At 40.8% G+C, this 52,885-nt stretch overlaps 1 protein-coding gene across 1 annotated transcript; it reads right to left on the bottom strand.

The window, feature by feature from the left end:
* Positions 17,046–31,680, bottom strand: LOC109712991 (cytochrome c oxidase-assembly factor COX23, mitochondrial). The gene is made up of 3 exons (XM_020236893.1): positions 31,392–31,680; positions 27,013–27,086; positions 17,046–17,512 (listed from the first exon to the last, which is right to left on the bottom strand). The coding sequence occupies exons 1-3, from the start codon at positions 31,522–31,524 to the stop codon at positions 17,465–17,467; spliced, it is 255 nt and encodes an 84-aa protein (XP_020092482.1). The 5' UTR covers positions 31,525–31,680; the 3' UTR covers positions 17,046–17,464.

The following is a 52,885-nucleotide window of genomic DNA, read 5'->3' as shown; positions in this document are numbered from 1 at the left end:
GATTACCGGAGCACCATCATATGTGAGGGGTGCCGTTAGGTGAAGCCGTGAGTTAGGTCGTGCCCGCTCGTTGACAGCGCATCCGGTTGAGGCCTCACGGCCGAACATCCCTAGATGGGAGTGTTCGCACACGCTTACTCGTGCTACCGTTCGTTCGTTTCAGGTAACAGGTGTACAGGGTTAAAAGTATAAAAGTAAACATTTCAAGAATGGGAGCTAGGAGACTAGCCTTACAGTTATGTGTTTATCATTGTTCTCGATCATAGGTGATCTAACATTTGTACATTCCCATTTTGATTTAGTGTACCGTAATATTAGAAAGGTGATCTACCGTGATAGTTGTATCGGTACTCGTACAGTATCAAGAGATGTAATCTCAGTTCTCTTACAGTAACAAGAGATGAAATTTCACATAGGATGTGAACAAGTATTCGGTAAGTTGACATAACTTATACTTATCTTTATGAAAGTACATATATACAAGAGATATAGTATCTTTGTATTATTTGACTAGAGGACCAACAAGATGACTTGATTTGTTCTTATGAAATTACGTACTCATGAAAATACGTACTTGCGAGTAAAGTGTATACTATTTGCAGTACTACTGCTTAAGGCTCGGGAAATTGCTAGTGTATCCGTATATTAATTTGGTGCAGATATTATGTATATCTTGTATCCCCTCGAAGTGAACGAGACCAATCCAGGCTGGGTGGAGCATGCTTATGAGGTTAGTCAAGTTTCCTTCAGGGTTTTAGTCGAGGGGTTCCAGAGTTAAGACGACTTTTTGTTTCGTGCTTTCACCGTAGTAATGATGTTCGCCTTACAGGCTTGAGCCGTGTTAAGCGTGAATCATGTTCCATCATTCCATTAAGGGGCACAACCCGGTCGAATTATGGAGTTTAATTCGGAGGTCTTCGAGAGTGATTAGTCGACTTTCACTGGGTTTCCAGCTATCGTGAGCGCGACGCTTGTTAGTAATTTGCTGCAGTTGCGCGAACATATGATCACTTAAATCGGCTTAAGAACGCTTTAATCAAAATCTTACCTTTAAGGACGAATGGAGTCCAATCTTGTGGGAGATTTAGTTAGGGGTTCCAGTGGTTTAATCGAGATCTACCAAGCTTTTGGACGACGCTTCCTTAGTATGCTTTGACGCAGTTTTTTGGCGCATATCAAGGCTAATTCGAAGTATTTACCGATTAAGAGAGTTAATTAGAAGTTTCTTCGAGTAGGGATCAGATTCCTCGAATTAAGTGTCGACTTATTAAGTAATTATTATCGAATTAAGAGTCAAATGTAGCCAATCTTCGTTTTTGAGTTTGAGTTATGAGTTTAGCTGCTTATCTTACGGCTATTGCCTTTTTGTAGCGCAGCAAATGGAAGAGTTCGAAGGTTGGTCGTGAAATGACCAAGTCTCGACGCTTTTCGAGAAGCTCTATGAGGGAGCGTGCGAGTGCATCCGGGACGTTGTGTACGCTTGTCGCTTCTTGGTTGCAACGCTGCTTTTGCTTGCTTTAGCCGCTTAAGCTGCATCTCTCTCTTTTTGGGATCTCTCTCTCTTACTCTTTCTACCTTCTTGTGAAGAGACGTGAGATCGTGTGAGGTGACTTCAGGGTCTCAGCACGACCCTAGTTTATCTATCCATTGTTTACACTTTAATGTTTTAATTGGAACGACGGTGCTTAGACGGTCGAACATGGCCATGTTCCATTACAGACATGGCCATGTCGTTCGTCTTTTCCGACTAAAAGCGGTCAAGTTACGTGAAAGAGTGAAAATCGTAAGGTTAGTAGGAGATTGAACAAGTTTTTGAACAGGTTCAGTTAATCTTGTACATCTTATTAAAGTGTGAAGTAAGGTGTGTGAGCTTGAGGCGTTAAACGTTTTCAGGTCACATAATGTAAGTGGGGAGGATTTTTCTTCAAAGCAGGCGTTTTGAACATTTGTGAATGGAGGTCTAAGATAGCTCTTTCCATCCCCATCACGAGATTGTAACGTGAGAGGTTAAGGGTTCATCGAAGGGCAAGTAGTACTAACGAGGTTTCCTAGAAATGTATCCCCTAGAGTGCCAAAGCTTCAGCAAAATGAAGAGCTCGATCATAGGAGTAACCTACGAGGAGTTTCGAGTTTAGAAGTACATTTAGGTGACCTCATGAGAGGTTATATACTCAACCTAGTTTTTGTATAAAGGCATCTCGTCTATGTACTTTATGTAGCACCTGAGGGCTATCCAAGCCGCCGTTCCGTTCGGCTATTCGATGCCCCGGATAAGCAAGGTTGTGAAGCATCCCAGGTTATTTAGCTCCTGAGTTGAAAGGAGCTTATGGTTTAGAGAATTGAGGAAAGCAGCCACTTTGGAAGTCTTTCTGTACTAGCAGTTGACTTTTAAGGTTAAGAGCGGCTGCAAACAGGCGTATTGAGAAAACAGCTGAAACCCGACAGTCATCTGCAAGAGCGCGTTCAGCTTAAAATCGAAGTCGGAGATCATTATGCAGACCTGGGTTTTGGTTAGAGAGTGGGTGAAGTGAGGTTACTTCACCACTAGATGTGAAAGATGGTATTTCCCGAAGTTTGCCACGGTAGACTTATGACCGAACTATTGATAACAATATTCGTTTAAGTCGGTATCCGTTCTTGACACCGGTTGACGGGACCATCAGTTAGTGTGTCCGGGCGTTGTATAGGAGTTCCCAGACCTATCATGCGAGTCTGACGGGTAGTGAGACTCCCACCTTTCGTCATGATTTTAGGTTAGCTCATGGGTACCGGAGGACATTTGAGAAGGTCTTTACACTTTGCTTAGCCCACAGAGCTAGACTTTGTTAGCTTCGTCCATGAGGCACATTAGCGTGTTAAAGTAGTTCTATGTGAACACGCTCAGAAAGGGGGCAGGTGTAACATACTTAACCTTATTTCACCCGTCTAAATCAGTTAGCTAGTTGTTAATGGGTTTAACGTAGCACTGGCCGAACACTCGCTCCATTAGGTTGCTACTTTAGGTATCACTAGGAGAGGGTGAAGGTGTGACCATACCCATTCGAGACTTCAAAGGGACGTCCTTCAGCTACAAGTCGAAATTGGACGACTGTGCAAAGGTGTTTCAGACGTTGAAGGAAAAAGTAAGGTCCGGTGGTCATTCAATTGAAGTTTAGGAATATGTAAAAGCATGAGGGGCCCACATGTCATATGCCACGGGCTACACGAAGTCGATCTTAGAGAAGAAATTATGGTCTTAGACGGCCATGTGTCTCGGATAGTGGCGTAAAGTTATTAGGGACTAGTAGAAGAGCTTTTAGTGATAGTACTAGTGGTTACTAGAATAGAGCTTAAAAGACGTCCTTCAGTAGAACTCGAACGAAAAGGAATTAAGCTAGCTAGTCCCATCCAACGTGGTGATTACTGTATTCAGAGGTTCCGCATAGTCCTCGATGTTGAAAGTTTAAGTTAACGAGGTAAAGGAAATGGTTGTCACCAACGTAACAGTAGCTGTAGCGGTTTAAAAGGTAGCTAAAAGCTGAATCTCGTAGACGATGCTGTAATCGAAAAGGTCCTACTATCTCCTACCAGTTTAGTATTAGGAACTCATTGAGGTTGGTAGATGCAACAGAGTTTAAATTAAGGAAGACACATTTGTCTATGAAATTTGAAAATACTAGACATATTTGAAGCGTTGCGAGCGGCATCTCCATCACCGCGGTTTCGAAATTTCGTTTATGGTGTCGACGATTGAGTTCTAGTACACATCCCATCAAGAAAAGTATTAGGAAATTAACCGCTCTTCGTATTCGTTAATGAGACGGTAAGACGTAATCTTGTGTGGGATTAGGTAAGTCACTACGTAGCGACATTTAGTGTATTAGGTGAGGTCATTGTCCGTTCCGGTCTTAGCCCCGCCATCAGTTGGCAAGGAAATCGAGAACTTTCGAAGAAAGCGTCCGAAGCAAGGTATCCTTAAATCGAGGAAATACACATTCAGCTCACTCTCCTCATCTGTAAAAGCGTTTAGGAAGATGTATAGAAGCCATCATAGGGCGGTTTGGTTCCTTTGAGGCTTAAAGTCACTGTGACCAGCCGGATCCGGTTAGAAATTAGCGAAGTTAGAAGAATCCTAGGTGACGATAGGGTCAAAGACTTTAGTGTACTGGGTCTTTACGGTGAAGAGCATCGGTTTTAAGCGTAAAGAAATTGAAACGTTTATCAAAGAGGAGAGCTTCATGAACATTGTGGTGAGAGTTTACCAGAAGTACGAGAAACAGTGAAGCTCTTATATAGTTCTATAGTAACTACTTGTGCCGGTGTTTGGATAGGTCTATCCCAAATTTCTGTGCCAAGTAATTTAGGTATTTCCGACGAGCCCGTAATCAGTTGGGTTTGCCGTACTGACATTTAAGTATTACGGGTATGGCACAAGATTTTCGTCAGAATCTTTGTAGAAGTCCGAATTAGAACTCTACTACTATCGGACTAACGTTTAGCTAAAACCTCATATGAAAGCTAGGAACGTCGACTAGCTTATTCAGTAGTTAAGATCCGTTACCTATAAATAAGAACTAACACTGAAATAACTAAAGAGCTATTAGGTGCGTGTTAGCTTCTCTAGGTAGGAAAAAGAACTGTTTATTGTGGCCACGAGGGGTCCCGCTTTGTGAGCCAGCTTGTTTAGGAAATAGATTTTCTAGAACATTGACACGGAAGTCGAGAAAGTTAAGTCGCCCACGGTAGGATATCCCGCGAAAACAGTGCGGGGCCCTGGGTCGCCTTCGGGCGGGCCGCGCACGGATCTGGGCGGTATACAGAAGTTGTATATTCCGCAGATTTTTGTTGTTATTATTTTCGTTATTATTTTCTGTAGATCCTCATAGTCTCGTATTATTTACAGATTTACGATGTTGTTTCCTACTCCTTTTCGACATTTAGGTGATTTATTCCGTATTTCATTTACGTTCTCCTTTAGGGTTTATGTTCACGATTCTCATCTATGTATCCACCAGAGATATGTCCCATGTTTTGAGAGTGAGAGAGTTGATGTTTTCTTTCTCATTTGGTGGATCCGTTCATTCGAGGAGCGATCGATCGATGCGCTAGGGGAACGGCGCTAGGGCACGGAGGCGGCCACGGCTTCCGAGACTTTTCCTTTGGTATTTTGCTCCCGTACTCTTGATAATTTTTATCAAGGGTCACCCGTTAATGACTGAAGTCACGTACGTGGTGTTCCGGGTTTCGATGTTTTCTACAGTCACTGTTATTTTCATCTTTCCGCTGTCCATTCATTTATACATTGGATGATGCTGTACTATAGAGATGAATCGTACTTATCGTATTCATACTTTCGTTGATACGTATTTCATTTACAGAGGTTGATAGTACTACAAGTGTTACACTTTATCACTTCAAGGCAACAAATGATAAGATTAGTTACAGGTTCATCATGTGATTCAGCAGTAGACAGGTGTACAGTATTACCTATATATATATATCGGGTTAGACTTCTCTGGGTGGGCTTCCGACAGATACCGGGACTCTGGGTGGGCACCCGACAGACCGGCCACGGCTCGGATTACCGGGGCACCATCAGTAGTAGGGGTGGGATCCCTACTCGGACAGGGTGCCGTTAGGTGAAGCCGCGGGTTAGGGCGTGCCGCTTATACATAGCGCTACCGATAGAGGCCTCACGGCCGAACATCCCTCGCTGGGAGTGTTCGTACACGCTTACTCGTGTTACCGTTCATCAGTTTGCTAGACAGCGTTCATGGTTCAGGAGTACAGATTATTGTACCTTACATAGCTCACAGGGTTTCCGGATAGAGATACAGTTGTACAGAGATTGTACCTTATATATATCGTCTACATGTTTCCGGATAGTTATATAGAGATACAACGTCAAGGTATCAAGTGATCAAAGCTCACGGGGAAATACTGTGAGAACAAAAGATACAGTTTTGTACCGTTGATACAAGGTTTCGTGTATAAGGTTCAGTATTAGGAGTATTCTCTACAGCGCGGCGCAAGCTGGACTACCTTGAGTAGGTCCTAGTGAATGAAAATGAAAGTGGAAATGATAATGATAGTAATGAATAAGTATCAATTGTAGTGTACAGTAGTACTTACACGTCTACGATTATGTTTATGTTCATGTTTATAGTAGTTTCGATACTTCTATTATTCAGTTGATTCATTACTGCAGAAATCATGTTTACATGTTGAATACATGCCTGTTACCGGTTAGAACTGCATATTTCTATATCATGCACTTATTGCTTTTACTTACTTTCAGTACATCATGAGCCTAGTGGTGTAATTCGCCGAGGCTGGCGGCTTACCCACTGGGAACTATTGTTAATAGTTCTCACGCCCTTTTGGTGGTTGTATTTTACAGAGCCATCTGCAGGAGAGGCTAGGGATCGTGGCAAGGGAGTCGCGTCTAGCTAGACATTGCTAGGAGCATGCTAGTCGATCACCTTGCTACTCGGGCTACGACCGAGGGTGATGTCCCTTTGTATAGAGAAACCACCATTGTACCTATCCTATTTTTGTATACTCGTGATGTATATGTACTACTTGGACCATGAACTGCAGTTGTGATACTTCTCTTCTGTCGAGATTTTGGATTGTATTTTCCTTTGTTCTTTTACTGATAGTATATCGACTTGTACATTGCTCTGATATCAGGATAGGACTCTCTTTGTTTACTTCCTATCGTCTTGCTTTCTTTGTAGACGCCTTATAAACTGCAGGTGTATGGCGGATCTGTGCACGTACCGGATATGCTTCCGCTGGTACCCGGGCGTGACACTGCAGCTGAAGCTACTGCTGCTGCTGAAGCTCCTGCTGCTGCTGCTCACTGCCTGCTGCTGAAGCTGCTGCTGCTACTCCCTGCGCAAGCTGCTGAAGCAGCTGCTGCTGACTGCTGCTGAAGCAGCAGCTGCTGCTGCTGCTCCTGCTGATGCGCAGGGCTGCTGTGCAAGCTGCTGCTGACAGCAGCTACCACTGCTGACTGCCAAGCTGCTACTGAGTGCTTGCTGCTGCTGCTGATTGCTTGCTGCTGCTACTGCTGACTGCAGGCTGCTGCTGCTACTACTGCTAAGCTGCTGCTGCTCCTGCTACTGCGCGTGCTGCTGCTGCTACTACTGCTATTGTAACTGCTGCTGCTGACTGCCTGCTCAGCAGCTAGCTGAGCTGCTGCTGCTGTTGACAGGGAAGAAGAGTGAGGGGGAAAAAGATAGCAAGGAGAGAGGGAGAGAGATTAAATTTCTTACCTTTTTCTTCTTCCTTTTCTTCTCCTGCTTCTCTTTTCTCTTCTTTTCTTCTTCTCTCTCTTTTCTCCTTCTCTCTCTTTCTACGTATGGAACCAGAGTGAAGCAGAGGGGATAAGAATGAAGGCCTCCCTGCTGCCAGATTAGTGGAAATCCACTAACTTAGTGATAAATGACCATAATGCCCCTCGACTTAAGTCCGTTGCGAAACTCGGATCAAATACCTTTCGTAGGCTCTTCCGACAGTCCGATTGAGCTCAAATTTGACAGGAATGTTCACTCTTACTTAACAAGTCCACTGCAATTTTAACATTTCAATTTCGACCCCGTTTGGTCACTGCGAACTGTCCCGAACTGTAATCATTATTCGATAACTTCCAAATGCTATTTCTCTCTATACAGGTGTCAGAAAAATCTGAAACTTCAAATCTAGCCTCATAAAACTGTTCCTGACATCTTTGCCAATTTTCATAATTTTCTGACACTGTGCATTTTCTGCTAATTTTCTCAATCCCGTTCTTTACAGAAAATTCTAAATTTTCCGTTTTCACTCCGATTTCATCCAAACACTTCCAAAATATACCAAGGGACCTTCACAAGCTACCCATGTAATTTGGAAGCAATTCCTTTTCATTTTGACATTATTTGAGCCGAATTAGCAATAGAATCGGCTCCAATTTCATTACATGGTAGCGATTTCTCCTTTTTGCACTACCACTTCGCACTGAGCTCGTCAAAACCCTTTGAAAACACACCCTTGGCTTTTCCAAACCTTCACAATTGATTCGGAGATACCACAATGTATCCTTCCGCCTTACTTTAATTCTTTTAATCAAAGTTAGCGTCGGAAATCCGAAATTCTCTTTATATTTCGTTTCGCGCCCAATTTGCGCCGAAACACTTATTTATCTCCAGAAATCACAATTCACTCGAGGATGATGTCCAACTAGTTCAATCCTCACTTTGATCCCTTAGGGCAAAGTTGACATCGCAACTCCAAGTTTCCATATGTTACATGAGTTGAGAGAGATAACCTTTTAGAAACCCTAACGGCTTGATTCGGAGTTTTGATCTATGTTTTAAACATCAAGTTTTTAGATCACCGATTTGATTCTTTGATTTTGATTCAAAACTTTCTTAAGGATCAAATTGGTGATGTTTTAATTAGGGTTTCTCCTCATATTATATGTTCTTTCTAAGATCTTAAATCACCACAAATTGTTAAATCCCTACGAGCTTCGGATGGAACGTTAGCGCGTGGATCTCGCGTCGAGACCGTGGATTCAGTGGGCGTTTCATGGAATCGAGGCGTGTTTGGCTGCAAGGACTTGCGGTGTGGTCGATTGGAGGATTCCAAGCGATCGAGGACTGGCAAAGACAATCTACAACGAGGATTCGATATATTGAGTCATGTATTTTTGGTAAATCACTTGTACTCATGTTTTCTTAGTGGATTTCTTTGTGTGATTGGTCCCGTGGGTTTTTCTCTCCGGTTTGGAGTTTTCCCACGTTAATTCTCGGTGTGCTGATTTTATTTTCCGCATTTACTTTTAATTTGCATCGAGTTTATTGATTTTTACCGTTTACACCTATTCACCCCCTCTCTAGGTGTTTTTTACCTTTTAGATCCTCGGGATCCATATCTTACAACATTCTCACTGCAAGCATGCCCGGGTATCTACCTACCCGTCTAATGGGTCCCTATTATGCAATGTATAAATAGTAGCAACTGACCACTCATCAAAATGCATGCTATGCAACAACTTAATATTAGGTAGCAGCACCTGTTTGCTTAATTAATTCATACCTGCCATACATCGTCGGTAGTAGCAGGCTCCTCCACCTGGGTCACGTATCCACGGCCACTTGCTGCCCGCCGCGAACCCCTCGGTGGCATCATCCTCAATGGCCACTCTTCCGACCATGCCGCAGGTGGCACACATGCAAACTGTGTTGGAGAGGAAAAGGCCGTCGCCAACATTAAGGCCCGACTATCGCTTTGCGGACACTCGTAGTTTGGGTAACCCGGTCGTCCACATCGGGTGCATCTACCTTCCCGCTGCATGCAACGTCGTGCCCAATGGGAACCACCGCAGATCACGCATCCCGGGGAGGATCGAGTAGGGGACGACTTCGAGTGGCGCCTAGAACTTGATTGTCCACCGGAACCGCTCGACAGTGGCCTCACCCCTCTTTGCTCGTGCTCAAAAGACTCGTGCTTCTCACGCACGAAATCTTCGCCGTGTCCTGCCAACAATGCTCGATCCAACACCTACGCGAAGGTTGTGAGCTTGAAGATTTGCAGCTCTTTGTAAATCTCCGGTCGAAGTCCACGCAGGAACCAATCGGCCCCATCCTTGTCATCCCGTACCTCCGGGACACAATTCACGATAGGAGAGAATTCCCATTCGTATTCTCTCACAGAGCAGTCTCCTTGCCGCAGCTTCCTGAACTTGTCTTGAAGCTTTCTTTTTTCAGTGTTGGGAAAGTAAGTCGAAAACACCAATCCTCGAAACTCATCCCATGCCATAGGAGGGAGACTAGGCGATCGATCTCGTCGAATGCCTTTCGACCACACCTTTGCCAACAATTTCAAACAGTGTACGGCCAGGGGCACCTTGTCTCGCTCCAGGGTGTACAGCTTCTCAAAGAGTGTTTTCATAGAGTCAATCCACATCTCCACAATCCACAGATCGACATTCTCTCCATCAAAGACAGGCGGATCAAACCTCTTGAAGGTCATAAGGGCCGCCAAAGCCCGCTCTTTCTCCGCCTCCATTTCCACATAATCAGGGGCCACTGCCCCCGAATCTATCGCGACTCCTGTCGGTACACGGTGCGCTGCTATCGGTGCAGCCGCCGCAGCCTGCCATGCCAACAACTCATGGAGCTCCTTGATCTACTCCTCCTGTCGCAGCACTACGATCATGAGCATACTCATCTGCTGGCGGAGCACCGGGTCTCCACTTGCCTCAGATTGCTTAGGGACATCACCTGTCCCCTCCAACGCCGATTTGGATGAAGATCGCCTACGCGGTGCCATCGTTTCCTGAAACAGGGCAACTCGATTAATTCTCAACCTTCTAGGTCGAGCACGAAATAATTTAACATCGACTCAAATCGGGTGAAAGTCATGCAAGGGCGTCTATTCTCATCACTCGACTTCATGTTGTGTGCATCCAACATGAACACCCTCGGTTAAGAATAAACCACGCCTTAAGTCTACCTCTAATATCCGTTTTAGAGGTTTACAACACCACCTAATCAATGAACCTTTCGCCAATAGTCGCAAGTCCTCGTCTCTCATGAGCCTTATTCTCCTATGGTTTACTATCCTAGGGTCTCCTAGGTCCATCTAAATCATTCCCATTCTCTACTTTATGCTCTGATACCACTTTATCTGTCACGCCCCGCGCCCCGTCTATTTGGTCGGGTTCGAGCACGCCAACAGACCGCCGAACGGACAGAGTTTTTCCTGTACGTCCTAGGTGTCGCAATCAAAACAATACAAGTGGTTCCAACCAGGAACAGTATTCAATCATAGATTGCAAATGGAAGGTATCAACAACATAACACATCCTATGTTATTACAAGCATTCCCATTTCATGCATTTCACATCTCAATTACCACTCATTTCATCCAAATGCAATCAAGTTATTACATCACTTATATACAAGTTTTAGTACATCTTGTTCTTTTCATTTCCATCTACCCATAGGCTATGCCGACTCGGGGTACCCCTATCTCTGGTCTCTGGGGTAGGGCGCTATCTATGGAGCTACGCCCTAGCCTCGCGTTGCCGCCCCCTCATGTACGAACCTGTAATACCCCAAAACAACGTGGGGTGAGAACCAACTCCATGGTTCCCAGTAGGTACGACCACCCAAGGGAAAAGCTCGACCGATAGGTCCAAGGAGGCACTGCAATATGTTAGTTCAACAATATACAACAGATATATATTCAAATTGAAATATATGTCACGCCTCATAATATGCAATATGAAATCAGGCAACTATGCAACTAAGCAGTTCACTAGTAGATCCATCGATACTACTTTCAATTTTGCTAATCATAGCTCATGCCATCTAGCTCTAAGGTTCTATTTACCTTAGTTCCACAGCTCAGCCTCAACTAGTGTCTAAGGTCTCTACTGCCTTAGTTCATATCATATATCATTAGCCTTTAAGGTTTTCACTATCCACCTGACTCGGCCTCGAGTCAATCATCGCGGACTACCGCGCACTGGCTGCACCTCAACCTGGCTGTCGTCACAGCCCAACGCACCTCTTGACTTAGCCATCTGGCGGCGAATGCATCGCCCTTACCCAGAACGGACTCAAGTCATGACTTAGCCATCTGGCGGCGAACTAATCGCATCAATGGTTCAGGTCACGACTCAGCCTTCTGGCGGCGCACGCATCGCCCTTACCCAGAATAGTTTAAGTCAGTCTAGGCGGCATCATCGAATAAGCTAAATGGGCGAGGAGAACCAACATACCCATTTCAAGCTCAAGTTCATGGCATACCGGGCGAGGAGAAACAACATACCCGTTGAATCATTGCCGGGCGAGGAGAACCAACATAGTTGCAGATAGGATTCTATTTATGCCAATACACTTACCAGGCGAGGAGAACCAACATACCCGTTGAATCACTGCCGGGCGAGGAAAACTAACATACCCGCAGTTAGGATTCACTTGCGCTCAGTCGTAAATCTCATTCGCTGCACTAGCAGCCTTCATTTCCTAGGGATTCCGGAATCCATTTCAGAACTCAAGGGTTGGTCTCAAACCCTATAGTATCGACCTATCTAGGTCCGATGTCCTTTCCACCCTAGGTCCAACCGACTCTAGGTTCAACGCCTCTATCACATAACCTAGGTTTACTTTAACTCTAGGTTCAATCCACAACCTATGTTCTTTAACACTAGGTTCAGTGTCAACCTATGTTTAACAACACTAGGTTCATATGTCAACCTATGTTCACGACACTAGGTTCAATACAACCTATGTTTACTAACACTAGGTTCGATGCCACACACCTAGATCCATTTGACTCTAGGTTCATTCACAACCTATGTTCTTTAACACTAGGTTAAATGTCACTCGATCTATTCGACATCCTAGTTGTCCAATCGAGCATTCTATAATTCACATGCATATATAATCTAGCATATCCTCACCATGCTAATCATGTATATATTACCATGCATTCATCTCAATGCCAACATGCATTATTTAATAGCCATTATGTTTATTATGCCTCTCCTAGCATCATGTAATTATGCATTTACCTAGCATGTATTCCACCACGCATATAGATATTAACATGCATCTATCCACTAGCGTATGTCATTATGCAATTATCTAGCATTTACATATCATGCTCATCATGCATTCTATATTATGCCATTAACATGCATTCATATAGTATTAACTACATGCATCATCTAGCATTTACATGCAGCAACATGAATTCACATCTTTCTTAGACAAAAGGGCGACCTAGTCGCTTCGGCGAGCACAACCCATCTCGATTCGCTCTCCGATTGCTTGTAATCACTTGCAATCGGCCTCCCGCGGCACCCGTATCCGGCTCGGCCCGAACTCGCAATTGCGCACCAACCGTGTGCCGCTTCGCAGCCCCGGAAATTATAGCTCTACGGTTTGCCGCCACGGTGCTCCAAATCCGTTTCCATGATTTTCAGTCGTCGCCTCGGCCCTCCAGGCGGAAACGAAGCTAAAAATGGATTTTTCGCCAATATCTCTTCGTAGCCCCGACGAATGCTCAAACTGAGTGCACGAACGCGTTCGGGGACCTAACAATTAGGTTAGAGAATGGTCAATTTAGATTAAACCCTTATATTTCCAAAAACCCCAAAATTGGAGCCCTAGATGCAATTATAGCAAAATACTTCAAATTAATTCATGAATCAAGTATTTTCCATCTATTTAGCATGCTAGGATTCCATCTAAACCATTCTTAGAGCATATAAATCAAACCCTAAGAAATCACCATGAATGGACATCAAGCTTACCTCCAAAGCTTGCTCCAAACTTGAGAAGAAGAAGATGAAGGTGAAGCTTCTTCTTCTCCAAGCTTCCTTCTCCTCCAATCCCTCCCCTTGTCTTCCTCCTTGAAGAGAGAGAGAGTGCTATTCTAGAGAGAGAGAGAGAGGGGTTCGGGGTTGAGAAATGAGAAAAATGAGAGGGAACAGGCTCCTCCCTCTCATATGCCCTCAACTTATGGCAAAATAACCAAATATCCCCTCAACAATGCACTTAGTGCACAGCCCTCGCAGGGCACTTTCGGGCTACGGGGATCGGTCCTTGGATAAGGGACCGGTCCCTGAGGGACCTGTCCGTGGCCGAGGGACCCGTCCCCGTAGGTATAATTTCCAGACTTAGCGAAACTTCAGCCTTTTTCGTTTTCGCTCCGTTTTCGCTCGTTTTCGCTCGTTTGGCCTCCGATTCTTTTCAAATCGAACCGAGACTCTTCAAACATGTTTTCGAGCATATTATCATCATCTTTTCATCCACGCTTAGCCGGATTTAGTCCATGGTCCAATATAGCCTTTCGAGTTCCGTTTTCGCGCCTACGGGCTCCGAAAACGCCCGAATGCTTCCAAACTTGACCGGAACCATTCCAATAGCTCTCCAAATCAATATAAACCGTAACTTTATTATTTTAGAAGTCCGGTACCTTACATCGATGGTAGTGGTTCATGGAATGCAACAGAAATTATTTTGTAGACGGCATTACAACACCTCTTAAGCAATGCGATAGGTCTGAATGTGGTCAAAAAGTACTCTCTTCTCAACCGACTCCTTATTGAAGTCTAGTTGCAGTTGTCGCCGACTTTTCTTTTTAGGTGGATTCCATTAACGATAGTCGAATTGTCATTTTTGTTGTAATTCTCTCATTTCATTAGAGATTTGAATTTTACCCTCTACAATTGCACTTTTTTTTATGCATTTAGCTACCCTTTAATTTATTTTTCAAAAATTAGCCTTATAATATTGCCAGGGGGTCATCCATCCTAAGACTACTATAGCCCTAACACACTTAATTCTCTTAACCTCTTGGGCTTAGCCATTGTTTGAGAGATTTAGCTCTATTATATCTTATATATAGGATTATTCCAAATCTTGAGGTCTTACATTCTTTCTCCCCCCAAGCCTGACGGCCTCATCAGGCTCAAACACACTCGCAAGTACCAGGCGATGTGAGATTTGTCTCATCAGCCTTGGCCAACCTTATAGGGAGCCACACTCCACCACAACAGTCATCAGCTAGAGAGTCTCGTTCTGTCTACTATATAATTCTAGCTCAGTCGGTACTCATCTGACACTTTCGGCTTGTAATTATCTCTGATACCAACTGCGACGCCCCTCTTCCGATCGAGGGTCATGCATCCTAGAATTACTCTAGCCCTAACACATTTAACTCTCTTAACTTCTTGGACCTAGCCACCGCTCAAAATGTTATAGCTCGGTTGAAAGATTTAGCCCGATTATGTTTTATATATAGGACTATTACAAATCTTGGGGTCTCACATGAGCATCATGCTAGATAAGAAGGGTCAGCTAGAAGTTTTTGATGGAAACTCAAGGTATGTAAAATAAATAAAAATAAATACATACCAAATCCAGGATCAAAAATAAAAATACGATAACTCACAGAGCGCCATAAAGAAGAGATTCTTGATTAATCTTGCGGAAGCTGGAAGTCCGGCTACGATCTGAAAGTCACGAACCGAACTTGGGTGATTTGGTTTCTCCCCCTATCTCAGGCACTCTGCCGTATGGTGTGGAACCGATGGTAATTCTTCACCAGAATGCGTATGAGAAGGTGGCAGGACCAATACCCCTTTATATAGAGTCCAGATCGACTTCCCATCAAAGTCTGATTAGGATTCTATTTAAATTTAAAATAGATGGGATAGGGATAAAATATACCATATCAAGCAGTTCTATATCTATTAGGATTGACCTTTATCTATAGCAAATCCTAATTAAATATGATTAATTGGGCCACAAAATATGGAAAATCCTAACAGTTTTAAGTTAAACACAATAATTTATTTAGAGCTGAAAATTTATTTACCGAGTTTAGTTTTTGAGAAAACTCACAGAATTTGACAATCTTCGCATTGATCATGATCGTTCACACATACCAGTCTCGGGCACCAAAAATTTGTGCCAACGAATACCCATTTATAGAAAACATCTTGTACATTATATATGATATCAAACAAAGAAACCAGTATAATTGGTGGGTTTCGGAAATAGTGGAAATATCTTGTTGCTTCACCTTTCGGTTCTGTAGAACATGGAATAGGTACATAGAAGAGCAAAATTTCAAGGTGATATCAAGGGGTAGATATGTGGGTAGAAACAAATGGAAAAGGCAAGAGCCAAATTTCTGTGAAACGAATTGAAAATACTTTCCATCTCAAGTGTTTGATTCAAAGCTTGATAAATCAGTTTTTTTTCCTTTCTTTTTTCTTCCAAGAATCAGGAGCTTGATCCTTGTATCCAAACCCTCAAGTTATCACTCCACAACTGGAATGCAAGACCTCACGCTTTCCCCCCCAATGCTTAAATCTGAGAAGTCACACATTTCATTCTCATGTGTACCACTAGTGTGACCTCCTAATAGTCTACCATCGGATAATGTGAGAGAGTGTGATGAAATTATATATAACGAGCATGCTAATAATAATAACTAGACTAAAATATTTTGGAATGCTGGTTTGGACCCAATAAGTTAATATTGCAGTGAGCTAGATATTACAGTTGGTAGAAGAACCAATTCACCAGTTGAAAGTGTGAGATAGGCTTCACATCACCTAGTGATTGGGGTTGGGGTGATGGGCACATCAAGGCCTAAGCGTGATTGGAGTAGCGTTGACGAGAATATTAGGGCCTAAAATGAAAAATATATATATATATATATGAGGATATCAGCGCCTAAAATAGAGAGAGAATGTGATATTCTGATAGTCCACATTGGATAATACAGGAGAGTGTAAGGAGTTTATATGTGACGAACACACTAGAGATAATAACTAGGCTTAAATATTTCGGACAGATAATCTCAATCCAACAAATTATTAGTGTTAGTGAATTTGATCATTACAGAGATAGAACTCACTTCGCTTATCTAGTGATAAAAGGCTATGTGTGGGATTAAACCAATAGGACGTCTCACATTGCTTGCCTAGTGATGTAAGGCGATGTATGTGATTAAACTAATGATGCCGTCACGATCTAAAATGGAAAGAGTATTTAGCACCATGATGGTCCCCCACTCGCATAATGTGGAAGAGTAATGGAAAGCGTATGTAGCGCTCGCATAATGTGGAAGAGTAATGGAAAGCGTATGTAGCACTCCGATAGTTCCCCATCGAATAATATAGGGGCTTATATGTGGGGGGCACATTAGTTATAACTAAAAAAATTAAGCATTTTGGAGTAATGTGAACTCATGATTTATTATTGCGAGTGGGTACAATTTATCATATTATTGCTAGTGGGTACAATTTATCATTGCTAGTGAGATGGATCGTTACAACTGAAAAATTCTAAGTAGTTTGCATAAATCAACTATTTTTAATGAAATAACCTATAAAAGTATTTTGCTAATTATATAGTTCATCCAGCGCAACAATCACCAATCTGCAAATACCACGCGTGCGTGTGTGTGTGTGAGAGAGAGAGAGAGAGAGAGAGATGTCGACAAAGTATTTCAATAACATATTGAGCATAGAGAGAGAGAGAGAGAGATGTCGACAAAGTATTTCAATAACATATTGAGCATCTGTACAAGCAAACTCCCACACCAGCTTTCAACTATGTTAAATTTCACTCAAAATTCTCAGAAAAAAACTCAAAAAATTTCAAGAATTAAGCCATTAGGGCGTCACACAGGTGTCAGTTTTGTTGGGGCACCACAAGCACTCCATCTCAGAGCAAACTGCACCTCTAAACTGAATTTTATTGGCAGAAATTGTTTCCCCCCACCCCATAGTCACAGATAGCTGCAAATGAAACTACTCCACGAACCAAGCTAAAGTTTCTTTGGAAGCTGAGTTGCATCATGTAATTCATCAGTTTTTAATTCTTTTTATTTTTGTTTTTTCTTTTTCCAGAACTGTGGAAGATGATCTGAAAACCCAAGTGCATGATAGAGACTACTTGCATTCTCACTGGAAAAATGATCTTTTCCTGTTGCGTTCCAATCGAGCTTCCCTCTGTCATCAGAGATGAAAGTAAATAAACAAAATGCAAATTGAATATAAAATACAGGAATATTATATAACGCAAAAAGTTGGGACTAAAGTATTTAAATTTTCTTTTGTTTTGTGTACAACTGAAGGGTGAAAGGGGGAGAGGGAGGGAGCAATGAGAATCCAACCCCAAGATACATATGGTTAATGCAAGCTGCTCATGGTTGTGTAAAACATGTACTTGATAATATGATGACCATCTGATTATGTTAGCGGCAAGAACATAAATTATCCAATCTAGAGTCAAAACTGACCATATGAAAGCTTGCTTTTCATTCCAGATGTGCACAATACTGGGAACCACCATTGAGAGAAATGCAAGATCATTTGGGCAACATTCTTAGGGTATAGGACTTGCAGTGATAGAAACTCTGAAAATAACTATAATATGAAATAAATCAATAATTAAAGTGTATTCCAAGGTTGAAGTGTATTTCGAGGTCCTTATCTACAAAGTCAATGTAGCTCCTATTTCAAGAAGGGGCTTCTTGGTCCAAGATTCCAAGAAAATCTACGTTAATTTATTTTATGGTAAACAAGGATTAAAGTGTCCATCGGTACGGGCCGTATCCACCGTGCCGTATCGTTCCAACAGGATATCGGTACGATATAGCCCGCGTGCCAATAGTACAACTCAAAACCCTCTATTCTTTAAATTAGTAAGTAATTTTCTCAATAAAATTCAAAAGATTTGATAAAAACACATAATAAATAATTGGCATATTTTGTTACTAAAGAAAATAAATATTTCATGCCATTATGTGTCGGCACACATATATTTTTTGTGACCGGCACTCATCGGCACGTACTGTGCCGTACAGTGTCGGCAAGTTTCCGGCACGACCCCGTACCACGGCACTTAAATCCTTGGGAGTGTTCAAAAAGTCAAATACTAGAGACCAAATGGAATGTTCAAGGCTAAAGGAAATCTAGAACCATAGGAAAGCTTAGACTAGAAATAGGAGGGTTTCGAAGCTTAGTTAGTGAAACAACTTACATAGTCTTGTGGTTTATCAGTTTAAGTTTGGAAACTCAAGTTTCACATTTATACTGAAAATTGAGGAGTCTTTACATAACGCAGTAGAACATTATATACAGTGATTAGTAGTCTTCAAATGAGAGCTTAAAGAATTCATGAAAAAAATAATTCATAGGAGACAAAGGACAGCTTCCCTCAAGACTGGTTTCATGAGTGGAAAAGAAACAGAGTCAATCTTCATTTGGCTTGTCACAGAGCCCATCTTAAGCCTGAACCTACCAGTACTTCAACATTCAAAATAAAAGACCTACTTGTAAATCTACAACCTAAACGTGTACTATTTGTTTCCAAGGCTCAATACATCTATCATATTGAAAGAACCATGTAGATCTCTTGGAAACAACTGGAGAATTAACATGATATTTCTCAAGCTTCGGCACATGATGCTTTTGGAAGCACAATGTTGATAAATGTATCTTCACAAATATTACCAGTTTGTTTGGTTGCTATCATTTCATTGATTGAGCAGGACAAAACTTGGGTGAGAAAAGATGGAAAATCAACCCATTTCCTTGACCTTTGTTTGCTATATTATACTGGCAAAATAATGGACTTTTCTATCCTTGTTATGGCCGTTTACACAGCAAACTCATTTTTGAAAAAGAGCAAAATATGAAAAGTGTTGGAATTCAAGCCCCACTTGATTACCGTTCCATTTTCTTTGATTTTTAAAACTCAACTTATATACATCAGAGTGTGCTGGTGGATGAATTATTTCATTATCATTATTGTTGGTTATCTTGCGAACTCATCTACTTTGAAAAAAAAAAAAAAACAATAACAACAAAAAACAAAAAAATAAATAAAGCAGCGAAAAAATGTTACTACTGGAATTTTTTTTTTTGCCCTTAGTTTTGTTGCCAAACAAACGTTATATATACACAAGTTGATACATTATCCATCAGCGCATACCATCGCATAAAATTTTGAGTTTAAAAGACAAAATAGACGGAAGTTTAACAAAAAGAGACCTAAATTTTGTTATTCTGTCGCCAAATGGTAGATGTATAGTTTGCACAATCTGCCATCAGCCAGCAGATTCAATCACATAGGACTAGGTATGAGCATATCGGTCGGTTTAAAGTAGACATACAAATCAAACTGGTTAAGTCAGTTTGGTAAGTTGAAAAGCCTAAAACAAAACAATAGAGTGAAAAAACTAGACTGGACCGAACCAGTTTAATCAGTTGTTCTCAGCTCAGTTTACTGGCTTCTTCACAGTTTTTCTATAAATAATCCTATCAACTTTTATAATTACAAAAATTAATTGTAAAATGTAGGCCACTAGTATGGCAGGTAGGATTAGGGGGGAAAAGAATAATAAAAGCGGTAAATGATTTGCTGCTTCACTTTCAAGAGAATTCAGCTACATAAAAAGCCAAGAAAGCGGTGAGCCGTTCACCACTTTTATATGCAGTGAATGGTTGACCGCTTTTGGTTGACCACTTTTAAATATGGTGAATTGTTCACCGCTGATGTCTTTCATTGTTTAACCCTACGCCTCCCGCTCAATCTCTTTCCCCCCTCTGTCGCTTTCTCTATCTCAGTCATCTCGCACCCGCCGTTGCCCCTACCTCCTAAGGTTCGGTGCTCCCTCTCTCTTTCTAATAGTTCTCTCTCTCTCTCTCTCTCTGCCAATAGTGACTTCACACCCGCCGTCGCCTTCACCTCCCAAGGTTTGGTGCTCCCTCTCTCTCTCTCTCATAATTCTCTCTTTTACTCTCTTTCTGCCCTATAGTGACCTAAAATGATTGAAAACTGAAAAGTTAAGATAAATTACTTCTGATTAATTTTAATTGAATCTATACGTTAAATTTGAATGCAAATAGACATAAAGAAGGGCTCCAATTGGATATAACAAATTAGAATTGAACTAAAGTTAGAATACTTGAATTATTGGGGACCTTTTAGCATTTTGTGCATTATTAGTGGGTGACAGGGACTTCATTCTTCTTCTTCTTCGTATGTGTTAGAGAGAGAGAAAAAGTGAGAGAGAGAGGTGGAGGCCGTGGGTGATCCGAGAAGGCAGTCAAGGACGCGCGTCCATGTGATTTTTTCGGTGCGTCGGATTGGACGTTAGTATCTTAATAATATTTTTGGTTGATTCGGATTTTCGAGGCATAATTTTGGGATGCTTCTGAGTAGAAATTGGATGGGATTTTTAGTGAAATTGAGATTAGTAATTTAATTTAAGCATGATTTAGGGGTTGGATTTTCGTGGATTTTCGTTGTGGGATTTGCCAATGGGATTTTGGCGTTGTGGCTGCCATGCAGTTGAGGAGGCAGCAGCGGAGTGCATTGTCATCCCGTCACCCTTTCTTTTCCGAGATTAGCAATTCAAGTAGGTTCTGAGTCGCCGAAAACGGCGAATTTCCTTCTATGTCTATTTATAGGCATATGGATATGTATATAGTTTATATCCCACTTCCCAGGGGTCGCCCATCCTACGACTACTCCAGCCCTAGCACGTTTAAATCTGTTAACCTCTTGGGCCTAGCCACTGCCCAAAATGCTATAGTCGGGTTAAGAGTTTTAGCCATATTATATCTTATATATAGAATTACCTGGGGTCTCACATTCTTCCCCCTTTAAGCCCTAGCGTTCTCGTCGGGCTCAGACTCACAAGTATGAGATGATATGAGACTCATCTCGCTAGCCTTAACCGACATTGTGGGGGAGCCCCGCTCTACCCACAACAGTCATCAGTATGAGAGCCTCGCTCTCCCTGCTGTATAATCTGGCTAAGCCGAGACTCATCTCATATTTCCGGCTGGTAATTGGCTCTGATACCAACTGTGATGCCCCACTTCCCAGGGGATCACCAATCTTAGGACTACTCCAGCCAAGGATTGAAGTGTCGTCCCGTGCCGTATACCGTGCCCCTTAGGGGGGTCTGAGGACCCCCTCTTCGTGTCGCGACACGCAGGGCCGTGCCGCACGAGACAGAGCGGCACGGCGACGCGTGCCGCAGCACACTGCCGTGCTGACACTATGCACTTTATTTTTTATTTTTTTTATTTATTTTTTTTTTAGGTACTTGAAGCATTCTGGATACCCCACATCCCCCTACCCCAAAGACATTGCAAATCGAAAATCTATTTGTTAGGCAAGTCAAAAAGTTATAATTTAATTTTTTTTGTTTATCAATATAGGACAAATTTTTAATTTACATATCCGATCCATACCGCGGGGGGTATCACCAACTGCACCCCTCTCGGATGTCAATGGTGGGTTGAGGGCTTGAGCCCTCCACTTCCACCACAGATATCTATTTTTTTTTCATAAATTATTTTATCAAAATTTGTCGCACCGCGAAACTTTCGCCACATTATGGGAACAAAATCGAACTCAATAAACAAATTTTGAGCCACATCAAACATAAAATTTTATTTTTGCATTAGAAATTGAAAATAGTGATAAAATTAAAAGTTAAATTAAATCAATTGATATTTGATACTTAAATTTATTTAATTTATTTGTCATATAATTGATGACTTAATTTTTTTGATAGATCTACTAATTTTTTGAAACAATTAATTAAAAATAATTTTTTCAAATAATTTTTAAATAAGTTTAAAAATTATTTTTTCTATTTGATAAAAAAAGACTGTAATATGGTCAAAAGAAAAAAGAAAAAAAAAGATGTCTTTGCATTTTAAAAATTTTAACCTATAAAAATTTCTATTCTACATCAGGTATAGTTGTACTTTACATCTAAAAAAGCTTACAAGTATATTAATTGATGAGTATAGTAAGCTATACATAGCAAATATTCATAATTATTTGATTAAATCTTTCAAAATAATATTATAAGAGCTTATTGGAATCAAAAAAACTGAAATAAGTCCGTACTAAAGTATGCCAGTAGGGGGTTATGCGTATCCATCGGCACGCAAGCGTACCATGTGTCGGCACGGAAGCGTGCCGATGCCGTATCGTGCTAGGCAGACAGCGGCACGCTCTCATGCCGCGACACTTTATATCTTGACTCCAGCTCTAGCACGCTTAACTTTCTTAACCTTTTGGGTCTAGCCACCGCCCAAAATACTATAGCCAGGTTAAGAGTTTATATGTTAATAGAGAGAGATGATAACATAAAATTTGAGTAAGGATTGGAATTCTAGTTTGGTTGTATGTGAGTATTAATCTATAACATATTGTGTAAATCACAAGTCCAATAGGCGTGACGAGGGGTGCCAACGAGCGGAACACGAGCGAGCTGAGGCCCGCTCGTGTTCGACTCGTTTCATAAACGAGCCGAATACGAGCTGGCTCGTTAAAGTATCGAGTCGAAAAATTCAGCTCGTGTTCGACTCGTCTATTAACAAGCCAAACATGAGCTTGCTCATGAACAATAAGTTAAAAGAATTATGAAGGATACATATAGAAAATAAAATTATGAGATCTTTACCCATTTGACTTTGATCTAATAGTTGAAACTTTACATATAAAAGATCTTTTTATAATTGAGTTGGGTTTTATATTTAGGTTAAGCTAAAAACCAAATAATAAAAATTTATATTTTATATATATAATTATTTATTTATATATATAAATATAAAATATATGTATTTGAGCTGTTATCGAGCCAAACATGAGCGAGCTGACCCCAGCTCGTGTTCAGCTCGTTTATTAAACGAGTTGAAAAATTCAGCTCGTGTTCGGCTCATTTATTAAACGAGCGATTCGATCTCGAGCTTATTTCGGAACTGGCTCGTGAACAGTGAGCTGGATTGCCACCCCTAGGCATGACATACGGATATATATGTATGACTATACATATTGATAGAAATGATATTAGCATGAAATCGAGTAGAGAGTTGCATGTGGATATCATATATAATGTTAGAGGGCTATTTTAATATAGAATTGAGTAGAGAAATAAATTTCTATCCTATATGGGTGGATAATAATCTATACTATATTACATGAACCACAAGTCTATTGGTCATAGCATGTAAAATTGTTATTAGTCAATTATTTTGCATATGATAACTAAGACCGAGAAGGGCCATTTAACATCATGTACATAGTGATAAGTTATTTATTATCCATTTGCATTGTACAGGTCATGATTTATGTGATAGAGGCCATACGTTAGCGCGGCGATAGTGGATAGATGGTTGGACATAGAAAGAGAACATGTATATTCTATTCTGACATTTGACTAAGGAATTGCCCTATCATTGTATTAGCGTCACATATGAATTAGTGAATATTCTACTATTGCATTGAGGACACTAGATTGGGTACTTGTAATCTCTTTGATCATTGCATCAGCCATAACCTGCAAAGCCACATTGAGCTTGATAGTGACATATGCTATTATACTGGGTAAGGGTTGCTACCCTTCGACTGTTGCTCCGGAACGCTGGCTTGTGATTTAGTATAGATATTTGCCTTTGAGAAGACAGACCACCTGCGAGAGTGGTATCCGGGCTGGAGGCATAGCTACTTGTCGACGGCGCACCTGCGGGAGTATAGTTCGGGCAATAGGCAGACGCAGGCGTGACCGGACTTCTGAGTTGGTTAGTGTATGATAGGGTTGTATGATACATTTGTATATGATTGGGGCATGTGGTACCTTTATTGTTATCATTCTAATTTATGCATGAGCACTATCGCTTGATACATCTTGATCTACATAGAGATAGGTTATTTTTACTGCTTATATTAATCCCGTGAGAAGCATGATAGTATATTATCTTTCTATTCCTATTATGCTCTATTACTCGCTTAGTTGTAGCTCTGATGCATGGGTTAATCTTTACTGCTTTTTAGTATCTTTAGTATGTGCAGGATTAATATAAATTTCACTCAGGAGAAGAACACTTCCTTTTCTATTCATTACATGTACAGAGACATGATAGTTAGTAAAAGTACATTTGTTCATATGGGTAAGAGGCATGATAGTAAAAGTACACTTACTTTCTTGTTCGTTACATGTGTAGAGATATGATAGTTAGTAAAAGTACATTCGTTCATATGGTTTAGAGGCATGATAGTTAGTAAAAGTACACTTCCTTTCCTGTTCGTTACATGTATAGAGGTATTATAGTTAATAAAATTACATTTGTTCATATTATACTCTGTAGCTCATTTGATAGTATGCTTTACTATTCTTTTCTATTCTTGCCTCTAGTAAGACCTAGTGGGAAGATCGTGGCTGTCGCCGACCGCACCCACTGAGAATGATGTTTAGTAGTTCTCCCGCCCTCTTGTGGTTTACTTTTCAGGGTCTTCTAAGCCGATGGTTGTTCGAGGTAAGTGCATTGTGCTGTAGATAGCAAGTCCTACCCGTGTATATGAGCTATAGAGGAGCATCTAGCTAGATAGTCTTTGGATATATACTGTACATCAGGACTGACGAGGCCAGGGTCTTTTCTTTGTACATTTATATATTGGAGTGATGATTTCATGTACGGTGATGTATAGTAGCTTTACTATTACTTATAGAACTCTGATACATGTTCGATGTTAGTTGTAGACTCTCAAAATCGTTTCGTTGTTGATTATAGGATTAGAATTGTTTTTCTATTGTTTTGTTTTGTTGACACTTCATTCGGACAGGATAAACTCCTTCCGTTCGGCGAGTCTGTTGACGTCCCCGTGGGCTTCTGGTGTGAAAGCGGGGCTTAACAAGTTTTTGTTGCTCTGCGTGGGCTCTATGGTGTTTGGGATCCACCTGCAATTGCTGTGAGCAGCAGGTCAGGGATCCAACAACCTATAGAGCAATCAGCTCAATCCAGTTTGCGGCTTTAAGATCAATGTGGCCTCAGCAGTGGCCTTATTTGTCGAAACCTAATCGAAATCATCTCTCGCTGCACAGGAGCTAGATCGCGAAGCTAATACAACGATCCAAGAATCAGATTCAGTGTGCGATTACACCACACCTTTCCCAAGGATATGACCACTATGACACCAAGTTTTTATGACCCAGACTTAGTCGTAACCCACCATGATGACCCCGAGCTGAGAGAAGATGACAATGAGAATAATAGGGTATCCGATCTACTTGAGAATTTTTGGAAATACAGTGAGGGGGAAAAGAGACTGATAGAGAGAGATAGAGACGGCGAGAGAGAGAGAGAGAGATTGGTATTAAGAAATAGAGAGGATTAGAGGGGTTAGAAGGAAGGAGGATAATTGGAGAAGAAGATAACCTGTAAATTCCATTCATGCCCTTAGATTTTTTTACATAGGCTTCTTATACTTCTCATTAAATGTATAAAATGTTGAACTAAGCTGAAAAACAAAGAAATTAACAAAAGTATTGGGCTATTTGAACCTCAATCTAGGAAGGACTAGGCTCTTTGGGCATGGGCTTGGGCTTGGGCTTAGGCTTGGCTTGATTTCTTCTGCTCAGACCCAGGCCCGTCTTATCTACACGTATTGGTCTGGTTCTAGTACCCCGACCACCTGATCCGCTAAGGATATCTATATCTCTCTCTCCTCCACTTTGTTAGATCCTGTTGGATGCCTCTTCGATCTCCTCCTCTATCCCTATAACATTAGCTCCTCTTAACCCCATGCCTCCCTTTTCCAATTGCCACTGTCCACAAACCCTAGCTCCCATGAGTGTATCTCCTCCTCCCGAGGACGCTTAACTCACCATGGATGAAAATAAGTTTCCATTCTTGCTCCTTTTATCCTTTATTCCTTCATATCTACTATTATTTTACTATACTAAGCCTTTGCTCCCCTCTTTAATTTTCAGGTGTTGCAGAAAATTAACCAAGCCCGAAATGAGGCCCTACTCTAGGCTATGCTTAGGCCTTTCCCAACCATAGTTGTCACGCCCCGGGACCGGCGGAGGCCCTCCCGGTAGCGTGCCCAGACCCGCCATATGTCAACACATATAAGGCGTCTACAACAAAAGCGGAAGTAAAAGCAAGAATAGAGCAAACGACGAGGTGAAATAACTATCAACTAATGATATCAGAGCAAGTAAAGCTAGACAATAAAGAAATCATAAGTAGTACAATNACTGCTCACTGGGGGAACCGGTCTCTCCTTCCAGGGACCGGTCCCCGAGAGTAAAAACTCTCAGGACTTGTCCAGAATTCCAGTTTTCGAACGTTTTAGGTCGGAATACATTCTACAACCCTCCACCACGTGCGGAAAAGCTCGAAATACAACCAAACACTCGAACCTCGCAATTTGCAAAGGTCCAGTGTGTTACAATAGTACTCCGAGAAAACACAATAAGAAAACAAAATTTCCAAACAAGTTTTTGATGTTGATATGGTCGAAGTAACATTTCCTATTTAAAGAATAACCAAACACATCATGATAGCAACTAACATCACATTATAAAAAGAAAAAAGCAAATAGAGAAAAAAAAAGGTTATAAATCACACCATCTTTAAACCAATTTCAAAATGCAAGAAAAAAATAAAGCACTTCAGAGTAAAGGGCACCAAACCTCTTTCTTTTTACACTCTTTATAGTCATCAAACTGCTGTTGACATTTGCTCTTGTCCTGGTATGCTTCTAGACCTAAAATGTTTTGCCTCAATTAAGTTATCATACAAACTGACGGAAAGATGAAAGAAAGGTTGCTATAGGGAAAAAGTATAATTATTAAAAAAAAGAATTGAAATCAATAGGCAGAAATAATAACTTGAACCATTTTATAGTCACAGTCATGGAAGATGATTGATTAATTACTGTTTGGCAGTCCATTATTTTAATGATGACTAATTGTTAATGAATAATTGTTAAACTTATCCAACCGTATCTAATATTTTCTAATTGTTATAACTTTTTTTTTTCATCTTGAATCCTGAGCATTCAAATCGTTTTACAAGCTTTGTGGGCATTTTTTATCTTATTCTAATTTCCTTGTAAACCCATATTTCATGGAAATATATTTAAAAAGATAATTGGCATTAAAACATTAGGTCCAGAAGCTAATCTTGTACTTACTAGAATTTATTCTTTTAAGTAACTGTTGTCTTGTATACTTGTACATTGATATCAATAGCTTCCACTTAGAATACTGTTGCAAACAATAACTGCCTATCTACCTGTTAAGAAAGTGAAATTTATGTTGCAAAATTTATAATAAAGAAATCCACTACAGATAAGTATCATCTAGACTTCCAAAATTAACAGTTCCTTTAAAGCAACTGTTGTCTTGCATACATGTACATTGATGTCAATAACTTCCATTTAGAATAATGTTGCAAACAATAAAGAATACTGTTGCAAACAATAAATACCTATTTATCCTCTAAGAAAATTAAATTTTCCTTGGAAAACTTGTACTACTCAAGAAGTCCAATACACATAATTATCATCTAGAGTATCAAATTCGGCAGTACCGTCCGCTAAATATCATCTATAAAAAGGTGCACACCTACATAAAATTATTCCGATTGCCTTTCTTGGGAGATATTAATTGAAACCTAGAAGATATGAATTAATCTAGATTCTTAAGTGTTAGATCCAGGCCAAATTAATGATTTCCTCTGAACTTACCATCATCAGTTCAGGTATTAACTTTATATCAGAGATCAACACTAAAGAATATAGTGAGATACAAGTCAACTTCAGCTCAGGTATTAAATTGAACCAAAGGTTCTAGAACAAGACTAATTTCTCATATTAACTTAAAATCCTATTGGCATTTCTCCTTCATTATCACGTATTCTCATCAGCTTGCACAAGGTTAGGGCTAGGCGACACCTTCCATGTATCGCTAAGCTAACCTTTCTTTACCGTCTACGAGTTATGATGAACAATTTGCTATCATATTGTATGGCTGAAGCAATTATCTATGTCAAAGACTTGTCAAGGTACACGTACATAGTTAGGATTACTAGGAGCGGCCTTGATCATTTGAATTCCTCATGGAGAAAGTTGAAGGACGACTGAAAGGACTAGAAATATAGAAAGAATAATTTAATAACTATAGTCCTAATTTCAGAGAAATTTATTAGGATCTAAATGCCACAGGCTTGTTTTAATGGCAGTGCCTGGAAAATGTATGAGAAAACCATGCTATCCTTATAAACAACTGTTAATCACATATAAAATGATATAGGGTCTCTTAGAAAATTCATATTAATGGTGACAACAACTAGAATAAAATGCATAAACAGTATTCCAAATTCAATCAGAATTATATATTCAAAATAATCAATGTAATTAGTTTAAAAGAGGTTAACTATTTGCAGACATTCATTAAGTAGTTATCCATCTTGATTCCTATGCTACACTTGCACGGATCAAAGAAGCACATTACAATGCGGCACTAATTTTACCTAGGAGGTAGATTTACTTTTAGAGGCTTGAAGCAGCACGAATTTTACTTTTCTTCTCAAATAAACTTGTAAAAAATGTCCTCCTTTATTGCCATTCCCATTTAATAGCAACCTAAATGTTTAATTCATCTATTGGAGAGCTTCATTAGGACAATTGCCTTTAGAATCCACTTCTTAATTATGGCTTCTCTCATTTCCTTCTTGGGTGGTCTTAACAGAATGATATGAATAATATCTAGTAAGTCACAAAAAGATGAATATGCATATATTTGAGTTGATTTGAACTGACATCATCACTAAAAGGTTCAGCAATGAGAAACCAAAGCATAGGTTTTAACCTGCCTCCAGAACTTCATTTGTGGAGCAACTTATTATGTGCTCAACCAGAAGAAAGGTATAGTAAGCAGTCATTGTGCCATGGCTTCTATTCCGAGGGAAATATTTAACAAAACCCATATCAGAAATGAAGCACCCACTACATATTCTTTGATGCAGCGCAGGGATTTCAAAAGGTACAAGCTGCCATAGAACATAAAACTAAAGCAATATAAAATTGCAAGGACGATTTTTGAATTTTCAAGACAGAAGGGGACTTTTTGCAAAACCAAAACAGCGAGCTTGATCTGCGAGTAGCAAGAACTTATCTTTGAAATTCAGGCAGCACAGATTCTTGTAGGAAATTCCAAACTAGGGGTTTTTTTTCTCTGAGAAGTTCGGATAAAAAAGAAATGACGGTGATGATCCAACATGAGGTAAGCATTGATATAAGGAGGCAGAAGAGACGTCCAGTGGTTGTCTATCTCAAGCTTCACATTGGTGGGAGCGCAGGGGCCTTGGGTTGCTTCATTGCTTGGTTGTAAGGAAAGTAGAGAATGGCAGCGATATGTTTACTGGAGGAAAAAGGTGACACAAGATTATATGTGAACAGCAAAGAGAGAGAGAGAGAGAGAGAGAGAGAAGCACAGTAGAGGCAGAGCCATGGATACATGAGAAAAAATTCAAACTAAACTACTTTTAATATTCTAGAACTCCGGCTTTATACTTATTAAAACAGTAATGCTTAAATTGTTCCACAATAGTGCTTGATTTGTTCCACAACAAAAATATGTAAATGGTATGTATTTGTTCCTTAAACTTCCAAAAAATGAAACAAAGTTCAAGTCCAAAAACTAATAGAAAAAATTAGTTACATCGAAAGGTCAAAAAAAAAAAAAAAAATTGAAAAATGTAAACTGACCCAAACTTTACTCCAACCTGGCTTGCATAATTAGATCTAAAATGAATTGTTCTTTCAATATTTCACTATGCTGAACTTTTATAACGAGATTTAGAATGTCAATATGATTCAAACAAGTTTTCTTGCTTGGTTCAACAATAAATAAAAGTGATACTTAAACAAGTATATAACTTAGAAAGGATGGTTTTGTTCATAACTTTGGAGGCACATGTCTAAATTATCACACTAAGAGAGCTTCGTCTCACTAGAAATGAAAGTTAAGATGCCTATCGCCCAGCTAGATCACATAGATGTTCTGTCCAACAAATTTATCGTTAACTGCAAACAAGATAATGCTTTGTTCAACAAGTTCCTCTCATGGTTGTGGAGAACAGTGAAAGATTATTATTCCTGATTAAAACACAAAACACACCAAGTCAGCTCATAGTTGTTCAGTAAACCACAGATCGTGAAATTAGATATGGTCAAGATTGTCTCGAACACAGAAGAAACTCTAGACGGTGCAAGCTGTGACGAATAAGAAGGTTAAATGCCATTTCTAGTTGATGTTTCTTCCATAACATGAGCCATAGCTTGTAGGCATCAAACTTCTCTAGTGGTGCATATACTATGGAGGCGTCCTCGGCTACTAATATATATTGTCCCAAAATCTGCAATTCGACTGCATCCTCGCTACCAATGTTGCAGCAAAAGCTGACATGACATTTCTCATAAACCATCTAATACTCTCGAGCTATGATATCTTCGCATAAAATTATGCTCAATCAAAATAGTCTCATCAATTTTTAGTGTGGATCATGGATAATTCAAGCAACATGGTTTTGTCATTTAGATTTGTGTCGAAACAAACATAGTTATGCCAATTGCACCTTGCCTTACGGGGGAAAAAAAAATATATAAAAAAGAAAAAATCCCATGCTTCTCCAATCAGATTCCACAAATTGGAAGAATTGCTACCAAATCCAGAACCTTTTGCTTATAGATCATCAAAAGTAAGCACAAGAAGGCCCTCTTTACTCAGCCTGCAGACGTACCATACACGACGTTTGTCTAAAGAATTTGCCTAAATTAGCAACAACCACCACTACAGAAGCAAATTAATCTGAGATAAACTTGCACGAACAACCCAAACCTACCCGAAAGGCACTCGAACTGGAATAAAATAGAATCGTTTTCTTCTGATTCGAGGTGCGCGTGTGGATATATGCGTGTGCGTGTGTGTCGAGAGAGAGAGAGAGAGAGAGAGAGAGAGAGAGAGAAGAAGAAGAAGAAGAAGAAGAAGAAGAAGAAGAAGGTTACATTTGAGAGAAGCGGTGTACTGGGGAAAGCAAGGGGAGTCGGAGATCTTAGCGGCACTGGGATACGGTGGAGTAGGCGGCGAACGAGTAGGAGAAGGGAAAGAAGGAGAAGCAGAAGAGGACTGCGACGCCATACCCGTCCGTCTCTACCAAAATCGGCGGTCACTCGGCACCACCCGACAACTTTCCGGCCAATACTCGGACGAGCAAATGCTAGTCAGTCACATCTCTTTATCTAATCACCCGACCGAAACAGGGGAGAAAGTCTACAGCGACGCACTTACACCATCATATCGATTAATTATATTTTTTTAAAAAATATATATAATGAATATTTTTTTAAAAAAATTATGATCAAATGGATTAACTCTGGGATTGTGTTTGGGGTATAAAGAAGAGAATAAATGCTTCTTTCCTTATATCCAAACAAAAAAATTTTGGTGGGAACAATAGTTCCATCTTAACGATTTATTCTAGAGTTTAAGGGGCGGAAATTATTGTTCCCACCCCTTAGGTGGAACAAGCTGGAACAAGCAGCTTGTTTCAGACAGAATTATAAATTTATAATTTTTAATTTATTACAAAATTTATAATTTGTAATTTTAAAATTAAAATTTATAATTTTTAAAAATTTAAATTTTAAAATTTTAATTTGATCTTAAATTTAAAATTTAAAATTAAAATTTTGAATTTTAAAATTTACAATTTGAGATTTTAAATTTTAAATTCTAAATTTAAATTTAAAAATTCAAATACAAAATTTAAAATTCAAATTCAAATTTAATAAGAAGGGTAATATCATTATTTTTTATTTATAATTACCCACTATTCTTTTTATTACATCTTATCTATCCAAACGCTATTTTTTTATTCTCAAAAACAATCCAGTTTTCATCCAGATGGAAAATTGATCTAATTCTTATTTATATCTGAACTTGTACCTATCTCTAAAATAACCAGTTCCTGCTAATACCCGATTCAAACGAAGCCTAAGAGAGCTTTCTGATAATTTAGGAACATCACATGAGCAATATAAGTATTGCATTCTAGAATCTGTCTATACATACTATAATTTGACAGTTCTGGATGGCATACGTGTCAACCTCTCAATAAATTACAGCTCTCCCCTCCTTCTTCTTGAAAAAGTAATTCTCTCCTCTTTTGAAAATGTACAAAATCTTCTCAAATCTTCCCTCATTCTTGGAAATCTACCAAATCTTCCCTTCTTGGAAATCTACCAAATTTTTTGAAATCTCCCCATTCTTGGAAAAGTTCAAAATCTTCCCCATCCTTCTTAAGAAAGTATCAAATCTTCTCTGCCCTCTTCCCCTTCTTCCTATCTCGCCTCTTCCGATACCTCTCTCCCTGAGCTAGCTCTCTGCTCTCTCCCTACCTCTCTCTTCCTTTTTCGTCGAGGCTTGATTTCGCCCCGATGCTGGCGCCGCTGAGCGCTGAAGCGATGGTGCTGAGAACGAAGGCAGGGACGGTGTCGGCGGCGTAGATCCCGCAGTGCGCGGCGGTGGCGTGGGGGGAGCGGCGGCATCGGCGGCAGGGTGGGGGATTGTAACGCACTGGATCTTTGCAAAACGCAAGGTTCGAGTGCTTGATTTGTGTTCCGAGTTTTTTCAGATATTCTGGAGGGTCGTTGACAGTGTTCCGACCTATGGCTTGTTAGATGTATGCCCTAGAAGCCAACCAGGCCGACACATGTATCCTTTCTAGGACATAAATTTGTATTTAACTTTAAATTATTATGAATAATTTTGGGTTCTTATTTCCATTCATATTGTGTATGTGTCCATAAATCGTCCAAGGAATTAATAAGATGATGACATATATTCTCAAAAATTGAGAATTTAATACATGTGTCATTGGTGGTTAATTCCTAAATGCTCTCAATCAATGGATCATCATGGGGACGGTGATTGATCCGGTAAGATTGGTGCATAGGTCGCTTCCCTTTTTAGGTAAACGAGTCTCGAGTCAACAGTGTGGGGATACTAAAGCGAATATGCAGGTGGTTGTTAGAGAACAAAGGTACCGAGCGTGACCAACACGAAAAGTCACTTGGATGTCTACTCACTCGTCAGTGACTTACTCAATATTACAGTAGTGTAACTGGTCCTTTGACCTGCGGTGCCTCGGCTATTCATAATGAGGTTACTGTAGTTTGACTGTACATACACTTGGTCCCTAGCCATTCGGGTCCTTGCGGTGCATGTTGGCTGCAGTAGATTCATTGTAGGAATAGGGTGCGCACTCAGATGGAATCTATCTCCCTTGGTAGATATGGGCGTTAGTCCTATGTGATTTATGAGACCGAGTTTAGAAGACCTTGGCCAGGGCAGAGTTAATAGCGAAAAAGGGTTTCCGATATTAGAAATTTGAGTCGAATAAATTTGACATATGACAGACGATGGGGTTTGACGAGTTATTCCATAACCTCCGTCTAGTCGGGACTCATAATAGAAGGATTGTATCACACGATAATTGCACCAAGAGGTTCAATATTCCATTCTACTGTGTTGGAAATAATAGGCAGCGGAAACTTACAAACCGGATAGCCAACGTATCCGGAAGTCCGAATCAGATCGGATTACTTGTTTTACAAGCCTTCTTGAATCATCCTTGTCTCGATGCTTCTGGATGTCCCACGTTTCTCGCCTTCTCCCACGCGTACGCCTTACGCCACGGATTGGATGCGGATCTGATGCGACGGATGCCAATCGAAGAGAGCTACCAAAGTCCTCTTCTACGTCCACACTCTAAAACCCCGGGAACGTAGGTAGAAATCCCAGAGAGGAAGAAGAGAGAGAATAAGGAAGATATTTCGTTGGTTCTTACGAATTTGATCGTATGCGATCGTCACTTTTTCCGGAGAGAAAAGGGGGCGTATATATAGAATAACGGAACCCCTAAATATCCTGATTCTCATATAGATTAGAATAAGGATCAGGATATCTATTAACATATAATAGATATACATTAGTAGATACGTTTCTTAACTAATAAGAAACCTAGGATTTATTCTTATCCTAAACTTATTAGGCTAAATTCCAATCCACATCTTAAGTGGATCGGGTTAAATTAAAACCCGCCAATGTGGACACACCACATGGCTACAATCTCCCACTTGGCCACATTGGCCAATTCTCTCTTATTCATTCATCTCTTCATACGGGTAATGGAGCGTGCGACCTGACGAAAGAAACACATGCAGGAGTGCTATATTAAGTCACCACCCAACTAACATAGCACATCACTGACTTAATTCATCTATGCCCTAGACGTTTCAACACACACCGGATCAAGCATCACAAAGTCCCTCTCCTGTAATGACAGGGCTCGACCCTACCGTTATTTCTCGTACTCATGATTATCTCAAGTAACACAACCGAGATAACCGCCCGGGCAATGAGTCACAAGACTTACGTGGTGTGTTATCGAAACATCTTCCTCAGCCCCTCACGTTAATCCGTATTGGTCCAAGCACTTTACTAGACATGCTCCGCGAGATCGTATTTTCTCATGACCCTGAGATACATGCTAAGTTAGTTACTTTGGACCTCCACTTCATAACGTAGTTCTAAGTCGAGGGCACAAAAGGGTTAGTGCTCACACAGTGACATGGAGGGAAGAACTTATGTCACTCTACTAACTGGTCGACAGGCACATACAGTATGATATGTATGCTATGGCGGAGCTCCCACTCAATGGGTCACGTCACGCTTTAAAAAAACACAATACGAACCTTGGTTTAGGTACCACTAAGGTATCTAACCACCACAACTCAAGTCATCTCTCTAACCTGAGCACTTAGGTCCGGCTACTATACAGGCTCGATATGAAATTTCTCAAAAAAACTTTCATATCCAACTCTTTAGAGTCTCATCTTAAACTAATTAAGGCGACTTTTAAATTATGTCAACACTTCATTCATAACGTATATGAACAAAGTAATCATATTACAACAACTACTCAAGTTTAATATGATTATCTAGTCTCATCCTGCTCACCACTTAGGTGCCAGGGCGATCACACGTGTGAGTGGGCTGATCTGAGCCCGGTGACTTAACGAATATGTGCCTACTAATATTAATTACGCTATCTCATTAAAAGGAGAAAAACATATTTTCATTAATAAAGCGTAAGATACAAAATAATGTCCATATCAAAACCTACGAAGACCCAAACTCTTAATGTGGGTCAGGAACATATCCTTAGCTATCGGCTTTGTCAACGGATCAGCCACCATCCTAGTGGTGGAGATGTGTCTAAGAATGACCTCGTCTACCCTGATCATCTCTCGAATGTACAATATGCTTGGTCCTGCCATGATACTTTGGATCTTTCACATACTTCAGGGCAGCCATGCTGTCAGAGAACATCTCGACAGGTTCATTTGCTCGAGTCACGATGTCGAGGTGCTGGAGAAATCTCCTCAGCCAAACAGCCTCCTGAATGGCCGCTGAACAAGCAACGTACTCCGCTTCCATGGTTGACAAGACAATACAGCTCTGCTTCTTACTACACAAGAAATTGCACCACCTCCAAGAATAAACACATAGCCTGAAGTGGACCTGCGCTCATCTCTATCACCATCCCAATCAGCAACACTATATCCTTTTAATCTCAAGTCCCCACCTTGAAAACAGAGAACGAGATCACTGGTTCCTTTTAAATATCGAAGGATTCTCTTGACCGCTTGCCAATGAATAGGTCTTGGGTTGCTCTGGTAACGACTTACCAAGCTAACAGCAAAGCAAATGTCAGGTCGAGTACACATCATAGCGTACATCAAACTGCCAATTGCACTCGCATAAGGAACCCTACTCATTTGCTCCTTTTCTTTATCCGTTTTAGGGCACTGATCAAGACTCAAAGTGTGATTCTTTTCCACTGGAGTGTCAACGGGTTTGCAATGATGCATCCTAAAACACTCTAGAATCATTTTAATATAAGTTTCTTGAGACAAACTAAGAATCTTTCTAGAGCGATCACGGATGACCTTCACTCCAAGCACATAGCTCGCCTCACCCATGTCTTTCATTTCAAAATTAAGAGACAACCATGTGAGATATGGATCCCAAGGATCTAAAAGGTAAGTAACACCTAGAGGGGGGGTGAATAGGTGTAAATCCGGCAAACTCGAAAAACCCGATGCAAACAAAACAAAGTAGCGGAAATTAAAACAGCACACCGAGAATTTAACGTGGGAAAACTCCAAATCGGAGTGAAAAACCCACGGGACCGATCACGCAAAGAAAATCCACTAAGAAAACTCGAGTACAAGTGATTTCGACGAAATTACACGACTCAATTTACCGATTTCTTGTTGACGGTGATCTTTGCCGGTCCTCGATCGATAGGAATCCACCAATCGACCTTGCTGCAACTCCANTTGTCAAAAATCATATTCAACAAGCGCTTCATCTTGCTCACATCCTTACGAATCGCAGCTTGTTCTGCAGACAACTTCTGAAGCTCCTCAGATAGACGTTGCTGCTCGCGATACACCGATGAAACGAAAATATCTTCCTCAGAAATGTCCATAGAAGGACGGGAAGAAGTAGCAGTAGCAGGAGGTGGAGCTGCAGGAGGGGAAGATGCACGCTGAGACGGTGTACGAAGCTGCACCGAGGACTTCACAAATGTCCGTTCATTTATCCGACCCAAACTGTGCTCGTATGATGTACAACGAACATCCACTTCGCGAAGTCGCAGAATCCTCATGATTATCAAAGGAAATGGTAACCTCTCATTTTGCCCGGAAGTCTTGATATCTTTTGCCATTCTCCGCCAGATCAGAAACGGAATATTCATGTTAATATTTTTGGCACTTACAATATCCGGCCTACCCAAGAGATACATGTACAGAATGCGATCCCATCTCAAGATTTTCGTGTTCGCGAGAGGCATGATGTTGTAGCAAACCACGAAGTTCAGAAATCTGTACTCCATTTTGAAATCTTTGGACATAACCATAATGCCGTTTGATTCAGTACCCGGCATGCAAATAGTGTTCAAGACACGGTTCCAATCGCGAAGTGAGTCGAACCCGGCCTGCAGATACTCCACTCCGTCAGTCTTTGCCTCCATCTCTAGCACCGAAGCTATTGTCTCAGGAGTGATGGATAACTCAACACCACGTACGGAAGTTTTAAATACGTACGGACCGCCGTCGGAGTCACTAAGGTGACCTGCTCTCATGTAAAATTCTCTGATCAACTCCAAGCAATAACCGGTTTGCTCCGGGAAATCACAAATCTGATGAAGATTTCCCCGTTCAAATAAATCCTGAAAACCCGGCACACAACTAGTGATACTGGCCACCCCAACATCTCGCTCACCAATGCAGTGTTTCGACGAATACATTGACCGTCGATTAGATGGAACATCCTGTAGACTATGACGTGGTGGCTCAGAGCCCGGTTCTCGAATTTCAACACCCCCGGACTTACGACGACCGAGACGCTCAGTCGCCTTTCCTTTGCCTTTATCCACGGCTTTTCCTTTTCCCTTGCCTTTCGCAGTATCCTTATCCTTAGCTAATACCTCAGGAACAAAAGTCTCCCAATCCGGCTCGTCCTCCTCAGAATCATCGCCAGGAGCATATTCGCTCTCTTCATCCTCCGGTTGATACTCAATCGACCTTTTAGCTTTTGAGCGCTGTCGCTTACTTCCACGACCACCGCCAGCCATAAGAACCACAAGAACAAGTAGCCACGAGTACATTTTCGAAGAAACCCCTGTCAAACACAATGATTTATACATTTTGAACATAAGAACAATCGATTTGTGATTCCAAAAAAAACTTTAGCAAATTGATATGTAATATGCTAGATAATCCTAGGGCCACATAACCAAGAAAATCATGGACAAATCAAGCAACAAAAATCCATAAAATCACATTTTTCCGAAAAAATTGAAAAAATTAGGTTTTGATGAAGAAAATATAGCAAAAACAACCAAACAATTGTATCAAAGTATGGAATAATGCATGAATATGTTGACTAACATGTCTAGAGGTAAGATCAGGCAAAAATGAAGAGATTTAACAACATAATGAGATCAAATTCTCAAAAACTGAAAAGAAAGCATAAATTCGGATTATAAGACAACAACGAAACAAAATCCGAGAATCATACCAAAATCAAGTGTAAATTGATGAAGAATGGAAGCAAAAGCACCCTAGGGATATTAGAAGCTCTGGAGTGAAGTTTGAACGAAATTGGTAAAGTAAAAAGACACAGACCGCAAAAACCCTTATATCAGTTCGGGCGGAGGGACCGGTCTCTCCAAGTCTGGGACCGGTCCCAGAGCCAAAACCTAAAAAACTAATTTTCGTCCAAAATTTTCAAAAATTTTATATAATATCCCCAACATATTCAACATCAAAAATACACAATAGTCCAAGTGCCTCTTTATGACACTATGGCTCATTTTGTCCCAACATGGATACTAAGTTCAAGAACTTATAGTTCTAGTCAAAATCGAAGCATGAATCTTGATTTCCTATCATCTCATAGAATATTCGTCGCATGCATATTAACAAAGCACATTGTCTCTCTCTCTCTACTACATAGAGTAAATTTTCTTGATGCACAACATATGAGTTCTAAGCATTCAAAAACTCTCATAAATGCTACTAAACATGAATATGCATGAATTTAAGGAGCATGAAAGCATTTAACCACTTCGGAGGAATTTTCCTCCGATTTCAAGGAAGCCAAACCCACCGATGACAACGAAACTCCTCGTGCGCTCCCACGAGGGTGTCCTCTAGTCTCCTAGTATCCTAGAGGTACAAGAACAAGCGTCACACGAACCATACGAATAACCAATAGCTCAATCATTAAGCTATTCAAGCATAGGTGTAGAAAACTCACCTCTAGTGCAAAATCTCCTCTAAAGCTCCAAAATGAAGCTAGGGCTCATCCAATCCAACCTAATGGAAGCCTCTAATCCACTCAATCTAGCTTCAAAAGTCCTAGATTCAAAATGCCCAATATTAACCCTAAAACCTCATTCTAGGGTTTCATCTCAAAATCTTCAATAAAACTTGAATCTAGAGGGAGAGAACATGTTGCTTACCTCTTAGAAGCTTCAATCCAAGCTCTAAACTATCCAAGTCCCAAGATCTTCCCTCTACCAAGCTCCAAAATCAAGCTCCAATGGTGGAAAAGCTTCCAACAAGCAAAAGGAGCAAAAAAGAAGGTTTAATCTCTTAAAACCCCAACCAAAATCAAAGAAATCACAAAGGAAGGTGTGGAGGGCTTCCTCACCTTTCTCCCTGCAGGTTCCAAGCTCAGGAGATGCCCTAGGGGCGTGGGGTTACTAATAGAAGGCTACAAACGCACAAAACCCCCTGCAGTTTCATTCTGCACGAAATCTGCCTCCTTGTACCGGTACACGGGTTCTTGTACCGGTACAAGGCCGACGAAAATGCAAACCCGAAGCTCGGGTTGCTCGGTCTGCGGCTCTGTACCGGTACAAGCCCGATGGCTGTACCGGTACAACCATCAACCCTTGTACCGGTACAAGGCCAGTCTTGTTCCGGTACAAGCCCTGCTGCAGGCTACCCGAGAGCTGTCCAAAAATTCCGATTTTGGAATTTTGGTGCCAAGTCCTACTCCAACATCCTCGGGATGCGTGCCAGGGGTCGGGACACTATCAACGACCCTCCAAAAACTGTGGAAAGGCTCCACATACAGATCAAACACTCGAATCTTGCAATTTGCTAAGATCCAGTGCATTACAGGTATCTTCACCACAAATAATCTTTTCTTCATACTTTAGGTGTCGAGCTTTCCGAATGAGTCTTCGTTCTCCAATTTGAATAACTTCTGCGATCAACTCTTCAAGACTCCAAACAACTTTACGAAATTCGCCAACCTATAAAATCCTTAACAATCTCCCCCTTTGGCGATTTCGTAATAAAATATACTACAAAGTTTGTATACAACTAATAAATCATAAAAAGAAGATCATCGCAATCACCAAACGATAATCTCTTGCATGATCAATCCAAAAAAAAACGAAATTTACGCTTGTACACCCTTAATACAAACTCTATGACTTAGACATGGAGTCTTGAAGTCTTGAATTATTCCTGCAAAAACATTCTCAAAGCATAATCAAGATTCAAGTATCAAGATCAAGTATCAAGATCAAACAAACTATCAAGTCATAGTTCATAATCACAAACACCTAAAGCACTAACTAAACAAAGTTCATCTTAGCTAAATACATCATCATCAAAATCAAGAATAAAGCATCATCATCATCATCATCAATCTCCCCCTTTTTGTCAGAAAGCGCCAAAACGACAAAAAGAGAAGCCCGGTAACTCCTAGTCAGAATCATCTCCCGGAGGTAAATCTGCCCGACAACATCCTAATTTGTCAAAAATCATATTCAACAAGCGCTTCATNTGTAAGGAAGTGAATTCTCGAAACTCGAGGATTAGACTTCGATTAGAATCGACTATTCGTCGAGGGTGTAGGCTTCGGAAAGTCCGAAGGCGATTATAATGCATAAAGTGCATTAAAGAAGGGTCCGCGGGAGCACGAGTGCAAAATCTGCACTGGAGCAGAAATGCTCTCGGGGACCGGTCCCTGGCAGGGAGGGACCGGTTCCATCAGGCTGGGTTGCGGAGGTCTCTGATGAGACCGGTCCCTGGCGGGCAGGGACCGGTTCCCGAACGTTGGCCTGGCGAGACTTAGCCAAATTTGGCTAAGTCCCGAGAATGCAGCTCTCGGGAACCGGTCTCTCGGACAAGGACCGGTCTCCCGGGGACCGGTCTCTCAGGCAAGGACCGGTTCCCGAACGCGAAAATCCCTCTGCTCGAAATGGCAGCCTTCGGGGACCGGTCCCAAGTCGGGGAGACCGGTCCCTCTGCGCGAAAACTGCCCAGTGAGGGTAGTGCACTAGGGTGAAAGTTGAGGGGCTTTTATGCAAAATGGCCTTTATTAGAGGTGGGGGACCCCTCTCTCTCACTCTCAGCTGCTTTCTCTCTCTCTCTTACCCTCTTTTCTCTCTCTCTCTAAGAAAGAAAAGAAAAGAAAGAGAAGAAGGAGAAGAAGAAGAGGAAGGAGAAGAAGAAGAGAAAGAAGAAGAAAGAGAAAGAGAAGACTAAGAAGAAGAAGAAGAAGAAGATATCTTCTTCTCTCCCTCTCCCTCAAGCTTGAAGGAACCTTGTGTAGGGGTAAGCTCTAAACCCTTTAATCGTGTTTCTAGGGTTTTGGGGTTTTTATGGTTTGAATGGGACCTAATGGAACTAGGGAGAAGGTTCGAGCTCAAAAAATCGAAGCTCGTACCGTGGATTTCCCTCTCGTCGCCATTCTAGGGCACGGATTGGGATTTTGGGAAATCTAGGGTTTTGATCTAATTTGTTGGGTCGCTAACCAAATTGCTAGGTCTCGGAACGCGTCGGCGAAGACGGTTTGCCGATCCGACGAACGAGTGCGGAGTTATCGCCGAATCGGGTACTCGAGGGCTCGCTTCGCCCCGAGGAGTTGAAGCGACGTGCAAAGACCGCAACGTCGAGTTTTCCATCATCGCGGCATCGCCAAGAGGTGGGTGGTGTCCATCCCGAAGCAATCGGGCTCCCTTCTATGTCTTAGTACATGTCGACTCTTGCATCTTGCATTATTGCATTATAGGATGATTATGCATTGCCTTTCCTTATGCCTTCCTTGATGATATCGTAGCATGTATTGGATATTTGACGTAGTGGATTGATAAGGATTGGGTCGAGACTTGTGAATCCTATAGTGCCGAGAAAGTGATGGGCTCAATGGTTGGTTTAATGCTAAACAAAGAACGAGTGGCATCTAGTCGATAGTAAACAATGGACGGGTGGCATTTAGTTGATAGTAAGCAAGAGAACAAATGACACATATGTGAGTCATAGTGTATATGAAACCTATGGACTATATGATGATTGTGACTCTAGAGGACAGGGTATCCTCGAGCTTAGAGGATTGGATCATGCTCACGGTCTGTTTAAATCTTGTGATGGAAGCCCCACACAAGTAGTGCGCTCCGGATGTTGGTCACGCCAGGGATTGCCTATTTGGCCCCGCCAGACGGTCTCGGGTCCGTAGTGTGAGTTAATTCTCCCTACGTGTCGAGATGGCTAGTGAGCTGTAGGCGAGCCTTCGGGTAAGCCACGAGATTGATGAACAGGTAAATGAGGAAAACGACCGAGTGAATAGCTTTATCTTTGGACATAATAACTGGTTAGCTGCTTACCTATTTCATTGTACATGCATCATATATTATGATTGGGCATAGTAGAGTAGCTTCATTTCCGCCATTTACAGCTTTCCTTATCTATCTACCTATCTATCGATTGTCTACTTATGCCCGCTTGGACCTAGTGGGGAGATCGGCGGAGTCGGCGGCCGAACCCACTGGGAACTAAGGAAGTTAGTTCTCACCCCCATTTTACCACAGGTTCCAGTTCGGGCATCCCCGGTGAGCGCGAGGATCGCGGTAAGGGCCCGGCGTTCTAGTCGCATTAGCTACCTCCTCTTCTTGCATTAGCCGTCACCCATTTTGTATTTGAGAGTAGATGTTGTATAGGGTGAGGGTTGATTGCTTGTATTTATATTTTGGAAGAATGTAAAAGATGTATCTAAATGTAGTAAATCAAATGAATGTAATAGATAGTCTCTTCTCTCTTATGTACTTGTATATGTTTCTATACTTGTATCTTGCTCTTGTTTATAGCACTAGTGGTGCTTATTGATCGTGTATTTATGAATTGATTCCTGGGTAAATTCTTATGCACGATCTGTTGGTTAGCCTTGGACGGACAGGGGAGGTCCTGTCCGTTCGGCGTCTGTTCGACGCGCCCGGGCCGGACCAAATTGGTAGCGGTCGCGGGGCGTGACAATCAAAGTATGGAATAATGCATGAAAATGTTGACTAACATGTCTAGAGGTAAGATCAGGGCAAAAATGAAGAGTTTTAACAACATAATGAGATCAAATCCCAAAAAAACTGAAAACAAAGCATAAATTCGGAGTATAAGACAACAACGAAATAAAATCCGAGAATCATACCAAAATCAAGTGTAAATTAATGAAGAATGGAAGCAAAAGCACCCTAGGGATATTAGAAGCTCTGGAGAGAAGTTTGAACGAAATTGGTAAAGTAAAAAGAAACAGACCGCAAAACCCTTATATCGGTTCGGGTGGAGGGACCGGTCTCTCCAAGTCTGGGACCGGTCCCAGAGCCAAAACCTAAAAATCTAATATTCGTCCAGAATTTTTAGAAATTTTATATAATATCCTCAATATATCCAACATCAAAATACACAATATCCATCCCCAAAGACTTCCAATAAAATTTCATAAATAAATTTTGAAAAACAATCTCAAAGATATTCAATTTGGCAAATATTGTTGATCCGAAAATCAAATAAAATTCTTGATAAGTATCAAATAAAATTCCACACATCACGCAAGATCTAGGGATAAATTGTATCATTTTATCATCATATTTGTTAAGAAATTGAATAAATAAATCTCATAATCATGAAATTAAAAGAATATTCTCAACTTGAGTTATGCACATAATTCGAGATAAGAGTGGCTCTTTGAGCATCTTTTAACAAACCACCTTATATCGCCTAGGAGATGTATTAAACATAGTATTAGAATTTTACCATCTCCACAACATCTCATATTGATTCATTCTTTATTGGCTTTTAGCTCATAGAGATATATTGATCATCATGTGGTAGCTGCACACACTGACCGGACGACCGGGGTGGTAGCTCTTTCCTCCATGTGGTGGTAGTTTTCACACTCCCAGCGGGGATGTAACTCTTTCCACATCTTGTATTTCATAAATTTTCATAGCTAAAATAGGCAAGACTCCCCCTAAATTAGTGCAACCCTCAAGTCAAAAATATTATCGCAATTTCAAAAATAGAGAAAGATTTAATCATCTCAAAACTAATAATCAAACAAACAATTGCAATATTCAAAGTTCAAAGCCTGAGGTGCTGAATTTGATTCAATATGTTAAATAGAATTTCAATGATTTGATCGTTCAAAAATATGCCAATAAAGAATAACTCTGACAGTGATTAATCAAAAATTAAATATGAAATACTTAAATTCACAGATCAACTCATCTCCCAAAACAGCAACATCATGCAAAAAAATCAATCAACCCTCAAACACCGAAAATCATGCAAGAAACGAAACAAAATATGCAACATGCACATGGTCTGTGGCTCAATAGAATATATCTAGATTGAAGGATTCATACCAATTGCCTTTCTTAAATGCAGAAAACGCTTTTGATCCAAAGGTTTGGTTAGAATATCGGCAAGTTGATTTTCAGTTGAAATGTATTCAAGTTGTAAAACGTTTGATTCTACCAGTTCTCTTAAAAAATGATATCTTAGTTCAATATGTTTTGTTCGAGAATGTAAAACAGAGTTTTTAGAAATATTAATTGCACTCGTGTTGTCACACAGAATAGTTAGAGTGGTAGAAGGAATCCGATAGTCGCTCAGTAAGCTTTTCATCCAAATTAATTGAGTAGAGCAACTTCCAGCCGCAATGTATTCAGCTTCTGCAGTGGAAAGAGCAATACAATTTTGCTTCTTACTGTGCCAAGCAACCAAACAATGTCCAATGTAAAAACAAGCTCCACTAGTACTTTTTCGATCATCTGCGGACCCTGCCCAGTCAGCATCCGGGTAGCCGATTAGGTCAAGAGATGTTCCCATTGGATACCAGAGGCCATACTCGGTTGTTCCTTTAACATACCGAATGATTCTTTTCACTGCTTTCAGATGTACTTCCTTAGGGTTAGCCTGATAACGAGCACAAATTCCAACACTAAACGCAATATCTGGTCTGCTCGCAGTCAAGTACAATAAGCTACCAATCATGCTCCTGTATTGTTTCTCATCCACACTCTGACCTTCTGAATTCAATCCCAGTCCTTTGTTGCTTGTACCCATTGGAGTGTCAAAATCCTTTGCACTTTCTAATCCAAATTTCTTAACTAGTTCCTTCGCATACTTTGTCTGTGACAAATGAATTCCATCTTTTGATTGTTTGACTTGAAGCCCGAGGAAATAATTAAGCTCCCCCATCATTGACATCTCAAACTCACTGGTCATTAACTTTGCAAAATCAGCGGCATCCTTATCTTTAGTAGCCCCAAAAACTATGTCATCCACATATATTTCTGCTACAATGAAATTATCCTTCAGGTGTTTCACAAAAAGAGTTCTATCTGCTCCCCCTCGGTTATAGCCCTTTTCCAAAAGATATTTTGTTAAGCGTTCGTACCATGCTCGCGGAGCTTGTTTTAGTCCATAAAGTGCCTTTTTCAGTCGAAAAACGTGATTTGGAAATTTTGAGTCTATAAAACCTTTCGGTTGTTCAACATAAACTTCCTCTTTTAAAAATCCATTTAAAAACGCACTTTTGACATCCATTTGAAAGAGCGTGATTTTAAAATGGCAAGCAATCGCGAACAAGATACGAATAGATTCAAGACGGACAACCGGAGCAAAAGTTTCTTCAAAGTCTATCCCCTCAATTTGAGAGTACCCCTGAGCCACAAGTCTAGCTTTGTTCCGCACAATAGTACCATCTTCATTTTTCTTATTTTTAAAGATCTATTTGGTACCAATAATGTGTTGTTGCTCAGGACGAGGCACCAATTCCCATACATCATTGCGAACAAATTGACCAAGTTCTTCTTGCATGGCATTTATCCAATATTCATCAACAAGAGCTTCGTCGACATTCTTTGGCTCGATCAAAGAAACATAACATGCAAATTCACATTGTAACTGACTTCTTGTTCGCACACCAACATTAGGATCCCCAATCACATTTGACAAAGGATGATCTCTTGACTCTGTCAGGGGGGTAGTCTCTGTACTCGGGATTTCAGCCGTGATGTTTTGTGGCTCAGATGAATCATTTGATGCGATATTTTCAGAAGATGCAATGGAATTATCAGGTGTAGAAATATCATCATTCACAGGCATTACAAACGGAGAATCATTATCATCGTCATTCATCAGAGAGTTGGAAGAACCATTCACAGAAGAACTTACAGAAGAAGCTTCATCTACTTTTATATTGATAGACTCTATCACCGTCTTAGATCGTAAATTGTACGCACGATAAGCACGACTTGTAGTAGAATAACCAAGAAATATGCCTTCGTCACTGCGAGAGTCAAATTTTTCAAGATTTTCACGATCCCGAAGGATAAAACATTTACTCCCGAAGACACGAAAGTATTTAATGTTAGGTTTTCTACCAAGCCAAAGTTCATAAGGCGTATTCAAGGTGCCTGGACACACATAAATCCGATTGATAACATAGACAGCTGTGTTAATTGCTTCGGCCCAAAAATGTAAAGCAATTTTCTTACTATGAAGCATAACACGAGCCATCTCCTGTACAACCCGATTCTTACGTTCAACCACTCCGTTTTGTTGGGGTGTATAAGGGGTCGAGAATTCATGTTTTATACCATTTGAAACACAGAAATCAACAAATTTGGAATTTATGAACTCTCCCCCTTGATCGCTTCGAATGCGTACAATTTTATCATTTCGTTCAGTCATAAGACGTAGACAGATTTCAGAAAAAGAATTAAAAGTATCAGCTTTTTCTCGTAAGAAGGCCCTCCAAACAAAGCGAGTAAAATCATCAACAATAAGCAAGATATAACGTTTTCCACCCAAACTTTGAATCCTAGATGGTCCCATCAAGTCCATGTGCAGTAACTCTAAGGGCTTAGTAGTCCCTAAGTGATTTAAGTTCTTATGTGTGGATCTAGTTTGTTTCCCCAATTGGCAACCCCCACACACAGTGTTCTCCTTAAAATCAATCTTAGGTACACCTCAAACTACCTCCTTCTTGGTTATCTTTGACAGCTCCTTAAAGTTTATGTGACCTAGTCGTTCATGCCATAAGGTTTCAGTTTCTAATGAAACTAGGTTACAATGTTCAGTGGACGAACTAGGAACTACATAATAATTATTCTGAGATCTAATGCCCTTTAAAAACAGATTATCATCACGAATCACATGGCATTCTTTATCAGAAAAATTCACAGAATACCCATCATTACACAGTTGGCTTATGCTTACGAGATTAGATTTGAGCCCCTCAACATAAAAAACATTGTTCAACGTAGGGCCATCTGAAATAGTCACTGTTCCTTTGCCAACAATTTTTGACGATCGACCGTCCCCAAAAACAACAAGTCCTCCGGAGATTTTGGTCAAAGAAGTAAACCAATTTTTGTCTCCGGTCATATGACGGAACAACCACTATCCAGATACCATGATGAGTTATCGTAAGCATGAAGCGAAGTGTGAATAACTAGGCATGGGAAGAGTTCACCTTTGCGCACCCAAACCTTACGTGTTTTGGGCTGTGTCAGTTCGCTTGCTTTTGTTGATCGTGGCTTGTCGACGATTTGAATTGACTTCCTCTTCATATCCTCCTTCTTTGGTTTCCACGCTTGTTTTGCCTTTGGCTTCGGAGTATTTGGTGTCCAAGTTTGTCTCTTCTTATGTTCTATCTTCCTTGGAATCACAGTTGACTTCGTTGTCGTTTTAGGATCACTCTTCAAAGGTGCTATTGAGCTCTTTCCCTTTTGGTAGCAGAATTTCTTTATGTGTCCTAAAACACCACATATATGACAAGCTTTGTTAGTCAAATTGTTTTTAGGAGAGACAAACTTACCATAAAGTTTAGGTACAGCAGTTGACGAGTTTCCATCATCCTTCTTCGTAACTTGATCAATATATGTCCGTTCATAACCAAGTCCAAGTTTATTTGTTTGACCAAGTCCAAGCATCTTGTCTAGTTTGCTCGAGCCAGATGAAAATTGGTTCAAATCCGACTTCAGTTGAATGATCGTCTTGGTGAATTCCATATTTGCTTCTCTAGCTTCTGAGTTTTGCTTGGTAAGAAAATTGATGTTCTCCACTTGAGTCTCCTTTTCTTTTTCAAGTAACGAACACTTCTCAAGCAAAGAGTTGTAAGCCTTGGTCAACCCATCTCTTTCTTGCTCTAGATCCTTTGTTAATGAGACCAATTTTGAATTTTCTTGTTCCAACTCATGCAGACTTCGCCGCAGTCTCTTGTTGTGTTTAGCCATCTTCTTTGATTCAACAACCAATTGTTGATATGCTGCGACCATGTCATCTTCGTCCGATTCTTCATCCGATGAGTTCTCCGAAGATGACTTCTCTTGTATAGATGTCGTAGAAATCGAGTCAGCAGATGCTAAACACATGAAAGTTGAATCCTGTGCAAACAGTGCCGTGGCATTTACATCATCTTCACTCGAAGTGGAATCGTCAGATGAGGAGTCGTCCCAAGTCATAGCTTGCATAGCTTTCTTCTTCAACGACTTTTTATTAGGACAGTTAGATGCTATATGGCCAAAGCCCCTACACTTGTAGCATTGAATTTGACCTTCACCACTTTTCTTCTCTTTTGTGGAGTCCTTTTGAGAGTTATCAGATTTCCTGTATTTTGTTGAGGAAGAAGAAGACGAACCTCCTTTAGATTTGTTTGTCTTGGATGAAGTAGACTTGGAAGGAAACTTCTTTCTAAAGTTTCGACGAAACTTCTTTGTTAGAAGTGCGAGTTGTTTCTCAAAGTCCTCCAAGCTTTGCTCCGACTCTGAATCTGATGAGGTTGAAGTGACATCTCCTTTTGTTGATTTTAGAGCCATCCCTGAAGCTTTAGAAAAAGACTTGGAAGAAGACGAATTAGAAGAAAAAGTCATTTCATAAGTTTGAAGAGCACCTACTAATTCTTCTACTTTGAGTTCATCAGGATGTTTGACCGTTTCAATAGCCGCAACCTTAGGACGGAATCGTTCGGGAAGGGTTCTCAAAATTTTTCGAACAATTTTGGAATCTGGAATTTTCTCGCCCAAGTTAGCACACGTGTTTACAATGTCTTGCAAACGAGTATAGTACTCGGTAAAAGATTCATGTTCTTCCATATGGATGGAATCAAATCTACTAGTAAGCATTTGCAATTTTTGAATCTTAACCAAGCTTGTACCCTCGTGTGTAACTCGCAAAGTGTCCCAAATCTCTTTGGCGGTTTCACACGCCGAGACGCGAGAAAATTCAGTTTGATTTAAAGCATTGAATAAAGCATTGATACCTTTCCCGTTGAACGAAAATAGTTCATTTTCCTCTTTCGTCCATTTATTTCTAGGTTTCGGCACAGTAACATTCTCGACTACTTCGGTAGGATTTTTCCATCCGAATTCAATGGCTTGCTAAACCCGCTCGTCAATAGCAATAAGGAACGCCCTCATACGGACTTTCCAATAGGCGTAGTTAGTGCCATCGAAGAGCGGGGGTCGATTGATGTTACCGCCCTCAGCCATGTATTACAACCTATACCCGCTCTGATACCACTTGTGAGATATGGATTCCAAAGATCTAAAAGATAAGTAACACCTAGAGGGGGGATGAATAGGTGTAAATCCGGCAAACTCGAAAAACCCGATGCAAACAAAACAAAGTAGCGAAAATTAAAATAGCACACCGAGAATTTAACGTGGGAAAACTCCAAATCGGAGTGAAAAACCCACGGGACCGATCATGCAAAGAAAATCCACTAAGAAAACTCGAGTACAAGTGATTTCGACGAAATTACACGACTCAATTTACCGATTTCTTGTTGACGGTGATCTTTGCCGGTCCTCGATCGATAGAAATCCACCAATCGACCTTGCTGCAACTCCACGCAGCGTCAACGCCTCAACTCCTCGAAGCGTCCACCGAATCCTCGGCCTCACGCGAGATCCACGCGCCGAACCTCCTTCCGGAGCTTGTAGAATCGAAGATTTGTGGTGATTTAACTTTTAAAAATCATAAGCTATGGGAGTTCACCTTTTATCAAACATTTACTTGATTCTCGTAAGAATTATTGAGTAACAACGAAGAATCAAGCCGATGTTGATTGCTAGAAACTCATCATGTAAATCTAAGCATTGAAACGGAGAGAAATACGTTTCTAGGGTTTAGAATTGGTAAATATTCAAAGCCTTAATTTTTAGATGACCCACATAGCTTATTTATATGTTTAGAAGACTTAGAAGTAGACTAGGATTGCAAAAAGTCATTTTTAAAAACCTGTGTCGTCCTCAGAGACCGGTCTTCTCGAGGAGACCGGTCTGTGAGAGACCGGTCTCTCAAGTGAGGAACCGGTCCCTCTCTGCGTGTTCAAAAACTCAGCGTTCGGGAACCGGTCTCTCAAGCTTGAGACCGGTCCCTCGCTGCGCGACAGAACAACCAAGGTTCGGGAACCGGTCTCTCATCTCAGGGGACCGGTTGCATCAGAACTCACGCAGTGAGGACCTTAGGGGAACCGGTCTCTCCACTTCAGGGATCAGTCCCAGAACACATGAAAGTTCAGAAAAATTATTTTAAAGCAATCTAAGCCTTCTGAACTTATTCTAATTAGGTATCTTCACCACAAATGATCTTTTCTTCATACCTTAGGTGTCGAGCTTTCCGAATGAGTCTTCGTTCTCCAATTTGAATAACTTCTGCGATCAACTCTTCAAGACTCCAAACAACTTTACGAAATTCGCCAACCTATAAAATCCTTAACAAACCACTCCTTAGTGGTATTGATTAACTCCATGTCATTTCCAGCCAATAGTATATCGTCGACGTATAGAGAGAGAAAGAAAATACCATTCTCTGTCTTCTTGACATATACATAGTGGTTCTCCTCTATCATGGACATACCGATAGAGGTGATGGCTTTATGAAACCTGAAATACCACTGTCTCGACGACTGCTTGAGATTGTAAATGAATTTTTTAAGACGACAAACTTTGTTTTCATGACCTTTGAGTACAAAACCCTCAGGTTGATCCATATAGATCTCCTCCGCCAATTCTCCATTGAGAAAAGCTTTCTTGACATCCATTTTGGAACAATTCCAAATCTAGGTGTGCCACTAAGGCTAGAATCAAACGAATAGAGGCAAATCGCACAACAGGAGCAAACGTCTCGTTGTAATCTACCCCATGCCTCTGAGTGTAGCCCTTAGCCACGAGCCGAGCCTTGTATTTATCGATTGATCCATCCGCCTTGCGCTTAATTTTTAAAACCCATTTATTTCCAATAGATTTGCGCCCAGGCGGAAGGTCAACCAATTCCCATACTTGGTTCTTGCTCATGGAGTCCATCTCATCTTTCATAGCAGCCATCCACTCACTGCAAGCTGATGTATGTAATACTTCTTTATAAGAAGCAGGTTCATCATCATTAAGCGGAGTACACATGAAAATATCCTCTTCGATCTCAAAATGTCGACGAGGAATATGTCCACGTTCACTTCGGTGTAATGGAGGGTCTAATCTGCCGACTTCCAAGGGTATGCTCTCACTCAAAGAAGCACTCCCACTAGCCGGAGGATCGCTACCACTTCCTTCAGCGACTTCGGGAAGTGATCGATTACCCTCAACCGCAGATGGGGTAGCGTCGTCCTATAACTCATACAATCCGACGTCTCTTCGCATTTCACGAATGCTTGGAAAATCCCCTTTTAGGAATTCCACATCACGAGACTCAATCTCGGTCATACCACCATCTGGGTGTTCACCATACATCACATAGCCCTTCGAATTTTCAGGGTATCTGATAAACACATGCTTGCTCGCTCTAGGGCCGAGTTTCCCGAATCTATGTTAGAGGCTGTGAACATATCCAGCTGAACCCCAAGGGCGTAAGTAGTGTAAACTTGGTTTTCTACCTCTCCACAACTCATATGGGGTAGATGGCACTGATTTGCTAGGGACTCGATTAAGGATGTAGGCTGCAGTCAAAAGAGCATCTCCCAAAAAATTTATGGAAAATTGCGCTTGCGCCATCATCGACCTAACCATGTCTAATAGAGTACGGTTCCTTCGCTCTGCAACACCATTTTGTTGCGGAGTACCAGGAATAGTGAGCTGTCTATTAATGCCCTTTTGTTCATAATAAGTCTTGAACTGATCAGACAAGTACTCACGACCTCAGTCAGTGCGAAGCATCTTTACACTTCTTTCTATTTGATTCTCAGCCTTCGCAACGAAGCGCTTGAAGCAATCTAAAGTTTCAGATCGGCGAGAAAGCAAATACACATATCCATAACGGGAATAATCATCAATGAATGTGAGAAAATAGCAAGCACCATGCCGGGCCCTCACATTCATTGGCCCACAAATGTCTGAGTGGATTAGCTCTAAAGGATGAGAGGCACGAGTAGCCTTACCGAAAGGCTTTCTACATGCCTTTCCAGCCAGACAAGGCTCACACACAGATAGGTCAACTTTGGCGAGAGACCCCAAAAGGCCTTCTCGAGCCAGTCTATTCTCTTGACCTATATGGCCTAATCTGGCATGTCATTTAACGGATTCATCACAGAGAGTTAGAAGAGAAGAACAAGAATTCTCTCTCTT

This window comes from Ananas comosus, linkage group 7 (assembly GCF_001540865.1).
Source record: "Ananas comosus cultivar F153 linkage group 7, ASM154086v1, whole genome shotgun sequence".
Lineage (NCBI taxonomy): Eukaryota > Viridiplantae > Streptophyta > Magnoliopsida > Poales > Bromeliaceae > Ananas > Ananas comosus.
Note: the sequence above shows the minus strand (reverse complement) of the source record. Positions and strands in the feature narration are given on the sequence as shown.

What these genes read in the sequence shown, in the direction of transcription:
- LOC109712991 (XM_020236893.1), bottom strand. Translation starts at nt 31,524, where the DNA reads ATGGCGTCGCAGTCCTCTTCTGCTTCTCCTTCTTTCCCTTCTCCTACT. An exon ending in GTACACCGCTTCTCTCAAAT is followed by an intron (nt 27,087 to 31,391) that starts GTAACCTTCTTC and finishes AAAACATTTTAG; the next exon opens with GTCTAGAAGCATACCAGGAC. An exon ending in AAGAGTGTAAAAAGAAAGAG is followed by an intron (nt 17,513 to 27,012) that starts GTTTGGTGCCCT and finishes CTCTGATGACAG; the next exon opens with AGGGAAGCTCGATTGGAACG.